Source organism: Dermacentor variabilis, chromosome 11, assembly GCF_050947875.1.
Source record: "Dermacentor variabilis isolate Ectoservices chromosome 11, ASM5094787v1, whole genome shotgun sequence".
NCBI lineage: Eukaryota > Metazoa > Arthropoda > Arachnida > Ixodida > Ixodidae > Dermacentor > Dermacentor variabilis.
The window spans coordinates 116,886,615-116,957,233 of record NC_134578.1 but is presented as its reverse complement, the minus strand read 5'-3'; the positions used below and the strand labels follow the sequence as shown (position 1 = coordinate 116,957,233).

Genomic DNA, 70,619 nt, shown 5'->3' with positions numbered 1-70,619 from the left:
GGTTTCAAGCCACCCTGGACAACTGCTGTATGAGGCGCCGTTTCTAGGGAGGACCAGTGGGAAGGCACCAAGTATACGCTTCGTCCTTTTTCCTCCCATGCCCTGATGAATCGATATCCTTGTTTTTTATTGTGAAAGGAACGTTACATCCAGAGCATAAATAAATGATTAAGAAATCTGGTAGTGTGTTTCGCCATTACAATAATTCCGATCTTAAAGACGTGGATTTCCCATTAGCCCACATTTCTTTTGATGCAGACAACCGCTGAAATTGTTAGCGGCAGGTTATTCGAGACGTTCTACGTATATAGCAATTGTCTTCAGGAGCTTTACTGAATTTTGAAAATTTGAAGTGTTGTGCTTTAGAGGTATCATATACAAGCTTTAGGTCTCCGGGTAATTTGCATGCCCTTCGAGAGCTGTCGCCTATAGCCCTATCGAAATTCGTAACTACAGTTTGGAGCACTGGGGAAGCTAGAAGGCTTGTCCTGGCTCTCGAGAAAGTGTTTAAGCTGGAGGTGTAGGTTGAGGAGTTTGGGGTTGGTAACACAAAGGATTTTTTATGCCTTAGCAGTAGGAGTGACACAGGATAAAAAAAAATGTATGTGTGTCAAGCACAGGAAGCTGCTCATGTGGCAGAAGCATGTGTGTGTGTGTGCGCCCATGCATGCGTGCGTGTGTGTGAATTCTCTCCTCAAAAGGGAGTATGTGTGTAAGTGAGCTATTTCATTGCTGGTCTGTTTGCCAAGAATTGGCAAGAAAACACAATAATCAATTTAACTTGAAATAATAAACTTCAAAGCATACTGGCGTACTGGCGACAGCAGCATACAAGCATGCAGCTGTGTGACAATCTTAATGCATGACTGCAACATCTGGAAGGAGGCTTGCTTCTTCCTCAGTAAGCAGCACAAAGTCCATATTCTTGGCTTTTCTCGTGTAAACCAAAACGAGGCTCATTGCCAATGATCTTGTCTTTTGCTCTAATAGCATTTGTTTATCTTGTACTTAGAGCGTCGTTTCTCGCAGGTCATGCAGATGGTAGCAGCAATTTCAGAATGCCCAGCCTTGGCGCCCCCCATCAAGAGCAAGCCACTTGCGTTCGCCTTCAGACAGATGGTTAATGTCTTCTTGAAAGCGGTTGAGAAGACCACATTGTAAGTAGATATAGTTGTGTAGGTAACATAATAAGTCAAGTTATAATTTAAAACTCAGGCTCCTTGGCCGCCTAAGCTTGATATGATGTGCAGTTGCCTGTGGTTGTAAATATTGCCGATGGTACAGTGCATACTGCAGGTATGACTGCTGATCCAAAGTATACATTTGCATTTTCTTGATGGTCTTTCATAATGAGGATTTTCTTTGTGCAAGAATATTCACAGAATGCCGGGGCATTGTAGCATCATATTCTTTATTGTGCATTCACTGCTAATTTCGTATGACCTTCCTGCTACCAATTTATTTGCAGGAAAGAAATATTTGTTTACTCTCTGCAATGAGCTTGTTATTTACTCATTGCATTACACTCTTCTACCTTTAATTTATTCCCATATAATTATCAAAACCTTAAAATTTCAGCTGTTTTTATTTTGAATACAATATCAAAATCAGAATGCACCGGATCGCAATCTAGACTGCAAGGGATTTGAAGAAATTGCAAGAAACCAGGACCTCTCGGGAGCGTTAAAAAAACGTTTCCGCAGGTAATGTGCCTAATTGTACTGAGCTAGCTGCTCACGAAAATTGCAAGCATATTTCATTTCACATAGTTTTGCAGGATATAGCAGGCCTATCATAGTCTCTGAGCACAACCTTACCTCATTTGCATCATGAAAATGTCTCATGCTTAATTTGGGACAAGTTTTGAAAAATGAATGTATCATAATCTTGAAACTACACAAAGTATTGGTTGAGGCTAGACAGTTTTCAAACAACTTGACCATGTTGAACTTAGCCATTACAGGACGGAAAAAAAACATGCACAGGAGCACTCATTCAATGAAATGTGATGCTTGTGGTTATTTTCCACATGCAAAATGTACTTTTAAGCGAGAGAGGGCAGGTAGCCAATTTACAACCATTGTGACTCATGCGGGTAGGAGCAACACAGGATGAGAAATGGTTGTGTCTCTGAGGTTCATTGAATATGTGAAAACTCATATACAGTACCCTCCTCCCCCCCCTATGAGGGGTAACCGTGCAATATGTTTTGGGCAAGAAAGACGATTGTTCTAGGAGACAAGAAATTTCAGGCTCTAGTTGAGAGGCTACAGAAAGAAGGACCATGTAAATAGTCACAGATTAACATAGACTGCGTCGGAGTGGCATCACAGTTTAGAGCATGAGGACGGATCATAAGTTTAAATAAGGGAATACTACTTGTCAGTGCATTGCCAAGCTAACCCATTGAAAGAAGGGGGCGTGCTCTAAGAAAAATAGTTGACAACACATGGTAAATTTTCGAGGAAAGTATGCCAAAATGCCCATTCTTACTAAATTAGTAAATAAGAAATACACGATAAATTTTAGGATGCAGAAAGTGTCTAATAAACTGCATTGGAGAGTTGGATATTGTTGGGCTGGATGCATGTATTGCAGGGCAAATGAGAATGCCAGTGGGGATTCCCTCATTTTCATTTTGTGTGCACTCTCTGTAAAACAGTTCTCTTTGTCTCCTAGTGTAATAATGTTGTGTAAAAACAGTCATTTTTTAATGCCTTGTGCATTTCACTCTTAATGTGCCATATCCCGTAAGCTTCTCACCTGCAGTACTTATAAAGTGTAATGCAGATATATTGCAGATTTCATAATGTCAATTTTGTATTAAGGTCACATACACACTCTTGTTGAGAGATGTCATTTGTAGTCTTTAAACTTTATTCACTCTTATTTTCTATGGTGAAAAGGCTACTGTAAATTTATGTTTTTGCTGCTGTATGTGCCTTGTGTTCACAATGACATAGTGGTTTAGCATTCACAGTAACATGCAATTCCTTAATTTGCAAAATAGAAACTTCTACCTTTCACTTGTCTTGCCCAGTTGCCTGAGTGGTGCATTCTGCCCGGTCACATTAAGTTTGTTACTTTGAGGAGCTTGTTGCTTTATCAAATTTTCCGCAAAGTACATGTGTAATTGCACGGACTGAATTCTCATGATTCTCTTCTTATGTTGCTAATGCAGGATGCAAGATTCCAGCAATGCCATGCGCTGCATTTATTGGTCAAGATGCTCAGAGAATGGAGTCCCTGCACCTCGTGGTTAACCGTGAACATTTTTTTTTCTTTTGGAAAGCTAAAGGCCATTTGCTGCATCACTTGCATTTTTGCAGCTCAGATGTGTACTATATTTTTCTAATTTTGAATCAATATTGGCTGTTCAGTATAAAAAATGACGTACAGCGTGAAGGACAAGGACTGCGAGAGACACACTCCACTGACTTTCAACAATATTTTATTGCGTTGCCACATCGTGTGTGTATACACAGAGGGGTCATGCGCAGAAAATGAAAGCCAGTCACAAGGGGTGTTCTAACAGCAAGTCATTGTAAAAAGAACATGGTCACTTGAAAAAAAAAACATCACAATTTCTATCTGTTTAGATACAAAATTTCACTAGGGGTCAGCGTGATAGAGGGGGCACTAACGCACACACTACCCAGTTTTCTGGTGAAATCAGCTTCAATAATTTACCGGGTGAGCTGTGTCTCGCTAAAACTTCCGTATCTTAAAGAGGGGCATGCAGCCGCAGTCCCGGCAATGAATGCCCAAGTGGCCTTGAACAGTGTTATTGACGTTGTTGTAGTGCTCTCTTAAACGATCGTTTAGGCGCCTGCCTATCTGTCCAATATATTTACTGCCTCAAAATGGGAATTTGGGAAACCACATTCGTTGCACACATCGCAAAACGTTTTCTGTGCCCGGCAGAGCAACAACCCTGACGTGATTTAGGCGCGTTTACACACTTACAGAGCCTTGCCAGCTTTTCCGGGGCTGAGAAAAGGACTGTGATTTCTGCAGGTTCCCTAATCTTTTTTAGCCTATGGGAGACATCATGAACATACGGTAGCACTGCAAACCTGTGTCTTTCAACCGGCTGGATCCTTGACCGAGCGCGCTCATCATGTTTTGTGCACTTCAGAAGCTGTTCCACTATGGCTGAAATTAAGGGCAAAGGGTAGCCAACCCAAGAAAGGCAATCATCCTGTGCAGCAACGCTATGTTGCATCTCGTGTGAGCAAGAATTATTGAGGCTGTTAAGGAGGCAAAGCTTTACAATATCTCATTTGACTTTGTTGGACAGACAGGCAGGCGCCTAAACAATCATTTAGGAGAGCACGATAACAACGTCCATAACGCTGTACAAGGCCACTTCGGCATCCATTGCTGGGACTGCGGCTGCGTGCCCCTCTTTGAAGGTACGGAAGCTTTAGCGAGACACAGGTCATCCGGGTAAATATAGAAGCAGATTCCACTAGAAAACTGGTTAGTGTGTGCGTTAGTGACCCCTCTATCGTGCTGACACCTAGTGAAGTCTTGTATCTCAACAGATAGAAATTCTCATGTTTATTTTTTTCAAAGGACGATGCTCTTAGTACAGTCACTTGCTGTTAGACACTCCTTGTGACTCATATTCTGCGCATGCCCACTTTTGTACAAATACACATGATGTGGCAACGTAATTAAATATTGTTGGAAGTCAGCGCAGTCTGTCATCTCTCGCAGTTCTTGTCATTCAAGCTGTATGTAATTTTATCTCATTAATTGCAAACTATCCCAAGAAACTACCCTTGTTCAGTATAATTATAATGTTTGATACGACCATTTGCTGGCAAATGTTAACAGTGTGATATTTAACTTGAACTTTTGCATGACTGCCTATGCCTGTGTTCTTTTAGTAACCAGAGTATGGCTAATTTATTAAACCATATTTGCTAATTTGCATGCTCACATGCTATAGCATGCCTTAATCTTGAATTACTGCATCTAAGTGCGAATAATTTAGAAATTTACTATGTATTTTAAAACACTGTCCACTTTTTGTGCTCAGCAAAATCGTTTAATCAACAGTGGTTTGTTTTTATCAGGCCTCCTACTGCACTTTGCACCCAGGCACTAGTAGATGTGGAATATGCACTCTTTTGATTTATAGTAAGAAAAGAACCTATTTTCAAACTACATATTGTATATGTACCAGTGCCTTAGAGTTACAAAACAAAAATTTATAGAAACTGGTATTGTAGTTAGAAAAACCGCTACACAGCACCTTTAGCCCAGAGAACTCTCGTTTCACAAAAGAGGACAAACTATGTAGGCACTAAAAAATTCTACGTATTTTTGTGCTCAAGTAATCATGTTGGAAATAGAAAATTAGCAATAAGGCTCCTGGCATAAACCTCACTTAAAGCATGTCTATGCTTGGAAAGTATTGTTTCAGTCTGAAAAATGTTGGCCAGTTATGCTTTACATCGACTTTCCAAACTTTTCATAATGCTTTGCAATTACATTAGTGTACAAAATAACAGGTGTCTTTCTTGTGCGTTTGCTCTGCATTTCAATTGCTTCCCTAATTCACCTTTGCAATATGCCTTTTTTTAAAGCATCAAAACTTGAATTTTCATTCACTGGAGCCTAATACTAAAAATTTATTCCTTTATGTGGCCCAAAACACTGCGAATCAACCCAGGCTCTTTCAGTGCCGCTATACATAGTTTCTTCTCTAATAACAGATTTGATCAATACATATATTTTAGGTACCTTTGTGGGGAATGTACATGTTCTTGTACTTACCGATGTGTTTGGTGATTGTGCATGTTTATATTTCATGTGATTTATGTATATGTTGTACTCTGTATTGCAGCATGCAATAAATATATTTGCGTTTTCTTGAAAATGCAGCATATATCTTACCAGTCTGTGTTGCATGTTATTTGGATATGGAAATCGTGATAACCTTGGTGTTGATATACATGCTCAAAAGTGTCAAGTTTGCTAGGTTGTATTTGTGCAGCGAAGACAGGTTTTCCACTATACACCATGAATTACTAATATGTAATGTGATCCACACGTATAGGTGTTGTGTATGCCCATCGAAGCTTCAAGGCCGGCTGTTCGACAGTGCGTTTGGTAGCCGAACTTGAACCTTCTGGCACACGCAATAGTTGCGCGTGGATCGCTGTACATAGTAGTAATTGAAGGCGTGTACTGCCGAATCTGCCTTCCATACACGCTAGAAATAAAAGGGTGTACACCCTTCCAACACCCACACAGATGGGTGTTAATTTGGACGAGCACCCTTGCACCCTAAATTTATTTTGCTGGACACCCTTCCTTTAGGGTGCTATAGTGGCACCCCAACTGTAGGGTGTAGACAACAGCACCCTTAGGGTGTTCGTCTGGCGACAAACTGATTTACACCCTTAAGGGTGTTAAAATGTTTAGTGTGTGCCGCAGCGTGACCTCCTTGATGTGTTGATGTTCTTGGCGGCCGGGTCGATGTTCGTTTTCACCAGTCGCAGGGCGTCTCTCGCCGGTGTCGTCGTCGGTGCCGTGGGCGTTAGGAAGGCCACGTGCTCAAACGTGGGCGCCGTCCGCGCGCTCGCGCCGCCCGCCGCCACGGCCGGCGCGACACCGCCCACCCCCGCCGCGGGCAACGCCCTCAGCGCCGCGTCGTAGCTGACGGCGCCCGCCGCCGCGGCCGGAACTCCAGGGCCCGAGCCGGCAGCCGCCGAGGACGCGCCGGGATCGCGTCCCGCACCCCCGGGACCGGGTGCCAGGACGATAGAGCCCTCGAGGCGCCCCTCGGCGACTATGGCCCGCCGGTGCAGTGCCGCGGCCTCCCGGCGCGCCTCGACTAGCTCGCCACGCAGGGCGACGGCCGCGCCCCGCTCCATCGACGCGTCCGACCGCAGGTCCGAGAACAGGTGGACTATTTCGAAGAGCCGGGTCGCGGTGAAGCTGCGTGCAGCGACGGGCACCTTGTTCGCCGCGTTCGAACAGTACAGGTGGATTTCCTGCTCGATCTCACGCAGGCGAGCCTGCCCCCGCCCGCCGGGGTCCCCCGCGAGCGCGGGAGACGCCACCGCGGTCGCCTGGGAGACCGAGGACATCTGTTCGTCCTCGTCACCCGCCGCAGCCGGCACGGTCCCGTCCACGGTCTCGTCCTGCAAGGCGATCGCCGCGAGGATGCCGTCGCCTGCATCGGAAAAATCCGATTTCGGCGGCGCACCCGCGCTGGCCGTTTCAGGCGGAGACGGCGAGACCTTATGGTCTCTGTCAGTATTGGGCATGGCCGGGCTCAGACTCAAAGGGTATGAGCCATGGCCATCTTGTGCCCGATGGCTGGCCGAACAAGAAAGCACCCAAAAATCGAAAATAAAACCCTTCCCCGCCCGGTTTTCACAACGAATGAGGTCCCTACACGTTCAAAAGTAACCTCAGCTAAAATTTGGAAGAGCCAAATGCGAAATACCCTATTTTTGAGGAAAAAAGCAAGAGCCCGATGCAGCCGGCCAGCCAAGCACTTGCACGAGCGCGCGTGCAAGTGCTCGGCTGGCCGGTTGCATCGGCCTCCCGCAATTCTCCTCAAAAACACGGTATTTCCGATTCGACTCTTCCAAATTTTAGCTGGGGTTGCTTTTGAACGTGTAGGGCCTCCATTCGTTGCGAAAACCGGGCGGGGAAAGGTTTATTTCTTGTATTTATTCGCGATTTCCTTGCAGCCAGGTATTGGGCCCAAGATGGCGTGGGCTCATACCCTCTGAGCCCCGGCCATGCCGAGTACGCGCAGGGGGAAGAACGCGTCGCCGTCCCGCTCCCCCCCGCGGCCCCCGGCCGCCGGGGAGTCGCCCCGCTCGCGGGGTTCCGATTTTTCGGAGGACGGCGACGCGGCTATTGCGCGCTTTTGTGATCTAGTCGATCAGCTCCCGGTTGCAGGGGACGAGAGCCGGCCACCGGCTGGCGGTAGCGAGGAGGAGGACGCCCTCTCCTGTGTCTCGGAGGGCACGGCCGTGGCGGCGGCGCTTCCCGGCGACCTCGGTACCAAGACGTAGGGTCGGCTGCAGGAGATCGTGAGTGAGGCCTTCGCCTACTTCAACCTGCCGGCCAACCGCGTCTCCGTGGAGGCGCGCGCCTTCTTCATGACGTGACTCTTCGTGATGGCCGGCCTATGCGGCGAATTGCGAACGGAAGCGGCCACGGAGCGCGGCGCGGCCCTCGCGTTGCGGAGCCAGCTCATCGAGGCGCGTCGCGAGGCCGCCGAGCTGCAGCGACGCCTGGCCGTCATCGAGGCTCGCCTGGGCGATCCTGCGGTCGTGCCGACTGGCCCGGGGCCCGCCGGTCTTGGTCCTGCCGCGCCTGCGCGCGCGGTCGCCGCGCCCTCGGGCGCCGGCGGCCCGGCGGGCACGCCCACGGGCCGCATGAATTACGCGGCCGCGTTGAGGGCGGGCCTTGCGCCCCCTGCCGGCGCGGCTGACGGCGGACCCGGTGTTGCTGCTACGGTGGGCACCGAGGCGGGGAGACTCGGTGCCCCACACAAGCATGTCGCCTTCCTCACGCCGGTGGGGGCGACCGCGACGCCGGCGCGAGACGTTCTCCGGATACTGAAAACCAACGTGGACCCGCTCGCCAAAGACATCACGGACGTGACGCTCCACCACACAAGGTACGGGCTGACCGTATCTACGAACAATCCCACATCGCTACACAACCTAGAGCAGGCGATAGCTGCGAACTCAGTCACGCGCGCGGCTATCATAATGCGCGTCGCCCAACAGCGCAACCCCTGTATCAAGTTCACAGGGGTAGATCCCGATATCGGCCCCGATGAATTCTTGCGCACGCTCAACGAACGTAATCGCGGTCTCGACCTCGACCTTGACAAGTGTAAGCTCCGCGTCACGTTCGGGGAGAGGGCGGGCTCGCGCTCGTACGTAGCGGAAGTGGACCCGGAAGGGTTTCAGAAGATCCTATCGCGTCCGAAGCTCACGGTGGGGTGGACTTTGGTTCGCGCACGAGAAGACTTGCACGTGCCCACGTGCACTTTTTGCGCGTCTTATGGACACGGGCGCATGACATGCCCCCACAAGGCGGATCCGTAACTCGCCCTAGCCGTGTCGCAGCTAGTAGGTGTGCCGCCGGACGTACAGCGACCGTGTGCACCGACGCCGGGGGCGTCCCTGACGCCCGCCACCTTCGCTTGCGGGTATGACGTGAGGGGACGTCCCTGGCTGCTGGGGCAACCACCCCGAGTCGAGTGAGCCGCCGGGAAACACCCCCGAAGTCCGCGGAGTCCCCGCCGACCACCGGACCAGGTCTACTTATAGGTGCGGCGTCCCGACGCATAGACGACAGCCAGCGATGCCGGGGGTGCTCCTGGCACTCGGCATCGGAAGGGCCGAGCCGCCGTGAGACGAGCGCCCTCTCGGGCGCCGCGACAACGTGTCCGGCGCCGTCGGAACTGTCGCTGATCACGTCGTTCTGAGACCCGGCCCCTCTTTCATGTCACCTGTCCTCTTTCCTTCCTGTCCTTTTATGTATAGTTTTCCTTTAATGTTCGCGCCGGGAGGCGCCCCCGAAGAGCGATGTGACGTGGCCGGACGGGCCGAAGCTAGTAGGTGCGACTCGGCAGTTCCAGACCCGTGCGCATCGACGCCGGCGGCGTCCCTGACGCCCGACGCCAGGTCTCGTACGTGCGAGACGCCTGGATGCGTCCCCTGGGATTTGTGGCGCCTCTGCCGAGCGGCGGACCCGATTCGTCGCGTCCGGGTGGCGAAGGCGTCGTCCGGAGGACCCCGATCTGCGCGGGGACGTACCTGGCGGTTGGAGTCGTCGCCCCGCGCCGCATGTGACGCCGGGACACGTCCCCGAAGTCCGCGGCGGCCCCCGCCGAACGGCGGACCGGACCCTCCTGTAGGTGCGGTGAAACGCCGCATGGACGAGGGACAACGATGCCGGGGGTGTTCCTGGCACCCGGCATCGAAAGTGCCGAGCAGCCGCGTGATGCGCGCCCTCTCGGGGGCGCGATGGCGTGCCCGACAGCGGCCGGAGGCGATCGCCGGCCTCGACGAACATTTGTACCTGCACTGTCGTTATATTCACCTTTTTAACTTTACTTTCTTTTACTTTCTTTTATCTTTACCTCAATTATGACATGCCCATGCCACCACGACTCCGCCTCATCATTCACGTTCATTAAATGCCCGGCGCGGGGGCTTCTGCCCTCGCTGAGAAACCTCGGGACTCATACGCGTTACCGTTAGCCCACAATTTTATTTCTCCAATTGGCTTTTGTCCACAAACACATGCGCTTTGGGTATTAATTCAAAACCCCTCTTCATTTATATTTAATTGGCTTTAAACCTGGTATGCATTTTTGCAGTGACAGGTCCTCCCCACCCTTCATTTTTGCCTTTGATTTCAGGAATGAGGGGGAAGTAGTCGGCCGGGGCGGTACACCCGGCACATAACTCGATAGCGCCAGGGCAAGCTCAGTGCAACGAACAATGCGGAAACTTTAGTCCTGGATATTTTTTTTTGCTTGAATGGGCTGAGGTAAACGCGAGGATGGGTTTCAAAAAGAACTTTCGTATGGCGTTTTATTAGAGTGCGTTGGCGGACGAAGGTGTGAAGAGCGTTGCCACGTCCAGTTCAGCGTATATGGCTCACTGGAGGGCAACAGAAACAAAGTTTACTGGGGCGGTACGACTTGCACGAGCGCTCGTGCAAGTGCCTGCTTGGCTGGCCGCTTCGGGCTCCGAGTTTTCGCCGATACCGTGAGTATTTTTCGCGCTACGACTTATTCGCCTATTGTGAGCATTATCGGAACACCCAGGGAACCTAGTGGACGCGCGGGAGCGGGATTAAACCGATTATTTACCTTTCTTTTTGGCCCGCCTTTCCCGGCCGTAGGCGGGGAAGCCAATATGGCTGCCCCCAGGCGGGTATGAGCCCATGTCGCGGCTGAAACAGATACACGGGGGATCGCCCCGAGATACCAGGCCACAGAGTGTCGGTAGCTCGCCGGGCTCGGGAACGAGTGTTTTCTCACAAGATGGTGATGAGCTAATAAATATGGTCGGCCAGGGGGTCGCAGTACTGCGAGGAGCGCCAGCGGTTGTCGACTTAGGTAACGACAATAGTACCGGGGCCCCGCTTCCAGCTAATTTAACAGTAAACCCGATCAACCCGACTACCGATTTCAGGTTAACAGAGAAGTGGGATGCGATTGCATCGCATCAGAAGCGTGTGGAAGAAATCCTTTTCGATGACAAGACCAAAATCACTAATTTGGTTCGAGCTCAAATTATTACGGAGTTGCATGCCATTATCAAGAACTGTGCAGATTTTCAGGCAGCGGCGGCACAGAGAGATGGCGAGATACAGGAACTTCGCCGGCAGCTCGCCCAAGCCAGGCAGGAGGCCATGGAATCCCGGATCCAGGCGGCCGTTGCGGGTATGCCGGGACCCGGCCGCTCGTACGCCGCGGCGGTGACCGGCCGAGCCGATTGCCCGGATTCGTCGGCGGGGGCGCCGGGACCTGGACATGCCTTGGGGACGTCTGACTGTCCCGGGACTACATCAAGTGTCACGACCTCTCGACAATGGGTGCAGGGCCACGTGGCATTTTTGACTCCGGTGAGTCCAACCACCTCTCCTGCTAAGGATGTCCTACGCCTGCTCAAAGCTAATATAGACCCTCGTAGTGCTGGCCTCGGGGAATTAACTCTGCGCGAGACTCGTCTTGGAGTCACGGTTATCGCTCAAGAGCCTACTACCTTTGCTCGTTTACAAACGGCAATCAATGGTAGTCCGATCACGCGAACAGCAATGACTATGCGTATCCCGGAGAAAAGGAAACCACACATAATGTTCACTGGAGTTGACCCTGAAATTTCCTCCACAAACCTCATTGAGGCAATTAACGCCCGCAATCCCGGATTTGATTTGGATACTGCCGCAAGTAAAGTTTTAGTCTCATTTCAGGAACGTAGCGGCAATATGACACACATCGTAGAGGTCAACCCGGCAGACTTCCGTAAAGTCTTGCAAAAAGATAGAATTTGTGTCGGGTGGACTGCCGCCCGTGCAGTTGAAGATCTTCATGTCTCGTTATGCACGTTCTGCGCGTCGTATGGGCACACGCGCCGCTTCTGCCCCGTCAAAGACGACGCGTCTAAGGCGACATGTACAAAGTGCGCCTGTAACCACCTGGCTACCACTTGTACTGTGCGCATGGGCGATGCGGCGGTGGCCTGTGCGGCGTGTGGGACGACGGGAAAGGACTCGGCAGGCCACCCGGCGGGTGATATTCGTTGCCCGACGCGGGCTGAGCGGGTCGCACGGTTAAAAGCGCGTACGGACTATGGCAATTAGGTGGAGTGGGGCCCGCAGCGTTCCCCTCTTGGGGTTGGGGCGCTGCGGGCCCTCGCAGCAGGAATCGGGTCCAGTGGTGGGGTGCGCGCAGATGGCGCGGTCGCATGCGGTGGGGCGTCGATTCGTGGATGCGGGGATGTGTGGGCGCGCGCCATTGGTAGGGGCGTTGGACTTTACAACCCATATTGTTAGCCGTCCCACTTCCGTACGACTTTTCCATGCCCACGAGCCATAATCTAAAATTTATTCAGGCTAATTTGGATCACGCAAAGGCGGCGACGTTGGTGCTGGTCCGCACCATGCAAACGCAGGGCATCACATTTGCTGTCGTCTGCGATCCCTACATCAGGGCGGGTGCGATTCCGGGTATCCCGGAGAATTACCATCGTTTTGCATCGTCCGACAGTCCCCGTGTAGTTATTTTCGGAGACGGATCGGGCTTCGATTGTTTTCCAGTATTGACCAGCACTAACGTCGTTGCGGTCAAATTGTCCACGCCCCATATCAAATTTCTCCTGCTCGGACTCTACGCGCCGCCGCATGTGGACATAGCCCCATTTCTGGATACCGTGTCGGATTGTCTCACTCGAGCCCAAGAGGATAATGTTGTAATAGCAGGTGATTTCAATGCCAAACATGCTAATTGGGGTCGGGGCGGCTGTGATGCTCGGGGTGCTGCAGTGATGCAGCTGATTTACGCTCATGACCTGCATATCCTCAACGATCCCGAGTCGGCAGCCACGTATGAAAATCACTATACCGAAAGCTGGATAGATATAACCTTGGCCAGTGCTGCTCTAGCCAACAGGGGGTACATGTGGATGGTATCGGAGGAAGAGACACTTTCCGAACACCGCCACATAATCTTCTCGTTTGAGCGAACGCCGCTCCTGCTCAGAAAAAAGCTCACGTTCGCGGGCCGCTTACGCCTGACCCGATGGCTAGTCAACGAGCCTTGGTTTACGACAGTACAACAACTACTGGTGCATACTGGCCAGGCCCTCGACTGCATTATCAAGAAATTCTACCTAATATACGACCGCCACTACGAGCGCAACTTACAGGTGCCGAAACAGGGGCCCCATAAAGCGAATGCTTGGTGGTCGCCGGAATTAACTGTTGAACGTAACCGTGTTCGCGCATTGCGCAGACGTTACCAGAGGACTCACGACCCGTCCCTCCGCATTGCCTTCCGTCTGGTGTTCGTGCGTGCGCGCGTATCATACAGGAAATTAATTGAAGTGGCTAAATCTCAGGCACTAAAAACTTTCTGTACAGAAAGTTCGCGGAAAAGCATGTTCGGCGTAGCGTTCAAATCGGCATTCGAAAAAACCCGCCACCCCATCGTGTTGCCGCCCTTACGCTCGCCGGCGGGTGACATGACCAAAGACGGCCTGGATTCCGCGGCCTTACTGCTTCGCACGCAGGTTACCCGTGACGATCCGGCGCTAGATACCGATCTGCACAGGAACTTACGCGCGCTTGCCGGTGCCCCGGCTGTCGCAAGAAGAGACGACAAATTGTTCACCCTGTCGGAAATAGAACATGCCCTACACATCGGTCGGACTGGATCGGCCCCGGGCCTTGACGGCATTACCCTTCCTATTCTCAAATTATTTTTTCACTACCACCCGGGTTTCTTTCTCTTTCTTTTCAATTCGGCATTACAATTGGGACACTTTCCAGAACAGTGGAAGAAGGGCAGGGTGGTATTCATCCCTAAACCCGGGCGTCCTCCGGATTCTCCGGGATCCTACAGGCTCCTTGTTATGAATTCCTTATTTGGTAAAATTCTCGAAAGATTATTAAATTCCCGCTTTTACTACTTTCTTCACTCCTCTCATCTTATTCACCCCAATCAATTCGGCTTTACTCATGGAAGGAGTGCCGTCATGGCCTTATACGAACTACGCCGCCGACTCCAGGTCTTAAAACAATCCAAAACGCCGGCTATCCTGATCGCCATCGCTTTTTAATGTGCCTTTGACTCCGTCTGGCACCCGCAGGTTCTAGCCTACATGCAGCGCAATGGTTGCCCACGCAACTTATTTAACCTCCTCCGATCCTTCTTAACCGATCGCACGATTGTGTACCGTTCCCATTCGGGAGAGGTGTCAGCTACTCCTACGTTGGGGAGTCCACAGGGGTCCCCCATCAGCCCGCTTTTGTGGAATGTCGTGGTCCGCGGGCTCCTGGAGTTAGACCTACCCGGGGATGCGTTCGCTCAGGCGTACGCTGACGACACCGTCATCGTAGTACCTGGAGTGAACCGAGCGGAGATTGAACGTAAGGCAGCCCGGATTTTAGACCGTGTACACGCTTGGTCACAAGAGGTCCGGGTCGCAATTAATGTAGACAAATCCTTTTTTGTGGCATTCCCTCACGGTACAGCTTCAGTTGCAGGGCAGGGGCTCAAGGTATGTATGAATGGGGGCCGCCTCCGAAAGCAGGAAAGTTTGAAAATTCTTGGGGTAGTATTCGATTCCCGATTAGGCTTTATTCCGCACGCAGACTTCGTCAGACAAAAATTAGAGCGCACCACACACAAAATTTTAGCTTATCTTCACCTTCATTACTCCCTTCGACCGGGGACTCTTCAGAAGCTGTACCGTCAGGTCATTTTACCCATCATAACATATGCTGCTCCGGTCTGGTGGTCAGACTGCCCCGATAGCCAGCTGCGGGACAAGGTGGAATCGTTACATCGGGTCCCGCTGCTGGCTCTCACGGGAGCGTATCGGACTACGCGCACGGCGGCACTACAGATCCTTGCACGGGCCCCACCTTTAACTCTGGAATTGGACAAAACCCTGGCCGAATTTCGATTATTTACTTTACGACAGCCGATGTGTTTCGGACCGTTGTATTTTCACCCGGATAACATAGCATATCCCTATGATCGATGGATCGATCATCCCGCCGATCACTTCAGATTTCCGTTTAGCAAGCTCACTCCACACCAAGCTTTCAACAAGTCCCTCAGCCATGCGTTGCACGTCTTCACGGATGGCTCCTTTACACAGATCTCTGCAGGCGCCGCATATGTAGTGATGCGCCCTCCCCACCGAGTTATTCACATAGGCAAATTTAGAGTACAGGGAGCGAACAGTGCTTACTGCGCAGAGGCAGTAGCATTGCAGGAGGCCCTGCATTACTTACAATTCGTGCCGACATCATTTACATCCGTCAACGTATATTCTGACTGTCTCTCCCTATTGTCAGCACTTTCTGCCTACACCACCACTGACATGCGCGTCGTGCAGATTAAGCGTGCCCTCCGGAGTCTCTCAGCCCGCTTCTCCGTAGCTCTACATCATGTGCCTGGACACCAAAACGTTTTGGGGAACGAGCTGGCGGACGACGCTGCCGCTAGTGCTGCGCGTTACGGCCTCCCACGCGTACTGCGCACCTCCATCCGAGCGATTAAAAACAAATTCTCCGATCAGCTGCAACGTGAGTGGGGCCTCAGGTGGCGGTCTGCCCATGGCGATACGGCTCTCATGCACTGGGTACCCAGCGTCGTACAGATCCCTGCGTTCTTCCCACCATCCCGCTCATTAGTTCACATTCTAACAGACCACGGTCGCTTCCCCTATTATTTGTACCGGTTTGGCCTTGCGCGCACCGCGCTCTGCCCGTGTGGCATGCTGGCCGAAACATTCCAACACTATCTCACCGAGTGTACGCTGACGAGGGAGCTGGCGAGCCACCTCGACATCGCCTCACGCGAGACCATTCGGGTGGCGGATTACCCGCTCCTGCTTCACAGCGCCAGCAATCGCGCCATTCTTACTCAAATAGAACGCCTGGTGAGCTCGGTGGTGCCGGACAGCCCGCGGGACGTGCCTCCTGTCGATGCCTGGTGAACGTGATGGGCACGATGGCGTAGCCATGCGCTCTCTGTCACGCCAAACCTTGTTGTCAAGCTGGGCGTTCCAGCGACTGGGACAGCCGCTTGCTGCGGAGTGGCCGGTATGGGCGCTGTGGCTGGCCCCTTTTATCCAGCGACTTGGACCCCGGCACTCACTCTTCCCCGGACCCTTTTCTGGAGGATTTCCTATGCAGCATCGGTTGGGGGTCCGTGGCTGACCCCGCGCCCATGCCCTCAGCTCCTATACGGAGCTTCACCAAAAGGGCACTTCACTAAAAGTATGAGAACGACCGGCATTCGAGCCGTGGCTGGCTCACCTTGTCCAGCTACTAGGACCCCGGCGTTCTCGGTTTGGTTTACGGCTACCTATGGATCCTGGATACTGGATACTGTGGCTACAGGCTATTGCCCACGAGATGCATGCTCGCCCTTCTCATCCACTACTTTCATTGACGTTCTTGCCTGCCCTGTTTTGCACGGCCGTTGGCGCCGCTTCCGCGGGCACAGGCTACATACGGTTGCTATTCACGCCTCCCGAAGAGTGACGTAAGGGGAGGCGTTCGGGGGCTCTGCCTCCGTGGGGTGGTCCGGGCACCAAGCACCTTACGGGCTCTCTTACTACTCTGTGTCCTGCTCTCCATGCTGTGGCCTGGACCCGGATGGTCTCCGTGAACTGACGGTGTCTTTTGTTTCTTACGCTGTGTTCAGAGCTCTATTTCCTCACGTCCCGCTGTCGCTATTTTGCGGTTTTGGCAGAGGCCATGCTGCCTGCGCGGGCGGTGCGGACAAGGGTGCGCGCAGGGATTCCCAATCTGTTACCCCTTCCGTGTATGTTCTTCTCACTCTCCGCTCCTTTCTTTCTTTTCATTTTCTGCTCTTTTAACCTGTCAATTCCCCCTGTTCCTCACCTTCACAACGGATGTACTTAGGCACTGGCGCAGGCCTCTGTACGACGCCTTCGTGGTAGTTCCCTGATACTTATCCTTCCTTTCTTTCCCACGTGCCTCCCATGTCCATCTTCTGGTGCCACTATGTTAGTGTCTCGGATGGAGGCCTCAGTGGCCCTCAGCGCTTGCTTCTTGGGTTTTGATGAAGATGACTGCCCGAGGGCTTGTGTTGCCCGCGCAGTCCCTGTCACCTCTTTTAATCACTCTTCCCTTCGCGACTGCTCATAGCGTTTTCGTGACAGTGGCTGCCCGGGGAATGCTGCCCGGGCAGTCCCTGTCACCATTTCTAATCAATATTTTTAAGCTTTTCAGGTTTCCACATCCCGGCTCTGGTGCTCCCCGGCTGATCTGGGAACTTGCCCGGGATCCTCATCCTCTTTGCGATCTTCATTTTTACCTGGGCACTCAGCACGCCGATCATCCTCATTACATCTCTTTGGCGACATCAATAAACACTCTACGCGAGGCCCTTGTGCCCTCGCTGACCTCGCCTTCGGATACTAGCAATTACCGTGCCCTCTCTTTATTTTTCCAATTGGCTTTTCTATCCAAATTTCCGCTTTGGGCTTTTGCCCCTCTTAATTTATTTTTGATTGGTTTAAGCCTGTTATTGCGTTAGTAGGAACGGGCTTTTCCCTCTTTTCTTTTATTTTCTTTTATTTCCTTTGAGGGAGCAGACTTCGAAAAGGGGCGGTACACCCGCCACATGATAACTCGATAGCGCCAGGGCAAGCTCAGCGCAACAAACAAGGCGGGAAATTCAGTCCTGGATATTTTTCTTGTTTGAAGGGGCAGAGGTAAACGCGAGGACCGGTTCCAAAAAGGATTTTTGTATGGCGTTTTCTTAGAGTGCGTGACCGGACTAAGGCGTCAAAAGCGCTGCCACGTCCAGTTCACCATATATGGCTCACTAGAGGCCAACAGAAATAAAGTTTACTGGGGCGGTACACCCGCCACATGATAACTCGATAGCGCCAGGGCAAGCTCAGCGCAACAAACAAGGCGGGAAATTCAGTCCTGGATATTTTTCTTGTTTGAAGGGACAGAGGTAAAAGGATTTTTGTACGGCGTTTTCTTAGAGTGCGTGACCGGACTAAGGCGTCAAAAGCGCTGCCACGTCCAGTTCACCGTATATGGCTCACTAGAGGCCAACAGAAATAAAGTTTATTGGGGCGGTACACCCGCCACATGATAACTCGATAGCGCCACGGCAAGCTCAGCGCAACAAACAAGGCGGGAAATTCAGTCCTGGATATTTTTCTTGTTTGAAGGGGCAGAGGTAAACGCGAGGACCGGTTCCAAAAAGGATTTTTGTATGGCGTTTTCTTAGAGTGCGTGACCGGACTAAGGCGTCAAAAGCGCTGCCACGTCCAGTTCACCATATATGGCTCACTAGAGGCCAACAGAAATAAAGTTTACTGGGGCGGTACACCCGCCACATGATAACTCGATAGCGCCAGGGCAAGCTCAGCGCAACAAACAAGGCGGGAAATTCAGTCCTGGATATTTTTCTTGTTTGAAGGGGCAGAGGTAAACGCGAGGACCGGTTCCAAAAAGGATTTTTGTATGGCGTTTTCTTAGAGTGCGTGACCGGACTAAGGCGTCAAAAGCGCTGCCACGTCCAGTTCACCATATATGGCTCACCAGAGGCCAACAGAAATAAAGTTTACTGGGGCGGTACACCCGCCACATGATAACTCGATAGCGCCAGGCAAGCTCAGCGCAACAAACACGGCGGGAAATTCAGTCCTGGATATTTTTCTTGTTTGAAGGGGCAGAGGTAAACGCGAGGACGGGTTCCAAAAAGGATTTTTGTATGGCGTTTTATTAGAGTGCGTGACCGGACTAAGGCGTCAAAAGCGCTGCCACGTCCAGTTCACCATATATGGCTCACCAGAGGCCAACAGAAATAAAGTTTACTGGGGCGGTACACCCGCCACATGATAACTCTATAGCGCCAGGGCAAGCTCAGCGCAACAAACAAGGCGGGAAATTCAGTCCTGGATATGTTTCTTGTTTGAGGGGCAGAGGTAAACGCGAGGACCGGTTCCAAAAAGGATTTTTGTATGGCGTTTTCTTAGAGTGCGTGACCGGACTAAGGCGTCAAAAGTGCTGCCACGTCCAGTTCACCATATATGGCTCACTAGAGGCCAACAGAAATAATGTTTACTGGGGCGGTACACCCGCCACATAACTCGATAGCGCCAGGGCAAGCTCAGCGCAACAAACAAGGCGGGAAATTCAGTCCTGGATATTTTTCTTGTTTGAAGGGGCAGAGGTAAAAGGATGTTTGTACGGCGTTTTCTTAGAGTGCGTGACCGGACTAAGGCGTCAACAGCGCTGCCACGTCCAGTTCACCATATATGGCTCACCAGAGGCCAACAGAAATAAAGTTTACTGGGGCGGTACACCCCAGTAAACTTTCTTTCACTTTCTTTCAGTTTATATTTAATTCGGCTTTGAAATTGGGTCATTTCCCTTACACTTGGAAAAAGGGCCGCATTATATTTCTTTCTAAACCCGGCCGGCCTCCTGATTTGACCTCATCTTACAGACCTATTGTCATGAATTCTATCTTCGGCAAAATTCTAGAAAGGCTCCTTAATTCTCGCATTTATTTTTTCCTCTATTCCCACAATCTTATCCATCCTAACCAATTCGGCTTTACACATGGAAGGAGTGCCGTCATGGCTTTATATGCTCTGCGTGAGCGGCTCCTGCAATTTAAACATAACAAGATGCCGGCATTGATTGTAGCACTTGACTTCAGGGGCGCCTCGGACTCCGTCTGGCACCCGCTGGTGTTATATTTTCTGCAAAAACATGGTTGCCCTAGTAATCTGTATAATCTGTTAAGAAGTTTTCTCCGTGACAGACTAATAATATATCAATCACGTTCAGGCCAGGTGTCTGCGTCGCATACGCTCGGTAGCCCTCAGGGTTCCCCGTTGAGCCCCCTTTTATGGAACATCGTGGTGCGCGGCTTGTTGGAACTTCCAGTTCCACAGGGTGTTGTCATACAGGCATATGCGGACGATATTGTAATTACTATTCCGGGTAAGAACCGGGCGGACATTGAGAGACTGGCTGCGGTGGTTTTGACCTCTGTAAGTGATTGGGCGCAGGAGACCCGCGTTCATATTAACACGGCAAAATCATTCTTCCTCGCGTTTCCACACGGGTGCACCTCCATGAAAACCAATGCTCTCCGCGTGGCTGTGGGTGATGACCGGCTACAACGGAAAGAAACTCTCAAAATTCTTGGCGTCGTATTCGGTTCCCGATTAGGCTTCAAAGAACATGCGGATTATATTCGTGAGAAATTGGAACTAATGGCTCCCAAAATTACGACATACATAAACATGCACCATTCCATACCTCCCCTCGCGATTCGAGCCTTATATAAACAAGTCGTGCTCCCGGTCATCACCTACGCGGCCCCGGTCTGGTGGCCGGAATTCCCTGATAGCCTATTAAAGGCCAAACTGATATCGTTACACCGCGTTCCCCTACTTAGTCTCACAGGGGCATACCGTACGACGCGCACATCGGCTTTACAAATCTTATTGCGTGCGGCATCTCTCCCTCTAGAGCTGGAGCGCCTTCGTGCCGAATTCCACTTATTCCTGCTTCGACGTCCTACCTGCTATGGTCCTGCATATTACATTCCCCAAACAGTTGACTTTCCGTACGATCCTTGGCTCGATCACCCAGCAGACCGATACCGCTGTTCCTTTGAACGACTCAGCCGTGCGGAGGTGGCCAGGCATTCAACCGAACAGGCTTTACATATATATACTGACGGCTCGTATTCTGAATCTTCTGCGGGGGCGGCGTACGTGGCACTCGACTCCCGAGACAGAATTTTGAAAATCGGTAATTTTAAAGTGGAACACGCTGGCGGTGCGTACTGTGCAGAGGCCATAGCATTTCTAGAAGCCCTCAATTATGTGACCGTGTTACGACCTCACAGGCCTGTTAAGATCTATTCTGATTGCCTATCCCTACTGTCAGCGATCGCGGCACTGCGGTCGGTTGATTCCCGTGTCGTTAATATTAAGCGAGTGCTCCGCGACTTGTCAACATATACAGCGATCAAATTATATTATGTACGGGGTCACTCAGGGGTACTCGGCAATGAACTGGCGGATGAGGCGGCAGCGAGTGCTGCGCGTTACGGCGTATCGCGCAGTGCTCTTCTATCTATCCGCTCTCTTAGGACAAAATTTTATCAGCAGATGGAACACGACTGGCAACGTGAATGGGCCACGGAGAACGCCAGTACGGCTACATACTTGTGGACACCTGAAATTAAATCTATACCTGTCTTTTTTCCCCCTCATAAATCCTTAGTTCACATTATTACTGGACACGGCCGCTTCCCATATTACCTTCACCGTTTCAATCTCGCTCCCCATACCTTGTGCGCCTGTGGGCTGGTCTGCCAATCTTTTGAACATTATCTGACTGAATGCCACATTACGGCGGCACTCGCGAGGCAGCTTGCGGGCGTGCCGGTGGGCCGTCTTGACGAGACCTCATACAAGCATATTTTGGGGCCTAAGCGAAACCGGGCACTTCTTATTCGAATGGCTCACCTTATTGGTGGCTCGTTGCCGGATTATCCGCGGGGCGGCCCGCGGGTGGATGCGTCGTAGGTCGCGCTGTCTGCCGCACGTTTCCATGTATGCGTAGTATACCACTTTCATTTCCTCCCACACACCATAGAATGCGTCTCAGTTCCAAGTGCAGCTGGGTTGGAGCATATTGTTCTACAGGCAGTAGGCTCCTGTTTTGGATGCCCAACTTTACATTTCGAGGGTGTATGCCGGTCAACATCTCGGGTGCCAACGCACGGCCTGACGTGCATGCCCAGTGTCGTGGCTGACACCAAATCCAGCGACTGGGACGGCCGTCAACTTTGCTCCGGCAAAGGGATGGGTCAGCTTATACTGCTGCCAACCTCTTCCAGTCCTTGGTGCACGTACCCGGACGGCTGGGGGTCGTGGCGGACCCTTACTCCAGCGACTCGGAGGGGCATGCGGACGCCTAATCGGCTCCGACGTCAAAGGCCAATTACGAGTTCGCCCTACCCGTCTTGCACTCGGCATCAGTAGTCTCATCCAGGTTCACACACGTGTGACAGATGGCGACCCGAATGCCCTTCCATACCTTATTGGTGGCTATGTCGCAAGTCTTACCAGACAGGGCTTCCGCTCCTGCCTGATCTCCCTCGTGAAGCTTTCCGGCAATGCCCACCCAGAATGAGGCGGAACACGCGTTTTACAATTAATTTATAGGCCCATGCTGACCTTTGCTGTTCCCATCTCGACAGGGTGTCGAGCGCCATTCATTCGTGTGGGCGGGCGGCGGGCCTGCCTTCGCGTCCGCGCTGCGCGCCTACCCGACGGGCATTAGAAGGAAACCGATGACAAGAGCAAACAGGCGCACGAATGTCTACAAAACGGGCTCATTATCCCACACCTGCGTGGGCTGGCTTAAGTCATTACCTTCAGCAGCCGACCATTGCCTGCTTGATTAATCCGTGCGCATCCGGGGGACAGGGGTTTCGCACGTGTCGCGGTGCCGCGGGGCTCTGGGGTGGCTTCGCGGTGCTGTGTCAGTCGGGTACCTGTTCAAATGTATTGCATAAGGCCTGATCGTACTAGACCATAACTCAGCCCACACTTAGCACAAAGCTCCTGAAATGCTTCGGACCCTTATAGGTGTGTCACCTAGATTATCCCTTAATTCTTTCCATTACTCTTTAGTTTTCTTTCTTCATTCTATTGTAAAACAACTTTCGGCCGCCACGGAGTCCTAACTTCCCGCTTTTCAGGATGTGGATGGGAGGGGCAGCTGCTGTTTCCAGACAGACAGACTCAATAGGTGCAGTTTACAGTAAGTGGCTAGTTCGACGTATATCTCGACTCGGCTAATCAGTATTACCAGTCTCTTCAAAAAAAAAAAAAAACATCCACGGCGACCACTCTGTACATCCACGTGCGCCCTGCTTCCCAGCTGGTCCGTGCGTGGATGGGGGGGGGGGGCAGTTGCCCACAATAAAGGACAGTCATATCTCAGTGGCCCATTCAGCACGCAACCTTGTTATTCTCCTACTGGGAACAAACATTTATATCCAACTAAAATTTCATACTATTCTGAGTTGTCTCATTAATTATCCTTTGATCGCCAACGTACATTCTACTGGTCTATTCATATTGGACCAGTAGAGTTACCACTGATTCAATTTTCAAGTTTTACAGTGTTCTTCAGCACAGGCATCCAGTCTTTCCTGCTTTCGGAAGTCCCAGGCCGACCCAGGCCATACCCACATCGGGCACCTGGTCTCTGTCATCTCGTCATCGAGTCACCTTCTACATTACTTGAATAAACGCTTTATGCGGGGTTTTCTGTCCTCGCCGAAGGAACATTGGGACACCTGCAGTTACCGTGCCGACTATTTCTTTTTCCAATTGGCTTTTACCTTCAATTCGTCCTTTGGGTTACCAACCCTCATTTTTATATTTAATTGGCTTTAAACCCGTTATTGCTTTCAGTAGGTACGGGTCTCCCCACTTTTCTTTAGTTTGTTTTTCTTTTCGGGGAAAAGACGAAATCCGGGGCGGTACACCCGCCACGTAACTTCATACACACTTCATACAAACTGCCCTGGCGGGCTCCGCTTTGTTAGGGCACGTCGTGCGACCGTGGCCGTACGTCGCACAGTATGTGCACGTTGGTACGTGTAAGTCTTCCGTTGCGACAATCGTCGTCCACCCGACCGATAATCGAGGCCGCTGCATGATTCGTTTGAAACCGTCGGGATCGACCTCTGTCACGAACGCGCTCGTACCCGCCCGTTCGCGAAACGTGACACGCACCTTGCATTTATCCGTATCTAAATTCAGCCCCTCGTTTCGCTCGTTCAACACTTTAATAAATTCATCAGGTGCGATGTCCGGGTCTACTCCGTTAAATTTGACATGAGGGTTGCGTTTCTCACCTAGGCGAACTAAGAGGGACGCACGGGTAACGGAATTATCTTTGATGGCTTGGTGTAAGTTGTCTAACGACTGCTTGGTATTGGAAAAAATCGTCAAACCGTGCCGCGTATGGTGCACGCTGATGTCCTTGATCTGTTTGGCACCGGGGTCGATATTCGTTTTCAAAAGTCGAAGGACGTCCCTCGCCGGCGTCGCCGTCTGCGCGAGCGGCGTCAGGAACGCCACGTGAGCGTGCAGCGGGCGCACCGCCGCCGGCGGCGCCGCCGCAACGGGCCGTCCCGCACGAGCACGCGCAAGGGCCGCCCCGAGGGCCGCCGCGTAGGAGCGCCCGCCCGGCGACCCCGCCGCCGACATCAAACCAGGCCCCGCACACTCTCAAGTTCAACAAATGGCCACAGAGGGCGAAAAATCGATCGAGGCGCGTTTCAGCGTTAGCGCGCAAGTGGAGCTACTGTAATTTGGTCGAATACTTTAATTTGTGCTTTCTCTGCTAGGGGCGCTGAACATGCTGAACTTTTTAATTTACACAAACCATTGACATGAACAATCGAGGTGTGTAAGGATGTTTTTTTTACCTCAGGCAAATAGGCAGTTGATTTTTTTTTTAAATTGATTGTTGAAGCTGCTTTTTAGTCATAGCGTCAAGGTTTTCGTACTTGATTAACCACCGACAGCCGACAGCCTATTGGTATCGATGTGTTTCCTGGCCGTTGGCGTTCGAATACTACGGCGGTAATGATGATGATATGTGGTTTTTAATGACGCAAGGGCCAGTTATGGCCAAAGAGCGCCATGTCCATGTTAATGACTTTGCAATGAAATCATGAGTTCGATGAAGTTGGTGTGACGCGGCTGCAGAGGGGCCTTAAAAATGTTCGCGCTAAAGTGCGCAAAATCTGCACAACAAGATTATGCCGATATCTTATGACGTGTACTATGACCATTTAAGGTGCATTTAAAAAGAATGATACGATGTGTAAAAATATATATGTTTATAAGATATGCGATAGCACTGTTGCCTGCTTAGAGCCCTTGAAGAACAAGGGCCTGGAGGCATGTGCTATGCAAAACTGTTATCGCAGTGGCATCCTCTGGAGCGAGGATGCTCTACGAATTTAATGGGCATATAACGTGTAGTACGACATCATTTAAATAGTTGAGGATTGCCTTGGTGTCAAAAAGCGGTTCCTTGCCGAGAAACATAGCCGGGTGTAGAGGGATGTTATAATGGTAAGCAAGCGGAAAATGTTTCTTTCTCTCCGTTTCGGCTTCCCGACACTCCAGGAGCACGTGGAGGACGGTAAGCCTCACACCGCATCTACCACAGATTGGAGGTTCACTTCCAGTAAGCAGATAATTATGGGTGCCAAATGTGTGTCCTATTCTGAGGCGACAGAATAGGACATCTGTTCTAGATTTTGTTGGGGAGGGCCAAAAACCTAACTGGGGCTTTATAACGTGCAGTTTGTTATTTGTTTGCGCGTCCCACGTGCACTGCCAGTGATGTCGCAGTTTATTTCGTAAGAAAGGCCTCAGATCTGTGACAGGCACATCAGCGGTAGGGTTAACAGCTTGCGATGTGATTGACGTGGCCATCTCGTCCGCGAGAACGTTACCTTCGATTCCCCTATGGCCAGGGACCCAGCATATTATGATGTTCTGGTTAGATGAGTACGCTTTACACAATACCGAATACAGTTCATTGAATACGGCATTTTTATGTTTGTAGAGTGACATTAGGGCCTTCACGACGCTTAGAGTCTGTATAGATCGCTGCTTTTGGAAGTTTTGATCTTCTTATATGCTTCACAGCAGAGAGTAATGCGTAGGTCTCGGCCGTAAAGATGCTTGTTTCCGAATGCAGTACATCCGATTCCGAGAAGGATGGGCCGACGGCTGCATAGGATACCCCGGCATTTGACTTCGAAGCGTCTGTGTAGTACGCTGCGCAGGAGTGTTTGTACTGCAGTTCGAGGAAATGCATTCTAATTTCGGCCTCAGGAGCGTGCTTTGTAATATTTATAAAGGATATGTCACATTGTATCACCTGCAACTCCCAAGGAGGTAAGAGCTTGGTTAGGTGCATTAAGCGATGCTCGAGGAGTGGGACATGCATTTCATCGCTAATCTCCTTCACACGCAGCGAGAAAGGCTGTCTTATGGAGGGGCGATTGCTGAAAAGTGTAGCGCACGTCATATCGGTAACGGTATGAAAACATGGATGTTCAGGATTGGAGCGTACTTTAAGGAAATATGTAAAGCTAATGTATGATCTCTGTAGGTGGAGAGACCATTCATTCGATTCGGCATATAAGCTTTGAATCGGGCTTGTTCTGGAAGCGCCCGTTGCTAAGCGGATACCTAGATGGTGAACAGGGTCTAGCATCTTTAGCGCGCTCGGGGCGGCAGAGTTATATACTACAGCACCATAATCCAATCGAGACCGAATTAGGCTCTTATATAGGTTCATTAAACACTTCCTGTCACTACCCCATGTAGTCTGGGATAGAAGTTTCATTAAGTTCATTGTTTTTAGACATTTTTCTTTCAGATATTTAATGTGTGGAATGAAAGTGAGTCTGTAATCAAGTATAATACCCAGAAATTTGTGCTCTTTGTTGACAGGTATTTGGTGTCCACACAGTTCTAAGGAAGGATCCGGAAACAGGCCTCTCTTTCTTGTAGAAAGAACGCATGAGCTTTTGTGGGGGTTGATTTTAAATCTGTTTTTGTCTGCCCACTTGGAAATCTTGTTTAAGCCCTGTTGCACCTGTCTCTCGCATACTGAGAGGTTACAGGATTTGAAGCCGATTTGAATGTCGTCATCGTAGACAGAATAAAGAATGGCAGGTGGTAGCGAAGCACGAAGCGAGTTCATCTTCACGATGAAGAGCGTACAACTCAGCACGCCTCCCTGTGGTACACCTGTTTCTTGTGTGAAAGGTCGCGACAATACGTTGCCGATTTTCACTCGGAAGATTCGATTCAACAAATAGCTGTCAATTATTTTCAGCATATTGCCACAGATGCCCATTTCCGACAAGTCTCGCAAGATGCCGTAGCGCCATGTTGTGTCATATGCCTTCTCCATGTCAAGGAATATTGACATGAAAAACTGCTTATGTACAAATGCGTCCCGAATATATCCTTCAATGCGTACAAGGTGATCTGTTGTCGACCGGCCTTCTCTGAAGCCACACTGATAGGGATCAAGTATATTATTGAGTTCAAGGAAGTGTATGAGTCTGCGATTAATCATTTTTTCAAAAACCTTACACAGGCAGCTTGTAAGAGCTACTGGGCGATAGCTTGCCGCCATGGATGGGTCTTTCCCCTGCTTCAAAACAGGGACCACAATTGCTTCTTTCCATGCAGTTGGAAAGTATCCCGCAGCCCAAATAGTGTTGAAAATTGTGAGTAGTGTAACTTCGGTGTCATTGTGTAGGTTTTTGATCATTTCATACATAATTCTGTCAGAACCCGGTGCGGAGCTCTTGCATGATATCAAGGCAGCTCTGAACTCGGCAATACTAAATGGACAGTTGTATGGTTCATTCTTTCGACATTTTCCTATGAGTGGCTTACATTCTTCTATTTGTTTGTATTTTAGAAAGGATTGCGAATAATTTGTTAGACTTGACACGCTCTCAAAATACTCCCCAAGTGAGTCTGCCTGGTCTTTCAGTGTATCGCCGTGTGTGTTTACCAGAGGGAGTGAATATGTTTGGCGCCCTCTAACCCTATTCACCCTGTTCCAGGCTTTGGCCTCATCTCTAAACGAGTTAATACTCGATAAATACTTCTGCCAGCTTTCTCTTCTGGCCTGCCTGCGGGTTCTCCTGCCTTGAGATTTTACTTTCTTAAAGTTAATAAGCTTCTCTGCAGTGGGGGAATAGCGTAGCAACCCCCACGCTTTGTTCTGTTTCTTACGAGCAATCCTACATTCGTCGTTCCACCAAGGGACACGCCGTCTGCATGCCAAACCACTTCCTTCAGATATACATTTATATGCGGCATCTATTATGAACGCTGTAAAATACTCCACAGCGGCATCAATTTCTAGAGAAGACATATCAGCCCATGAGATGCTAGATAGATTTCGAAATTTCTCCCAGTCGGCTGTATCTATCTTCCACCTAGGAGCTTGTGGAGGAAATTCATTTTCTTTGGATGTTCTTAGCAGTACGGGGAAGTGATCGCTCCCGTAAGGATTGCTCATAACTTCCCATTCGAGTTCGGGCAGTATAGACGCGGAAACTATACTAAGATCTATTGACGAAAAGGTTCTGTTTGCAAGAGAGTAATATGTGGGTTCTTTCTTATTTAGAAGGCACGCTCCAGAAGAAAAAAGGAACTGTTCAACGAGGCGACCTCGCGCGTCTGTACGAGAGTCGCCCTACAGGGAGCTGTGCGCATTGAAATCGCCAAGAACAACATAAGGTTCTGGCAATTCACCTATGAAGGACTGAAATTCAGGTTTGTTTAGTTTGTAATGTGGGGGTATGTAAAGTGAGCAAATAGTGATGAGTTTGTTTAGCAGGACAACTCGAACCGCCACTGCTTCGAGGGCCGTTCGTAGCTGCAAACATTGACACGCTATGCTTTTTTGAATTACAATGGCAACGCGACCCGATGATGCGAGAGCATCATCGCGGTCTTTGCGAAAAGTAACGTGTTGTCGAAGAAAATTTGTGTGTTTTGGTTTTAAGTGTGTTTCTTGTAAACACAGCACTTTTGGATTGTGTTGGTAGATGAGTTCTTGTAGATCATCGAGATTCCTAAGAAGACCTCTGACATTCCATTGAATGATTTGTGTATCCATATTAAAGAAAAAATTGGTGCTGTGTTTACGGAAACGGTGGTGATGTCTTAGGTTACAGAGCTCTTTCGAGGCCCTGTAACGGGAGTTCTGCCCTTTTTCAAGCGTTCGAGGGAGCCTCGCCGCTCCTTAGGCGCTTGGTGCGCCTTCAGGATAGGTGTTGTGTCCATTGCCTCTTGTGAGGCGCCGGACACGTGCTCTTGCGAGCGAGAAGTTACAAGAGAGAGTCCTGCCTTGGAGGGCAAGACCCCTGCGCCCACCAGCCCAGAGGTCGATGGGGCACCCTGCGGGATTTGGCTGCGCCGGCTGTTGCCAGCGCTGGTAGGGGCCGGGGAGGTTGGGACAGCCTCGGAGGCGGCCACCTTCGGGGTCGATGGTCCCTCATTCTGGGTCGACGGTGCAGCGCTAGCTGCAACCGCCGCGGGGGCAGATGGCGTAACTGCCGACTCACTGCCTGTGGGTCGGACAGCCGCCGGAGGCCGTTGTGACGCTGCCCCCTGACGCGCCACATCGGCAAAGGTTTTCTTGGGCAGGTACGAAACCCGCCTGCGTGCCTCCTTGAAACTTATATTTTCCTTTACTTTAACTGTTACAATTTCCTTTTCTTTTTTCCAGGACGGGCACGCCCGCGAGTACGCGGCGTGCTCCCCATCACAGTTTACACAGTGGAGAGCATTCTCACAAGCTTCAGATGTGTGTTCGTGGGCACTGCATTTTGCACATGTCTGGCGGCCTCGACAGCTCTGCGAGCTGTGGCCGAAGCGCTGGCATTTGAAACATCGGAGTAGGTTTGGCACGTACGGCCTGACACGGAGCTTGATGTACCCGGCCTCGATTGATTCGGGCAAGATACTTGATCCAAAAGTAATTATTAGGTGCTTCGTCTGAATCTCTTTTCCATCCCGCCTCATCTTAATTCTTCTGACATTGATCACATTTTGTTCGCTTAAGCCCTCCAGTAGTTCCGCTTCAGTCAGCTCAAGCAAATCATCATCTGACACAACACCACGGGTGGTGTTCATTGTACGGTGCGGGGTTACTGTTATGGGGGTCTCTCAAAATGACACTAGTTGCGGCAGTTTCTCATACTGTTTTACATCACGGAGCTCCAAGAGGACGTCGCCGCTTGCCATCCTCGACACTTTGTAACCTGGACTAAAAATATCAGTTAGGGACTTTGAAACAAGGAATGGTGAGATGTTTCGCACTGCTTTGTTTGGCTTTTCGGAATGAATAACATGGAAGTGGGGAAAGTTCTGGGTTTCGCGTCCAAAAAACTTGAAGACATCTTTGGTGCGCCCTCGTTTCTGAGGGCGATCAGTAAGGGAGGGGAAAGAAGTTTCCATAAAAAAATGTATGCATTCGGCAACAGCGCCGACTGCCCACCACGGAGCCCAACGAGGGGACGCGGCAGAGCTTGTGTACAAGTCTGCACGACGCCAGTCGTACGCCGTCACTATAACCGAATATGGTGTACCCAAGGTTGGATAGCCACACAGGGTTAACCCTTGCCGCCAGGAGAAATGAAGTAAAAAGAAGAGAGAAGGAGACAGGAAAGGTCAAAAAGTGAGAGATAAAGACGAAGATTCGAGGAGGGAGAGACAGGAAAAGGCGACTGCCGATGTCCTCCAGGTGGGTCAGCCTGGAGGTGCCGTCTATGTGAAGCCGAGGCCGAAGAGGTGTGTTGCCTCCGCCGGGGGGCCTTAAAGGTCCAGACACCCAGCATCGGCTCAACCCCCAGGATCCCCTTTTCCCCAGACACGGCTAAGCCGCGCACGGCTACACGCGGGAGGGTCCAACCCTCGTGTGCTCGGGTACGTGGTGTCGCAACACACCAAACGCCTGCTTACGCAGACGCCCCTGCGGGGTACTACGGCGGTAAAACATTTTCGAAAGCATGCTGGTTTCTTCTGCGAGTCATTACACAGACTTGCTGTAAAGAGGTCTACTCTTGGCAAAAAATAGCGCCTCATTTTGTTTAGGCGTTGATTGTCATAATGAATGCGGCGGAGGTTGACGGAATACGCTTGAAGGTACGTTTTTATGCCGTTGATCTCCATAACACCGCAACTACGCAAACCGATGTCACAGAACACCCGATGCATCATTGTGTGTTCTCCGTCATCGCTTGTTTGCTGTACGCCTACTAATTCTTCACTTCTTCTTCAAGTGTTGCATCCTCCTTTTGTCCTTGTTCTCTTGTGCTTCACTTACAGTATGTCGTTCCGTCAGCTGTAATGCGCATTTGCAAAACAAATACGTTTGATAAGACGCAGTGGTTATCATAATTTCACTACACATGTATTAAGCTGGCACATATGGTTCAGATACAGATACCTGTATGCGGACGTGCACGACGTTGATGCGGAGATTAGGATAATTATGACACCCGTAAGGAAGAGGCAGCTGACGGCCGTAAGCTGTTGCGTTCTTTCCGCCAAACTACCCGGCCTGGTAGTGCTGTAAAGATGCTGTACAAAAGTGACACGCGGTGACAGGGCAATTATTATGTTTAGCAGCCGACCGTACGTTTTGTAACTTAGGTCTTCTTTCTTGTGCGCTTGTGCTACCCTTATTAATGAGCCATTTCTTGACTATGTTCTTGACTATGTAACCGCGTTTGTGTGGATGCGTAGACGTGTGCTATTTGTTGTACTTGAAAATGCAAATAAAATATTTTCAGGCTTACTCAATCTTTGGTGTCGTGTGCGTTTATTCCAGTCGAGGCCATCGTGCCACCTGGAAACCGCACTCTGTCAGTAGCCCTACACGAAATGCAACAGCTGGAGCGCGGCGGCACAACTCGGGGTAACGGCGGCGTAATAAACGAAAAACCGCTCGGGATGCCCTTAAAAGTCACTTCAGAGTGTGCCTTAACTCGATATGACTCAGCGCTACATATATTCTGCTGCGCCTTGATCGTGCTCCCGCCAGTTTGGTTACTGTGTGGCAAACGTAGCGCCTACATACATATGTAGGCGCTACGTTTGCCACACAGCAACCTAACTGGCGGGAGCACGATCGATGCTTAGCAGCCAGAACCCAGTAGGTAAAGCGACCATATTGTGCAAAACCCCGTTTCCGTTTCCTGTTGTACAGCGCCACCTGTGGTCACATGCTTTAGTTCACGACGCCACCGCTACGCTTATTTCCGTAGCACTGTGGAAGGTAGTTTCCCTTCTCTAAGTTTGTATAGGTGTGCTGTGATCAAACGGCCGCCAACAGCACCGACGCCAGCTGCGGGCACGGAGGAGTCAGGTCCGACATGGGAGGCTTCGCCCAGGACCGGGAAGTCGTCGTCCTGGAGAGCGGCCGTCGGCCGCGTATGCAGCTTCGCTCGCAGGGCCGCATTCTCGCGACGCACCTCCACGAGTTGCCCCTGCAACCCAAGCGCCGCGCCGCGCTCCGTGGCCGCGTCCGTCCGCAAGTCAGAACAGCACTCAACCATCTCAAAAAATTTAGACAGGATAAACTTACGAGCCTCTACAGGCACCTTGTTTACTGTAGCCGTGCAATAAGTTAAAATTTCATCCTGGATATCGCGGATGCGTCGCTGGATACGGTTGCCAAGGCCCGCGGGAAGCGTCACGGCTACAGCAGTGGTTTCAGATACAGAGGATAGGGCCTCTTCCTCTTCCCCGCCAGCCGGAGACTGGGTTTCCAAGTTCTCCGGCATTTTATCAATCATTTGACAGAATCTCTCGATCACCACATCCCCGTCCTCAGAAAAATCGGACGCTTGCGACCGGGGCGAATGCCCGTCACCAGATTGCCGCTTCGGGGACGGGGAGATGGAATGGGTTTGCCTTGTGTTAGGCATGGCTACAGCATCCGAGCTGCGCCATGGCTCATACCCGGCCAACGGGCAGCAGCTGACAAGCGATGAACCAAATTAATAAAATAGCCCTCGTTAAACCCAACCACCGCGTCGAATGGAGGCCCTACATGTTTAAAATTAACCCCGAGCTAAAATTTCAAAGCAGAGAGCCAAAATAACCGACCTTTTGCCGAAAATCCTGGAGAGCGAAACGCCGGCCAGACGGAGCACTTGCACGAGCGCTGCGTCAACCTGATGGTGATTTGACAGAGGGCGTGCTGCAGTCGGCGCAACTGCTGCTTGACACGCTCATCAAGAAAGATTGCGACCACACTGATTCACCTTATCACAGCGAGCTTCGCAAACGTGTGCAGCAGCCCTACCGTGCCATCAACGTAGATTGCGGCTTCACCAACAATGAAATTGAAGCAGTTTTGCGCAAGCTGCCGGCAAATACTGCGCCGGGACCGGATGGCCTTACGACCGACCTTGTCACTACTATTTGTCGTGCCCACCCTAGGTTCATTGTCGGACTTTTCAACGCTGCACTCGCGCTCGCCTATTTCCCGCAAATCTGGCGTCGGAGTACAGTTATTTTTTATTCACAAACCAGGTCGGCCACTTGACCTCCCCATGGCATATCGTCCGATATGCATGTCCTCTATTCTGGGGAACGTTTTAGAGCGATTACTCCACGGCCGACTATACCACTTTCTGGTTACGCGGGGATACATTCATCCATTTCAATATGGTTTTACGCACGGAAAGAGCGCTGTGATGGCATTACAAGATCTATGCCAATTTATTCGCACGCACCGCCTCCAGAACACGCCGGTCACGCTCATCTCCCTCGATTTTCAGGGAGCTTTCGACAGCGTGTGGCATCCCCTGGTTCTGAATTATTTCATGGAGCGCGGCTGCCCGACAAACCTGGTGCGTTTGTTACAGGCGTTTTTAAGCCACCGCACGGTCACGTTTCGATCGCACTCGGGGACGGTGACGACGGAGGCGTCGCTTGGCAGCCCCCAGGGCTCTCCGCTGTCACCCATGCTTTGGAATGCGGTTGTGGACGGGCTGTTACGTTTGCCGATGCCGGAGAGGATCCGAGTGCAAGCGTACGCGGATGATACCGTCCTCCTCGTGCCGGCCAAAAACCGCCAGGATATGATGGCAAAAGCAACAGATGCCATCGAGCGTGTTAAGCAATGGTCGCACATGGCCAAGTTAAACCTAAATCATGATAAATCAACTTGCGTCCTCTTTTCATTCGGCAAAGGCGGAATGGAAAAGAGCCTGCCTACTATAAAGATCGACCCACAGAAAAAAGGCCTCAAGTTTACTAATTCTGTAAAGCTCCTAGGCGTGATGATTGATCGCCGCCTATCATTCTTTGACCATGCCGAGCACCTTCAACGAAAGGCGGAGACGTTAGCGCTCAAAGCCACGTCTTACTTGCGCATGCGCGCGGCGCTCACTTCTAAGAACAAGCGCCAACTCTATCGGCAGATTCTCCTGCCTGCTGTGACATATGCGTCGCCAGTGTGGCGGAGGGACCGGCCTGATTGTCGCCTTAGGGCCCGCATATATACTGTGCAGCGCACGTTGCTTCTGGTGTTGACCGGCGCGTATCGCACGACGCGTACAGAGGCGCTCCAAATCTTGCTCGACCAACCACCTTTGGATTTGGAGCTGAACAGATTAAATGCCGAATTTGACCTTTTCCAGATGCGCCGTGCAGTTACCTTTGGAACGCATTCATTCTCGCCTGACGAAGTGTTATATGCGTATGACAACTGGCGCGAGCACCCGTCGGCAGTGAAAAAATTCGACTCTTTCAGACTGACCTCGGCCGCTGCATATAAAGCGTCTCAACGCCCGGGTACACACATTTATACCGATGGTTCCTTTACCTCCTTGTCGGCAGGAGCGGCGGTAGTTGTGTTGCGCCCTACGGATAGCATCACTGCGGTCTTAAGATACCGCCTGCAAAATGCTTCTAGCGCTTACTGCACTGAACTGTTCGCGTTTGCTGCAGCGCTGCGCTTTCTTGAAACACACAGCTGCGCTCCCCCTATACACATCTACTCGGACAGTCTGTCGCTCTTGACGACGCTTGCAGAGCCAGTAACGACAGACCAGCGAATATATGACATCAAGATGCTGTTGTGGCGCTTAAATCAGCAGTCCCTCGTTCGCCTTCATCATGTGCCCGCACATAGCGGTGTATATGGCAATGAGTTGGCCGATCTGGCGGCGGGGGCGGCGGGGGCGGCGGGGGCGGCGGCGACGCGGGGGTTGTATCGGGTGCTTAGGACACCTCTCAAAGCGGTTCGCAGAGCATTTCATGCGTCTGTCACCGCCCAATGGAATACCCGATGGACGCGTGAACACAACGATACCGAGCTCTTTAAATGGGTTCCGGCGGCCTCACGCATTCCGCGATTTTTTCCACCGCCCAGGCCGCTCGTCACGCTCCTCACGGCGCATGGACGATTTCCTTATTATTTTGCCCGTTGTCATCTGCAGCGTGGGTCACAGTGTCCGTGTGGGATGCAATGCGCAGACAGCAGTCATTTCCTTACCGCGTGTCCGCTAACGGCGGCGGTGGCGGCACAACTGCGCACGCCAGAGGAACCCGTTCTAACAGTTCAACAATATCCTCGCCTGTTGCGCTGCGCGCGCTCCCGCGCGCTTCTAATGCGCATAGTGGCCATCGTAAGCGATTCCATTCCTGACATTGTCGGCTCACACGCAAGACCTGCTACAAATGCAGCTAACGTTTGCGCGCCGGCCGGCGGCGGATCAGGGGTGCGCCCTCTCGTTGGGGAGGTGATGAGACGTCGTAGCGGAATCCCTGCTGTCCGCCGGGTCGTTTTCTGTCCTCCTGAATGGTTTCGTTGTCGGCTCACCACACGGTGTGTGGGAAAGGAGACTTTCTGCAGTATGCCGAGGGCAGCCAAAAGTCAGGGGTTCGATCCCCGTGGACGGTGACAAATGTTTTTTTTTTATTACGTCACATATACCGTTGACACGTCACACCCTTGCTCTTATGACATGCTGGCCTTTTGCCCAAATATGGAGAGGCACTGCCTCGCCAGTATGCTCTGGGCAAGTGGTGTAAGTCTCTTTCATAGGTACATTAGAATGTCAAACCGTACCCGCGTATGGGTGTATGCGAGATAGAAGGTGACTTTGACGGCTACACAAAACATGCCATCTGAAGACTGCAGGAACGCCACCATGGACCTTGCAACAACGTCCCCGACGTCTGCGCTGGTGTGTGGGCCGGCCGCCGTGGCACCTTTTGGCGGTATCTCCTAACGGCCGCACCCCGAACGTGACATGTGTGGCTGCCTCGATGGACCTTCACACAACTAACATTCTGGACGACTTCGACATGATGATTTAAATGCTGGCCGCCGTTATTCTTGTTCGCACTTTACTTTATTTCCCTACAGCCGTTCTGTGCGATCTTGAAGGACAGTGGATGTTGCTGAACCTGGGCGCGGACCCGAGGCACCGGCAACGCACGCTCGGGATATTCGTCATCGACGAGTGCGATGATGTGTGGGCCGGTCGTCGTCGAACCTTTTTTGCGGAATGTCAACCGACCGCACCGTCACTGCGTCACGTGTGGACGCCTCATGTGGATCCGAGCGGTCACGAAGGACCGTGGGGTTCCTGGACCAGGGTGCGGACCTGAAGCACCGACCAAGACTGTTGGTGCTGTGCGGCTCGTACGCCTCCCGGCGCTTTCGTGGGACGTTTTTAATTTTTGTTTTTCTTTTTTCTTTTCATGACTTTGCGTTAATGCATTGACTTTCTCATCCTGTGTTTTTCTTTTTCATTTTCGTGACTTTGCGTTAGTGCATTGACTGGTATGTTTACCTCTTCCTGTCTCATTTTCATTTCTACTTTTATTTTGCTGGGGAAAGGGGCGTTTTCGCATTTTGTTTTACGGCATGTCAATGCCACCCAGTCTCTGACTCTTTCTTCATCATCATTAAAACGCCCGGCGCGAGGGCTTCTGAGCTCGCTGAGACATCTCAGGACATACACGCGTTACCTTTGCCCACACTTTTATTTTTGCAATTGGCTTTATTTACACAAAAACATGCGCTTTGGGTGTTAATTCAAACCCCTATTCATTTTATTTTCAATTGCCTTTAAACCTGGTATGCATTTTGCAGGTACAGGTTCTCCCCACCATTTATTTTTGCTTTTGCTTTTGGGAATACGCGGGGAAGCAGTCGGCCGGGGCGGTACACCCGCCACGGAACTCGATAGCGCCAGGGCAAGCTCAGCGCAACGAACAATGCGGAAACTTTAGTCCTGGATATTTTATGCGTTGCATATTGCAATCACTCAGTTCAGCCCTTGGGTGCGGCCGGGCATCCACCATTGACCGTTAGCGCAACCACGTGACGTGACGTCACGACAGCCGGAGGAAAAGCTGGGCCCCAACTCAGGTGGTGGCTGCGGCTGCGCGCGACCGCAGCCACCACCTGACTCCCGCTCCTCCCGCTAGGAGCGCTGCGCCGGCGCGTGACGTCACGGAGGAAAAGCTGGGCCCCAACTGGCGCGGTCGCGCGCGGCCGCATTCTTGGCTTAACCAAGCTAAGCCTGGTCATTTTTTTTTTTGCTTGAATGGGCTGAGGTAAATGCGAGGACGGGTTCCAAAAAGAACTTTTGTATGGCGTTTTATTAGAGTGCGTGAACGTACGAAAGAGTCAAAAGCGCTGTCACGTCGAGTTCACTGTATATGGCTCACTTGAGGCCAACAGAAATAAAGTTCACGGGCTGGGCCTGCTTTTCGTGCTCCTGGAATTCCCTTGAAAAACCAGGTATTTCTGATTCGGCTTTTCTCAATTTTAGCTGGGGTTGTTTTTAAACGTATAGGGACCACATTCGACGCGAAAACCGGGCGGGAAAGGGCTTTATTTTCATTTTTCGGGCGCTTCCTTGTTTGACCAGCCAGCGGGCCCAAGATGGCCATGGCTCATACCCCCTGAGCCGCCCATGCCCAACACCCGCAGAGACCACAGGGTCTCGTCGTCCCCGACTAAGACTGCCAGTGCGGGTGCGTCGCAGAAGTCGGAGTTTTCCGAGGCCGGCGACGACATCCTCGCGGTAATTGCGTTTCAGGAGGAAGCCACGGACCGGACCGAGCCGGCTGCGGCGGGCGACGACGAAGACATGATGTCCTCCGTCTCCCAGGCGACCGCGGTGGCGTCTCCCGCGCTCGCCGGGGACCTCGGCGGGCGGGCGCAGGCTCGCCTCTGTGAGATCGAGAACGAGATCTCTCTGTTCTGTTCGAACGCGGCGAATAAGGTGCCCGTCGCCGCGAGGAACTACATCACGACCAGGATATACGAAATCGTCGCCCTGTGCTCGGACCTGCGGGCGGACGCGGCGAAGGAGCGGGGCGCGGCCATCGCCCGGCGAGGCGAGCTGGTCGAGGCGCGCCGGGAGGCCGCGGCGTTCCAGAGGCGGGCCATAGTCGCCGAGGGGCTCCTTGAGGGATCGATCGTCTTGGCACCCGGTCCCGGGAGTGCGGGACGCGATCCCGGCGCGACCGCGGCGGCTCCCGGTTCGGGCCCCGGAGTTCCGGCCGCGGCGGTGGGCGCCGGGAGCTACGCCGCGGCGCTGAGGGCGTCGCCTGCGGCGGGGGCGCGCGGACGGCGCCCATGTTAAGCACGTGGCTTTCTTGACGCCCATGGTACCGAGGACGACACCGGCGAGGGACGTCCTGAGACTTCTCAAAACCAACATCGACCCGGCCGCCAAGAACATCAAGGAGTTCACGTTGCGACACACCAGGTACGGCCTGACGGTTTTCTCCCACGCGCGCGATTACATAAATAACTTGAAGGCGGCGATAGCAGAAAATTCCGTTACGCGGGCCTCGCTGCTAGTGCGGCTCGGCGAGCAACGCAATCCGCACGTGAAATTCAGTGGGGTCGACCCGGACGTCGCGCCCGACGAATTCATCCGCGTCTTAAACGAGAGGAATCCGGGCCTCGACCTGGACGTTGACACGTGCAAGGTGCGCGTGACGTACAGGGAGAGGTCCGGTACGTGTGCGTACGTCGCAGAGGTCGACCCGACCGCGTTGGCGCGTATTATGAAGCGGTCCCGACTGTCAGTGGGGTGGACGGCGGTGCGAGCGTCAGGGGACCCGCACGTGCCCACGTGCACGTGTTGCGCCTCCTACGGACACGGCAGGACGACGTGCCCGCACAAGGCGGACGCGTCGAAAGCCGTGTGTATGAAGTGTTGCGGCAACCACCTGGCCGCCACGTGTCACGTGAAGATGGGGCAGCCGGAAGTCTGCTGCAACGAGTGCAGGAAGACCGGCCGCGAGGCGTCCCATCCCGCTGGTTTGCCTGAGTGCCCCATCCGCATGGAGAGGGTGGCTCGCCTCAGGGCCCGCACCAATTACGGCCCCCCGCGATAGAGAGGCGCGGGCAGCCGCGGGAGGGGGGGTGCCGGGGCCCTGTGGGAGCGGGTGGGGCCGGCGGCGCGATCAAGTTCGCTCAGTTGACGTTAGACCACGTCCGCCGAGCGACGGCGCTACTGACGGATTACATGGCACGGGAGGGATGCGAGGTGGCGACGGTTATGGACCCATACACACAGCAGGGTCAGCTCCCAAAGTTTCCGCCGCACTACCGGGCGTACGCGGCAGCCAACGGCCCGCTGTGCGCGATCGTCACGCGCAGGCCCGGCTTCGACGTGTTTCCCGTCCACGTGTCGAGGCTGGTGGTCGCGGTGGAGTGCTCAACGCGCGAGTTCGCGATCACGGTCGTGGCCGCATACGCGCCGCCCCACAGGACGATGGACGACGTCTTCGAACATCTAGTTCACGCCATCGACAGAAGTCGCACGCCAGACGTTCTCGTCATGGGCGACTTAAATGCGCACAGCGTCCTGTGGGGCCCTCGCGAGGGAGACGCCAGGGGCACCCGGCTGATCGAGTTCGCCGTGGCTGCGGGCCTGGTGGTCCTCAACGACGCCCTCGCCCCCGACGTATGTCACAAAATACGTCGATAGTTGGATCGACGTTACCCTCGCGTCACCGGCGCTCGTGCGGCGCGGCTGCGCGTGGCGGGTTTCTGAACAAGAGACGCTGTCGGAACATCGACGCTTAGAAATTACCATCCACACCGGCGAGAGCACGCCGGGCAAGCGTCTTACCAATTACGGTAGGCGAAAATGGTTGGAGGCCGTTCGTGACGCACGCTGGTGCGCGAGCGGTGCGGACATCGCCTCGCCGGCCGCCCTGGACGCGGTCTTCGCGAAATTCTATATGATTATTGATCGCGTGCGCGACAAACAGCTTCGTCCGGCACGCGAGAGGAGGGGCGCGGGCGGCAATTCTTGGTGGACTCCCGAGTTAGACGGCCGACGCAGGGCGGTAAACGCGATGCGGCGCCACTTTCAGAGGTGTCGCTGCGATGATCTGCGGGCCATATTTCGCAGCGAATATAGCCGGGCGCTAGCGGCATACCGACGAGACGTGGCGCGCGTCGAAGAGGAGGCGGATAGGGAAGTCTGCGACCAGTGCAGCCGGCGATTCCTGTTTCAAGCCCCCTTCCGCCTGGCGTTCCGGGCCGCCCGCTCGCATGTCATGCTCCATCCGCTGACGAGGCCGGACGGCGGCCAGACGGAGAGCGTCCTCAGGTCGGCTTCGCTGCTGCTGCAACATCTCTTCGCCCGCGACAGGCCCGAAGCGGACGAGCCCGAGCATGCCGAGATCCGTGCGGCGGTCGGTCGGCCGTGCGCCACGGCGGAGATGGAGAGGCAGTTCTCGCAGGGCGAAATACAGGTAGTGTTGAACAGAATGCTGCTCGGCTCGGCTCCTGGACCGGACGGTCTTACGACCGAGGTCGTTAAAGAACTATTCGCCGCACACCCGAGATTCGCGTGCATGTTGATGAATGCGGCATTGCGGATGGGATACTTCCCCAGGACTTGGAGGAACGGCAGGTTGGTCTTCATACAAAAGCCCGGCAAGCCGGTGGATTCACCGAGCGCATACCGACCGATCTGCATGACCTCTATCCTGGGGAAGGTACTCGAGCGACTGTTACACGGCCGGCTTTATTATTTCGCATCCTGGCGCGGTTACACGCATCCCCACCAGTACGGCTTCACCCACGGCAGGTGCGCGGTAATGGCGCTGCACGCGCTGTGCGAATTCATCAAGCGCCACAAAGAGGAACGCACGCCCGTGGTGTTAATATCACTCGAATTCTGGGGCGCGTTTGACAGTGTCTGGCACCCTCTGGTCATAAAGTATTTTAGGGACCACGGCTGCCCGGCCAACTTGGTCGGGCTGCTCGGTTCCTTTCTCGAGGGCCGCACGGTCGAATACGCGTCACACGCCGGTTCGGTCTCGGCGGAGACGTCGCTCGGCAGTCCGCAGGGGTCGCCCCTCTCCCCGTTCCTGTGGCACGTGGTGTTCGACGGGCTGTTGCGGCTGCCGATGCCGCCTGGGGTGCGGGTACAGGCATACGCCGACGATACGATAGTTCTCGTGCCGGGAAAGAATAGGGCGCAAGTGATGGAGGCCGCGGCGGAGGCGATGCGTCGCATAGAGGCCTGGACGGCTGACTGTAAACTCGCCCTAAACAACGACAAGACCTTCTGCGTACTCTTTTCCTTCGGAAGGGGGGGAATGGAGAAGAGTCACCCAACCATCCGGCTGAAGGGCAGCACGAGGGGGCTCCCGTTTCGTTCCTCGGTGAAGCTCCTGCAGGGAGTGGTGGTCGACAGGCGCCTGTCCTTTTTCGAGCACGCGGAGCATTTGCAGCGGAAGGCAGAGACGCTGGCCAATAAGTCACTGACGTTCATGAGAACGCACACGACCGTAGACTCCACGATGCGGCGCCGCCTGTACCGACAGGTACTCCTACCGGCGGTGGCGTACGCGTCCGCCACATGGTGGTCGCAGTAACCCGGCTGTAGGCTAAAGGCCCGCATGATTACGGTACAGCGCACCATGCTGCTGGCGGTCACGGGCGCATATCGTACGACGCGGGCTGCCGCGCTGCAGGTGCTCGCAAACCAGCCGCCCATCGGGCTGGAGCTCGATAGACTTAATGCGGAATTCGCACTGTTCCGCATGCGACGAACGGTCACGTTCGGCGCACACACCTTCGCGCCGGACGAGACGTTATACCCACATGATTCCTGGAGCGCACACCCGTCGGAGGCGAGAGCGTTTCCCTTCGAGCGGCTCGACGTCTCTGCGGCCAGGGAGCGGTCATCTGAATCAGGTACGCACGTGCACACAGACGGTTCCTGCACGTCGAGGTCCGCGGGCGCGTCGGTAGTGGTCTTGAAGCCGCGGGGTTCGATCGGCGCGGTGCGGAAGTATCGCCTCACGGTCGCCTCGAGCGCATACTGCGCCGAGGTGGTTGCGCTGACCGAGCCACTGAATTACCTCGAGATGCACGAGTGGACCCCGCCGGCGTCTGTATATGCGGACAGCCTTTCCCTGCTAGTCGCACTATCACAGGTAGTCACGCGGGACACGCGAATCGCGCACGTCAAGGAAGTGCTGTGCAGACTGTAGAGCCGGGGCACCGTGGCTTTATTTCACGTGCCTGCTTATCGGGGCATTTTCGGCAACGAACTGGCTGACATGGCGGCGGGCGTTGCGGCGACGTCGGGCGCGGACCGGAGGTCGACCGGTCGTTCGCGGTGGTGCGGGCCGCGTTCTCGGCTGCGGTGCGGGCGCGCTGGGCCGTCGAATGGCGCGAAGAAAATTCAGATACGGAGCTATACAAGTGGGTGCCGGACATCGCGACCATACCCCGTAGCTTTCCGCCGCCTCGACGGTTGGCGTGCCTGCTTACCGCCCACGGCCGGTTCCCGTATTATTTTCATCGATTTCGCATATCGCAGGACATGCGCTGCCCCTGCGGGGCGACCTGCCGAGACGCGCAGCATTTTTTCACCAGCTGCGCGCTAACGGCGCCTATCGTAGAGAGGATTAAGGCGTCCGGGAGCGCTATCGCGCCGCGTGGTTACCCGCGCCTCCTCAGGGACCGGACGGCGTGCTCGCTGCTCGAAGAGATGGTTGGAGTAATAAGCGACCGAATGCCCCACCAAGGCGAGTCGGGACGGCGCCGGACGCATGGTAGGCCGCACCGGGCGCCAGGGCCGGACAGCGTGTGTCGTACGAGGTGGCTTGCGGCCGCCTGTGAAACCTCCGCGACATGCCACCCTTTCCCATCTGTTTTAGTCGCCTTCGGGTTGTTCGCGCGCGTGTGAGTGGCCGTCTGCCGGGGGACCGCTCACGATACTGTCCTCTGGACGAGCCGGCCCGTGGCCGAGTAGGGCGCGGCTCTGGCCCGTGCCGGCGCGGGCGGGACAACGAGCGGCGGTTCTTCTGCCGGGGAGGGCGAAACGTGCACGGCGGCCTTTTGCGAGCCGTGGGGTCGTGTCTGGTGTGCCGTAGCGAACGCAGGGCAACCGAAGAGGCCGTGTAGCGTAGCGTCTGCTGTGGCCGGACCTGATTCGAAACAGGCTGCGCACCCCTCGGCGTGCCGGGCGTGTCTTGGGGCGACGTTGCGTGCGGCGCGGCCCGTCGCCCAGGCGAGTGGGAGCGCGGGGAGGCGTTCCAGACGACCGGACTGGCCTCTGCGAGAGACGCGTGCCCTTTGGCGTGCAGTTCGCCTCTGACAGCCGACCGAGAAGGTCACGTTTGGAGCTCCGTCCGCTTTTTTAGTATATTTCTTATAATTAGTTATTTCTTCTTATTAGCTTTCATTGATTTATATAGGTAGTCAGTTTCACTTGCCGCGTGATGTAGCGCCGTATTCGCGCACCCTTAATGGGTGACCCTGCAGCGGAAGAGGATTTGTTCTTCGCGCCCGGTAGCACTCCTGGCCGCTCGAGGAACATGGAGTTCCTTTTCACTGCCATCCCGGGGCTCGTACTAGAGCCCCGGCCCCTCAAGGAAAATGGTCCCTCAACACAGCCTGCGACCATCAAACGTAAGCGAGCTGCCCCCACCAAAAAGCGTGGCTCAAACCGTCCAGGGCGACATCCACGCACCGGAACAGCCACCTCTCCAGCCGCGCGCAAAACCAAGCGCCGCAAGACGGCCGTTCCACCAGAAGCGACATCCCCCCCTTCGGCCTCGCCACGTGGAAATTCCAACCCAAGTACGTCACCCACGGGCGAGCTTACAAAGCTAGGGGGCCTCCTGAAGACCCCCCTCCGCTGCCCCCCACCTCTCAAGCAACAGAGCGGTTCGGAGAAAGTCACGGCCAGCGGAGGAAGCCTGCCAGAAAGCGAGGCGACGTCATCATCGTCCTCCTCCCCGACGCCCCTCCCATCCTCACCGGGCAGGACAGGAATCTCTTCCCTCCTCCCCGGAGCAGTCGTCTGCTACACTGTCCCCCTCCTCGGCGACGAGCGTGGCCCTAGTCGACATGGAGCGGGAGAGATCGGCAGTAAGGGACCCCTCTCCCCCAGGGAACAGCGGGCCAAGCTGTGTACTAGGCCCCCTCCCTCCCCTGGCAGAGGACGCCTTCCCTTGCCTTTCTCCTCCCGGCCCACCGCCAGCCCCTCATCTGCCGCCTCGCACAACGTCACCACCGGCGAAGACGGGCGAGAGAGAAAAACCGGCCCCGGCGGAACCCTCTCCCAAGGCGCAGGCGAGCACGCCGGCTACATCGAGGGCCTCAACGGGTGCCACACCCCCCTCCCGAAAACGAAACCGCCGACGCGGCCGCCGCCGTACCACGCGAGCGGAGGCCGCTCTCGCACCCATCCGCGAGCCCTGCGGCACTGTTTTGTTTCGCCCCGTGGGCCAGCTGAACTTCCGTGCATCCACGAAGGAGGCCATCGCGGCCCAGCTCTCGAGAGTGGCTGGCGCGCACCGCGTCCGCGTGAACTTTCGGCTGAATGTCGTAGCGGTTGACGCGCTGCCGGACTCGCCACTTGCACCCCTTCTCGCGGTTGCGGACATCTGCGACGTCCCTGTCCGTGCCGCAGCGGCCCCAAAAGACTCGTGCACCGGTGTCCTTTTCGGCGTCGATACGTCCCTCGACCCTGACACAGTGCGCACGAACATTGATTCTGCGGTGCCCGTTCTCGGCTGCTATCGCGCGGGGCCCAACTATGTCGTGCGCTTCTCGGGCAGCACACCACCAAAGGAGATCGCGCTCTTCAAGATGCGTCGGCCCGTCAACCCCAGGCGCCCCCGCCCCATACAGTGTCGCTCCTGTGGAGCCTTCGGCCACGTCAGTGAGGCCTGCATATCGGCGCGCCGCTGCCTGAGGTGTGGTGGCAACCACTCGATGGCTGACTGCACTGCGAGGAGCGCGAAGTGCCTCCACTGTGGCGGCCGACACAGCGCGACCGAGCCTCGCTGCCCTGAATGGCAGCGGGAACGCCGCATCGCTGAGACGGTCGCATCGTCGATCGAACCCATCACGCGCCACCAGGCAGCCGCCATCGTCCGTGCCGCCGAGAAGCCAACGCCGAGTGGCCCTCAACCCCTCGCCGCCCATCGAGCTTCATCGCGCGTCGACGCCAGCCGCACGTTCGCCGATGTCGCGAACAACCGTCCGGCGAGGCCGCCTGTCGCAGGCAACACGTCGACCCCCTCGCCGGCGGTCACCGTGGCTCCCGCTGACCCGCGCGACGCCGTGATCGCACTGCTCGCTGCCGCACTCAAGTGCGCCACGGAACTCTTGCGGCACGACTCACCTGCCCGTTCTTTGTGTGCCGCTGCTCTCGCCGCCCACGGGGCACTGACCAACCATGGCAGTTAGAGCTCGGGGTGTTTCTCGGCCGCGCATTCTGCAGTGGAACTGCAATTCCCTGCGCTGCCGGCACTCGGAGCTCGTCGAGCATCTGCCTCTGTGCGACTACGATGTCCTCGCCTTTCAGGAGACGTATGTGCGTGCAGAGGAGGTCTCGCTGCCTGGCTACATCGGCTACAGCAGTGCCAGTGAGTGCGCCTTGGCACACTGTACTTCTGCGCCTTGCCACGACAGCGCCCATCCGCAGAAGCGCCCCCGCGTTGCGCTGTACATCCGCGCCACCCTCCCGCATGTCCTCATCGACACAAGCCAGCTGTGCAGTGCTGTGGTGGAGTGCGTGGCCGCTACCGTGCGCGTCCGGGGCGCCGACACCTCTGTGGCGTCTGTTTACATGCGCCCCAATCGCGGCCGCAACAGCCACCAGCAGAACGACTTCACTTACCTCACGCGCCTGATTGCCTCGTTTTCGGCGGACTGTGTCGTCTGTGGAGACTTTAACGCTCACCACCGTAGCTGGGGAGGTGATCACAGTGATCTGCGAGGTAAAGCGCTCCTTGCCACCGCGTCAACGCTGGGCCTATCCATCCTAAAAAGCGGGAGGCCCACGTTTGTGCGCCGCGGCGTACAAACCTCGCCGATCGATCTGGCACTTGTCTCGGAGCGCTGCTCATATTTCTGGCAACGCGCACCGGACACTGCCGGATCGGATCACTTCCCTATCACCCTATCACCCACCTGCCCCAGCCGCGGAGTTGTTCGCGTGTGCGTTGTAGTTCGGTGGACGCTTTTCCGCGATTTGTGTCATGGGTGGTCGCGCGAAGCCGATTTTTTCGCGCACATAGCGGAGTGTGCTAGGCACGCGTCGACGAGTATGGTTGTGCCGGCCGGCACTCCCTGCCCGGACATTAAGCTCCTGAACATTCGCGCCGCCCGCCGCCGTGCCCAGCGCCGCGCCGTCCGCACGGGTGCCGCGTCTGACTGGACTACTTACAACAGACTGGACGCTGTGTGCCGACGGCATGCCAGGCAGCTGCGCCGCCGCAGCTGGGCTAGACTCTGCGCGTCACTCGCCGACCCGCAAAACCAGCACCGTGGCTGGCGCATCATGCGCTCGCTCGTGAACCCGAGGACCCCACGCTGGCCAGTCCTCGGCATCGCTGTTGCCCGCGGCATCACAGAGTTGGCGCTCGCTGAGCTTCTGGCGGACTCTTTCGCTGCTGCCAACGCTTCAACAGCACCCGGCGTCCCTGCGGTTGCATTGCGAGCGCTCTACACGGCTGTGTTCGTGAGAGGGGAAGATCGCGCGCATACCGCGAGGGCGATTGACAGCCTGTGCAGCGACGACTTCACCTTTCACGAGCAGCAGCGCGTCCTGCGCCGCAGGCGGCGCCGCACCGCCCCCGGAGCAGACGGCATCACACATCAGATGCTACGCAACCTCGACGACGCCCAGCGCCAGCACCTCCTAGACGCCTACAACGCCGTCTTCCGCGAGGGCTCCCTGCCGGAGTCGTGGCGCTCTGCTGTCGTGGTGCCGGTTCTCAAGCGCGGCAAACCCTCGCGCGAGCTCGCCTCATACAGGCCGGTCTCGCTAACATCTGTGCCGGGCAAGACCATGGAGGCGATGGCACTGTCCAGACTCCAGTGGATTGCGCGCGCTCGCGGTGCCCTTCCGCCCGAACAGTGCGGATTCCGAGCACAGCGCTCCACTGCAGACTGCCTCGCCGTCGTTGTCGGCACGCTGGAGCAGGCCAGGCGCGCCGGAGAGGCCGCATTCCTTCTCCTCCTCGACGTGCGCAGCGCTTTTGACACCCTCCCAAACGAATCAGTCATCTCTGCTGTGCGAGCCCTCGGCGTTGCGGACAACCTGCTTGCCTACGTGCAGGCGTTCCTCGCAGACAGGAAGTTCGTCGTCCGCGTCGGCAGGGCCACAAGCTCGCCTCGGCCAGTGACCACCGGTGTGCCTCAGGGTAGTGTGTTGAGCCCTTTCCTGTTTAACCTTACCCTCGCTCCCATCATCGAGTGCATACCGAAAGCTGGCCGTTTCCCTGTGCGCGCTGTTGTGTACGCGGACGACGTCGCACTCTACGTGCGGGGACCGACGTCTGCCATTCCCGAGATGCGACGCGGACTACAGGCGGCCTTGGATTCCGTCGCCGGCTTCCTCCGTGCCATCGGCCTGGAGCTGTCATCGGCAAAGAGTGAGGCGATAATGGTGCACCCTCGCGCTGCCGCACGCCGCCACACCGGCCGCGTGCTCATCGATGGTGTGCCACTGAGCTGGGAACCGACGGTGTCCTACCTTGGTCTGACTATCGACCATCGCCTCACCTGGGTCGCGGCAGTGAAACGCCTACGCGCCGCCTCTCTCCGTGTTGAACGTGCGGTTCGCCGCCTCCTCGCGCGCGGGCAAGGCTGCCCCCCTTCTTTCGCCGTCAGTGTTTATGGAGCGATGGCGCTCTCTCGGGTGTTCTACGCGCTGCCGCTCTGTGATGTGCGCGATTCCCTGTGGCGCGCCGTTGACCGCGACCATCGCAGGGTGCTTCGCGTGTGCCACGGCCTCCCCCGCATGTCGCGGGTGGCGGAGACGCTCGCCGAAACTGGCGCCTGGCCCCCTTCATTAACAGCTGATCTCCGCGCGCTCGGCCATATTGAGCGCCTCTCTCGAGCCCCCGGCACGGGCCCCTTCCTGTCGCTCATCCGGGATCTCCCTGCATCACGCGTGGGCAAGATGATGCAGCTGTTTGATAACATCGTGGCTGATCCGCCGGCTCCACCACCAGCCTGGCCGCCACCGAGCCTCGCAGTGCCGCTAGATGTGTGTCTCGAACTGCCAGGCGTCCGCTCCAAGCAACGCACGCCTCTCTGTGCCATCGTACAGGAGGCTGCAGCGAGGATACAGGACGACCTGGCAGGGAGAGCGCACCTATACACAGACGGCTCGGTCCTCGAGGACGGCTCCGCGGCTGCTGCCTGCATCGCCCCGAGTCTCGGCATCGAAAACCAGTGCCGCCTGCCCTACCGAGCATCCTCCACCACCGCTGAGCTCGTAGGCATTCATCTGGCCGCGGACGTCCTCGAGCAATCGCCGCACATCTCTCGTGCGGCGATACTCACCGATTCGAGGCCCGCCCTGCAACAGCTGCTCCTTGAGGAACGCGCCCCACTGCTCGCCCAGCGAGTCGCGTGCAGGCTCCACGCATTGCAGCAACGGGGACTCGATCTTCGCCTACAGTGGGTGCCCTCACATGTCGGTGTTGCCGGAAATGAGGCTGTCGATAAGCTCGCGCGACGCGCACACGACCCGAGCACCCAAATCACGCAACGGGTAAGCTCGTTCGACGCCGCGCTGGAGAGAATCCGCCGTGAGCTCGCGCTGCGCCACCCAGACGGCCGAATTGCGCGCGGACGCCCGCCACGCCATCTCCCGGAGGCCGGCTTCACTAGGCGCGAGCGCGCCTTCCTTCTCGCCTTGCGGACCGGTTCCGTCTGGCCCGCCGAGAGGAGGCATCGCCTCCAAGGAGCCCTCTCCCCTTTCTGCCGGGACTGCGGCGCGACGGAAACGTTGGAACATTTGCTGTGTGAGTGCCCGACTTTCTCGAACGCGCGCGCGGCCCTCGCAAAAGTCTACCGTACCCACAAACATCCCTGTGCAACGGTGGACAATCTGCTGCACCCCTCGGGCTGCATCTCAAGCCAGAAGCGCCTCTTCCGAGCGATTCTGGAGTTCGCCGAGGACATCGCCCTAGCTGATCGCCTCTAAGCCCCCTCCCCACGCTCACAGCGTTTCGACCGCTGCTGCTCCTTCCCTCTTCCTTTCACCACTCTTTCTATCCCTTCCCCCCTGTGCAGCGCGGTAGAGGTGTCCTCATCTGAGAGACAGTTACTGCGCTGCACTTTACCCCATGTTCCTATTTCCCAAACAAGAATCTCTCTCTCTTTGGCGTGCCGTGGAGGCGTTCCCGACACTTGGACCGCCCCGGCGGGAAATGCGCGCTCATCGGCGCGCCGCGCGTGTCGCGCGGCTGCCTATCTTTGTTTGTATTTATTTTGTTTTCTCTTTATCTTACTTTTACTTTTCTTTTACTGTTCGCGCCGGGAGGCGCGCCTGAAGACTGCTGAGACGCGGCCGGACGAGTCGCATCTAGTAGGTGTGACGCCAGAAGTGCAGGGACCGCGAGCACCGACGCCGGGGGCGTCCCTGACGCCCGACACCAATCCTCGCGTGTGCGGGACGCCGGGACGCGTCCGCTGGGAACTGCGGCGGACCCGAACCGTCGCTTCACCGTGGCGACGGAGACGTCCGGAAGGCGCCAGAATGCGTGGGGGGGGGGGGGCGAACCTGGCCGCCGGAGCGATGTTCCCCGAGTCGCGTGTGACGCCGGGAAACACCCCCGAAGTCCGCGGCGGCCACCGCCGACCAACGCACCAGCTCTACCCGCAGGTGCGGCGACGCGTCGCATAGACGAGCGACAACGACGCCGGAGGTATTCCTGGCACTCGGCATCGGCAGTGCCGGGCCGCCGTGAGACGCGCGCCCTTTCGGGGGCCGCGACGGCGTGTCCAGCAGCGACCGGAACTATCGCCGACCAAGAAGTCGTGTGCAGTCCCTGACAATCTTTTTTCTCATTTCAAACTTTCCCTCTCCTTTTTTGTTTTATTTTTACTTTTTCTGCTGTTTTTGCCCTTCACCCTACTTCATTTATGGCACGACCATGCCACCCCGTCTCTGCCTCATTATTTCATTATCATTCAAAAGCTCGACGCAAGGGCTTCTGAGCTCGATGAGACGCCTTAGGACACACACGCGTTACCTTTGCCCACACTTATTTTTCCAATTGGCTTTTCATTACCAAAAACCATGCGCTTTGGGTATTAATTAAAAACCCCTATTCATTTATTTTCGATCGGCTTTAAGCTGGTATGCTTTTGCAGGGACAGGTTCTACCCACCCTTTATTTTTTCCTTTGCTTTCAGGAATAAACGGGGAAGTAGTCGGCCGGGGCGGTACACCAGCCACATGATAATTCAATAGCGCCAGGGCAAGCTCAGCCCAACAAACAAGGCGGAAACTTCAGTCCTGGATACTTTTCTTTCAAGGGGCTGAGGTAAACTCGAGGACGGGTTCAAAAAGGATTATTGTATGGCGTTTTATTAGAGTGCGTGACCGGACTAAGGCTTCAAAAGCGCTGCCACGTCGAGTTCACCGTATATGGCTCACTAGAGGCCAACAGAAAAAGTTTACTGCGGCGGTGCTACCGCCACATAATAATTGAATAGCGCGAGTGCAAGCTCAGAGAAACAAACACGGCCGAAAGTTCAGTGCTGGATGTATTTCTTGTTTGAAGTGGCAGAGGTAAACGCGTGGACGGGTTCCAAAAAGGATTTTTGTATGGCGTTTTATTAGAGTGCGTGACCGTACGAAAGTGTCAAGAGCGCTGTCACGTCGTGTTCAATGTATATGGCTCACTTGAGGCCAACAGAAATAAAGTTTACTGGGGCGTTCGGATCACCTGCGGCGACAAAACTCTCACTTTCTCCCACCGCAGGAAGGTTATCCGGACGCTGCGCGCCATTCAATCTGCGGCCAGGGACAACTCCCTTCACGACAAACCAAATCAAGGCAAAGTCATGCAGTGCGTGGCCGCTGACCCCGCCGGTTCGCATTTCATGCATACCGGGTCTTTCACCCGCTTTGCTGACTGGCGATTTATTCACAAGGCCCGACTTAACCTGCTACCTCTTAATGGAGCCCGCCCATGGCTTACCGGACGAGACCAACGCTGCAGAGTCTGTGGCTATGCCAAGGAGTCTCTGCCCCACGTCCTTTGTCATTGCATGGCAAGTAGCGCCTTGTACACGGCTCGCCACAACGACATCGTCACCCGGCTTCGCACCGCCAGCCGTAACCGGTTCGCAATAATGTCTGAGAATCGACCAGTTGGCAGCACCAACTTGCGTCCGGATATCGTCTTGGTGCACGGTGAAGAAGCCATCATCCTCGATGTGTGTTGTCCTTTTGACAACCGCCTCGAGGCGTTCGCCGCCGCTCGTGCCGCCAAGGTTGCCAAGTACGAGCCTGTGCGGTCGCATCTTGCGCAACGCTATCAGCGCGTGACTGTGGACGCTATTGTCATCGGCGCTCTTGGCTCTTGGGACCCCGGCAATGACTCTGTCTTGCGACGCCTCTGCTCGCGTTCCTACCTCCGGCTATTTAAGAAGCTGGCTGTCAGTGATGTGATCAGTGCGTCGCGAACAATCTATCACAAGCACGTCGCTCCCCGATAGGGAGCTCACCGGACTCTACTGCGCTCCTGCATTGGACCTGCCTTGTCTCTCTGTTGTCTTTATTCTGTAGTCCTGGTCTTTTTCTTGTTATTTTTCTACTTACTCCTTTTTAGTTCCTTACCCGTATTATCACGATGGAACATATGAATAAAAACCATCTGTTCTTGCACTTGCACGAGCGCTCGTGCAAGTGCTTGGCTGGTCGGTGGAATCGGGCTCCTGCTTTTTTCTTCAAAAATAAGGTATTTTGCATTTGCCACTTCCAAATTTTAGCTGGGGTTGTTTTTAAACTTGTAGGGATCCGATTCGACGCAAAATACCGGGGCTAAAAGGGGTCTCTCTTGTATTTTAACGCGATTTTCTTGCCGCCGGGTATCGGGCCCAAGATGGCGAAGGCTCATACCCTTTGAGCCCCGGCCATGCCGAGTTCGCGCAAGGCGAAGAACGCGTCGCCGTCCCGCTCCCCCCCCCCCCGCGGCCCCCGGTCGCCGGGGAGTCGCCCCGCTCGCGGGGCTCCGATTTTTCGGAGGACGGAGACGCGGCTCATACGCGATTTTGCGAGCTGGTCGACCAGCTCCCAATTGCAGGGGACGAGAGCCGGCCGGCGACTGGCGGTGACGAGGAGGAGGAAGCCCTCTCCTCCGTTTCGGAGGGCACGGCCGTGGCGGCGGCGCTTCCCGGCGACCTCGGGACCAAGACGCAGGGGCGGCTGCAGGAGATTGTCAGCGAGGCCCTAGCGTACAGCAACCTGCCGGCCAACCGCGTCTCCGTCGAGGCGCGCACTTTCTTCATGACGCGGCTCTTTGAAATGGCAGGCCTATGCGTCGAGGAGCGCACGGAGGCGGCCACGGAGCGCGGCGCGGCCCTCGCGTTGCGGGGCCAGCTCATCGAGGCGCGTCAGGAGGCCGCCGAGCTACGGCGGCGCCTGGCCGTCTTCGAGGCTGGCCTGGGCGATCCTGTGTTGGTGCCGGCTGGCCCGGGGCCCGCCGGTCGTGGTGCCGCCGCGCCTGCGCGCGCGGTCGCCGCGCCCTCGGGCGCCGGCGGCCCGGTGGGCGCGCCCGCGGGCCGCATGAACTACGCGGCCGCGTTGAGGGCGGGCCTAGCGCCCTCTGTCGGCGCGGTCCGCGCCGGACCCGGTGGTGTTGCGGCGGCGGGCGCCGAGGTGACGGCGACCGACACGCGGCACAAGCACGTCGCCTTTCTGACGCCGGTGGCGCCGACGCAGACGCCGGCTCGGGACGTGCTCCGCCTTCTCAAGGCGAACGTGGACCCGACGGACAAGGACATCCGGGACGTCACCTTGCGCCACACACGGTACGGGCTGACCGTCTTCACTGATAACGAGCAGTCAATTAAGAACTTAGAAAAGGCCATAGGCGGTAATGAGATAACGCGCGCAGCAATCATCATGCGTATTGCAGAGAGGCGCAAACCGCACGTGAAGTTTTCGGGAGTCGATCCCGACGTCGGCCCCGACGAGTTTATCAAGTTACTCAACGACCGAAATAAGGGGTTTCAGCTCAATCTTGAGCAGTGTAAGGTCCGCGTGGCGTTTCGCGAACGGGCGGGCACGTGCGCGTACGTGGCGGAAGTGGACCCGGAGGGCTTCCGAAGGATCACGTCGAGACCGCGCCTGTCGGTCGGCTGGACGTCGGTTCGCGTGAGCGAGGACCTGCACGTCCCGACGTGCACCTATTGCGCGACATACGGCCACGGGCGCATGACGTGCCCGCACCAGAAGGACCCAGCCAAAGCGACATGCATGAAGTGCGGTGGCACCCATCTGGCGGTCACCTGCAAGGTGAAGATGGGCGACGTCGCCGTGTGCTGTTCGGAGTGCGGCAGGGCGGGCCGCAGTGACGGAAACCACCCCACCGGTTTTCCTGGCTGCCCGGTCCTCGCCGAAAGGGTGGCCCGTCTCCGAGCGCGCACAAATTACGGCGCACCCCAGTAACGAGAGCGCTGCGGGTTGGGGGGGCGTGCGCGGGGCGACGCGGCGGCGGACTGACGAGCATCGCGGACGCACTCGCTCGAGTGTCGACTCGTCATCGCGGGAAACGACGGTTTTCATGCAACTGAACTTAGACCATGCGAAGCGAGCGCTGGCGGCTGCGACGCGTCGAATGCAAGAACACGGCATATCAATCGCCGCTATTAACGACCCGCCTTGTACCAGGAAAATGAGGCCGCAACTGCCGCCGGACTTCACCTACTTCGGGGTTGAAGAGGAGCCGCTGAGTGCAGTCTTCGTCCGTCGTCCGCGCTTCGACGTCTTCCCGGTGTACGTCTCCCGACGGGTGGTCGCGGTGCGCTGTACCACAGCACAGCGCGAGTGGTTGCTCGTCGCGGCGTACGCGCCGCCGCATTGCTCCATCGAGCCAACCCTCGACGAACCTTCGGCGTGTCTGGACGACCACAACACGCCAGAGATCCTGATCATGGGCGACCTCAACGCAAAGCACGCCATGTGGGGCCCGCGCGCCAATGACAACCGCGGTTCTCGCGCGATTGAGTTCGCAGCGGCGCGAGAGTTGATCATATTGAATGACGCGGCGTCCCCCCCCCCCACCTACTGCAACATCTACACGGCGAGCTGGATCGACTTGACGCTGGCGACCCCCGTGCTCGTCCGTCGTGGGTACCAGTGGAGCGTGTCGTCGGACGTCACCTTTTCCGAGCACCGCGCCATCGATCTCGTGCTGCACAGCGCCAGCGAGCGAGGGAGACGCTTGACAAAGTGCGGCCGGATCAACTTTGTTGCCGAACTGCGCGACCTCCGCTGGTTCGCGCGGGCTAGCGGGGCAAACATCGGCTCGCCGCAGGCGCTCGACGCGACGATTAATCAGATGTATGCAGTCATCGATAACACGCGTCGCAAGCATCTCAGACCGGTCCTCCCGCACAGGCCGGGCAAGAGTTGGTGGACGCCGGACCTGCAGATTGAAAAGAAACGAACGCGGGCCTTGCGGCGCCGTTTCCAAAGGTGCCAGGACGTCGCGTTGCGTCCGTTCCATCGCCAACGTTACTGCGAGGCGCTTGCCAAGTTCCGTCGGAGGATTGAAAACGCGAAGACGTCGGAGGCGCGCGAGCGGTGTGACGAGTGCAGCCGCAAATCGCTGTTTTCGGCGCCATTTCGGGCGGCCTTCGGCAGGGAAAAAGGACGACCGCCTTTGCCGCCGTTGACAACACCGCACGGCGGCCGGACGGAAAGCGTCCTACAGTCGGCCGCACTGCTCCTCAATGTCCTAATAGCCAAAGATGACGCCCGCACGGACCTGCCAGAACACAAAGAGTTACGAGAGCAGAGCGCGCGGCCCTGCGAATCACGTGTGCGAGACCGTTCATTCACCGCCGGCGAGCTGGCGGCGACGCTCGCCAAGCTTGTAAACAGCTCGGCCCCCGGTCCAGACGGACTGACGACTGACGTTGTGATCGCTCTCTGCACATACCACCAGCGCTTTGTATTAAACATTTTTAATACAGCACTCACCCATGGGCTACTTCCCCAAGGCGTGGCGGAAAGGCAGGGGCATTTTCATTGCAAAACCCGGCAAACCCCTAGACTCGCCGCAGGCTTACCGGCCCATCTGCATGACCTCAATCCTTGGAAAGGTGCTGGAGCGCTTGTTGTATGGCCGACTGTATTATTTCCTACTCACGGGGAATTACGTCCACCAAAACCACCTACAAAGACCGGAAACAACACGCAATTCTCATCTGCTTAGACTTTAAAGGCGCTTTCGATAGCGTTTGGCACCCTGTCGTCCTTCATTTTTTACGCTCGCACAACTGCCCTTCCAATCTGTACCACCTTCTCCAATCTTTCTTAGAAAACCGACAGATCATTTTCCGTTCGCAGACTGGTCAGGTGTCTGCTACGCCTACTTTGGGCAGCCCTCAAGGGTCACCACTCAGTCCACTGCTGTGGAACATTGTCATCTACGGGTTGCTTGACCTCCCCTTTCCACCGGACGTGGTTGCGCAGGCCTATGCAGATGACACTGTGATAGTGCTCTCTGCAGACAATCGTCGCGCTTTAGAATCCAAGGTAGCTCTTACTCTTCATCTTATCTCGACCTGGGCACAGCGTACGAAACTCACCATTAGTACCGACAAATCTTCCTGTTTATACTTCCCCAATAGCCACTCTGCTTCCTCTTCCCGCACGCGTCTTCCCATAGTTCGTTTTAATGGCTTTCCCCTCAAATTTCAGTCGAACATTAAAATTCTTGGGGTCATCTTTGACACCCACCTAAACTTTAACGCTCATTTAACGAATCTCCGTACAAAAGCAGACCTTCTCTCTTCCCGTCTTCTCCAGTTCGTTCGCATGCATTATTCGATGGCCCCTTCCGCTCTCCGTCTCCTCTATAATCAGGTTTTACTTCCGTCCATCACTTATGCTTCTCCCGTCTGGTGGCCAACGTTTCCTCCTTCACAGTCTAAAATCAAAATATCCTCTATCCAACGTACCCTTCTGCTCCCAATCACCGGTGCCTTCCGCACGACGCGTACCTCGTCGCTTCAGGTTCTGGCTAACACACCACCGCTCCATATTGAATTAGACCGTCTAAACGCCTACTTCTCTTTATTTGCACTCAAAGCGCTCACATTTTATGGCCCTGACTCCTACCATCCGGCGCTTGTTAACTACCTTATGAACCCTTGGGACTTTCATCCAAGCATGAAATCTCGTTTTACCCATTACCGCCTTCGACTTCAAGATGTACCCTCTGTAACCACTATGCCGGCCTATCATCTGTATACCGACGGCTCCTACACTTCCCAGTCTGCAGGAGCCGCTTTCGTACTTTATAGTCCAACAGGCCACATCACCAAAGTTGGAAAATTTAAACTTTTTGGTGCCACTTCATCTTATGCTACCGAAACAGCTGCTTTACTGGAGGCATTAGCCTATATACAGACTTTGCCCCATTTCATCCCTCTACACATCTACACCGATTGCTTGTCCATGCTCACTACATTGAATACTTTCACGACAACAAATCCCTCTGTCCGGCAAATCAAGCAGCTCCTTCAGTTCATCTCTAACCGGCGATGGGTATCTCTTTTCCATGTACCGGCACACCAGGGCATCGAGGGAAACGAGATGGCGGACATCCTCGCCAACTCCGCCGCCTCCCATGGTGTTTCTCGAACCCTCCTTGTCGCTCCCTCCTCTATCAAATCAAGGATGCGTGCCTATTCCTTCGCCCAGTGGAATGCTCACTGGGCGCGAGAGAATAGCGACACTGCACTCTTTCAATGGATAAAAAACGTCAATCGCATTCCCTCTTTCTTTCCACCGAAAAGACCCATTGTCCACCTCACCTCCGCTCATGGCCGCTTCCCTTTCTATTATTTCCGCTTTCACCTTTTATCCCACAGTAACTGTGCCTGTGGTAATCATTGCACAGACTTGCTTCACTACTTCAATGACTGTCCCCTTACATCTCACATTGCTAATCCCCTTAAAGAGAATCTCCCCTCTACCATTACACCTGATCGCTACCTCTCCTTTCTTACTGATCAAAGAAAGCGCGCACTTCTTATTCGTCTATATCGAATCATTTCATCGTTCACTTTCCCGGACTCTTCCTAATTCTTTCTACAATCCTACCTTTTCCTTCATCGGTTTCCTTTCCCTCTCCTCTTTCCCTGTCTCCACTTTATATCCCTCCCACCTTGCCCTTCGCCTTTCGTCTTATAGTGTCCTTGGTTATGCCAACAACGGTGGAGCTTGTCTCCGGGGACACTATAGACGGAATGGCTGCTTTCTTCTTTTGGCAGTTTAGCTTCTCTTCCCATCCTTCTCTGTGCCCTAGATACACCTCCTCAACCTGCCTGACATCATTTTCAGCTTTCTTGCAGATCTTCCGTTGACCTGCAGTCCAGTGGATTCTGCAACCCCACTGCTGCCTGATGTCTAGTCACCCCTACCGGAACCATCCGGTTTTGCCAATACTCCTCCAGGCCGGTGCAGTCTGGTCTACCGGAAACTCTGCACCGCTTTTCGGAACCCTGATGGACCTGCTGGCCTCCTTGGACCATGCTCTCTTAAGACGTCCTAGTTCCTTTTCCCCCTTTTCCTCCTACTAAATAAAAAATTGGACGCAACGAGACCTCACCCGTCCCACGCCGATGCAGACAAGTCCTCCGCCGTCCTATCCCCTCCTGGTATGCATAAACATTCTCTGTTGGTTTACCTCGGTTTTTTTTTTCTTAATAATTGGCTTTACTTCAAATTACATTTTGGGTTTCTACCCCTCTTCATTTATTTTTGATTGGCTTAAAGCTGCTATACCTTTGTGGTGCGGCTTTCCCTCATTTTTATTTACGTTATTTTTGTTTTACGAGGGGCTCAAAAATACGCCGTGACGTATGCGTCACCAGAGTGGTGGACGGAGCGGCCCGATTGTCGCCTTAAAGCCCGCATAAATACTGTGCAGCGCACGTTGCTCCTTGTGTTGACCGGCGCGTATCGCACGACGCGTACAGAGGCGCTTCAGATCTTGCTCGACCAGCCATCCCTGGATTTAGAGCTGAACAGATTAAATGCTGAATTTGCTCTTTTCCAAATGCGAGGTGCAGTTACTTTTGGAAGGCACTCTTTCTCGCCTGACGAAGTGTTATATGCCCATGACAACTGGAGTGAACACCCGTCGAAGGCGAAAACGTTCGACTTTTTCAGACTGACCACGGCCGCCGCATATGAAGCGTCTCGACGCCCGGGCACGCACATTTATACCGATGGTTCTTTTACCTCTTTGTCGGAAGGAGCGGCAGTAGTTGTGTTGCGCCCTAAGGACGGCATAATTGCGGTCCTAAGATACCGCCTGCAAAATGCCTCTAGTGCTTACTGCACTGAACTGTTTGCATTCGCTGAAGCGTTGCGCTTTCTTGAAACGCACAGCTGCGTTCTCCCTATACACCTTTATTCAGACAGTCTGTCGCTCTTGACGACGCTTGCGGAAGCAAGCGTCGTCAAGAGCGACAGACTTCCACCAGCAGCGCGAGTCGCAGTGCCCGTGTGGCATGCAATGCGAAGAGAGCAGCCACTTCATTAACGCGTGTCCGCTAACGGCGGCGGTGGCGGCACAACTGCGAACACCAGAGGAACCCGTATTAACAATTAAGCATTATCCTCGTTTGTTGCGCTGCGCGCGCTCCCAGCCGCTTTTAATGCGCATAGTGGCTATCGTGAGCGATCGCATTCCCGACATTGTTGGATCGCACGCAGGACCTGGTACAAACGCGGCCACCGTTTGCGCGCCGTCCGGCGGCGGACGATCAGTGGGCGGCGGCGGGTCCGGGGTGCGTCCTCTCGCAGGGGAGGTGACGGGACGTCGTGGAGGAATCCTAGCTGTCCGCCGGGTCGATGTCGGTCCTCCTGGCTAGTTGCATCGATGTCTCACCGCAAGGCGAGTGGGAAAGGAGACTATCAGCAGTATGCCGAGGGCAACCTACAGTCAGGGGTTCAATCCGCAGGGACTGTGACAACAGTTTTTTTTTCTCTTACTACGCGACACATATCATTGACATGTCACACCCTTGCTCCTACGGCATGCTGGCCTTTCGCACAAATATGGAGGGGCTTTGCCTCGCTAGTATGCTGCGGGCAAGTGGCGTAAGTCTCTATAATGGACACATTGGAACGTCAAACCGACCCGTATGGGCGTATGCGAGGAAGATGGTAACTTTGACGGATACACAAGAACATGCCGTCTGATGACTGCAAGAACAGCAACATGGGCCTTAAAGAATACGTCAGCGACGAGTGCGCTGGTGTGTGGGCCGGCCGCCGTTGCAGCTTTTCGCGGTGACTCAAACGGCCGCACCCCGAACGCGTCACGTGTGGACGCCTCACGAAGGAACTTCACGGAACAAACAATACTGACGACATCGAACGTGATGATTTCAATGCTGGCCAACGTTATTCTTGTTTTCAATTTATTTTATTTCCCTACAGCAGTTCAGTGCGATCAAGAAGCACAGTGGGTGCTGCTGGACCAGTGCGCGGATCCGAGGCAGCGGCAACGAACGCTGGGGATAAAAGTCAGCGACGAGAGCGATGGAGTGTGGGCCGGCCGACGCTGCACCTTTTTGCGGCATATCAAACGGCCGCACCCTGCACGTGTCACGTGTGGACGCCTCACGATGGAACTTCACGGAACCATCCATACTGACGACATTGAACGTGACGCTTTGAGTGCTGGCCGACGTTGTTTCTTGTTTTCAATTTATTTTAGTTCCCTACAGCGGATCCGCGTGATCGTGAAGGATTGCGGGGGCCACCGGACCAGTGTGAGGACCTGAGGCACCGACCACAAACGTTGGTGATGTGAGGCTCTTATGCCTTCTGGCGTTTTGTGGGACGTTTTTAATCTCTTGTTTTCCTTCCTTTTATTTTTCATGACTCTGCTCGAGTGCATTGAAAGGGGGGACTTTCATTTTTCGTTTACGGCATGTCAATGCCACCCCGTCTCTGACTCATTATTCATAATCATTAAAAAGCCCGACGTGAGGGCTTCTGAGCTCGCTGAGACGCCTTGGGCCACAAACACGTTACCTATGCCTACACTTTTATTTTTGAAATTCGCTTTTGCACACAAAAACATGCGCTTTGGGTATTACTTAAAAACCCCTGTTCATTTATATTCAATTGGCTTTAAGCCGGGTATGCATTTCTGCACGTACAGGTTTTCCCCACCATTTATATTTGACTTTGCTTTCGGGAATAAACGGGGAAGTAGTCGGCCGGGGCGGTACACCCGCGACATGATGATTCGATAGTGCCAGGGCAAGCTCAGCCCAAAAAACAAGACGGAAATTTCGGTCCTGGACATTTTTTTTGTTTGAAGGGGCAGAGGTAAACGCGAGGACGGGTTGCAAAAAGGATTTTTGTATGGCGTTTTATTAAAGTGCGTGACCGGACTAAGGTGTCAAAAGCGCTGCCGCGTCCAGTTCACGGTATATGGCTCACTAGAGGCCAACAGAAATAATGTTTACCGGGGCGGTACACCCGCCCCATGATAATTCGATAGCGCCAGGGCAAGCTCGGCCCAACAAACAAGGCGGGAACTTCAGTCCTGGATATATTTCTTGCTTGAAGGGGCAGTGGTAAACGCGAGGACGGGTTGTAAAAAGGATTTTTGTATGGCGTTTTATTAGAGTGCGTGACCGTACGAAAGTGTCAAGAGCGCTGTCACGTCGAGTTCAATGTATATGGCTCACTTGAGGCCAACAGAAAAAAGTTTACTGGGGCGGACACCCGCCACATGATAATTCGATAGCGCCAGGGCAAGCTCAGCCCAACAAACAAGGCGGGCTCTTCAGTCCTGGATATTTTTCCTGTTTGAAGCGGCAGAAATAAACGCCAGCACGGGTTCCAAACAAGATTTTCGTATGGCGTTTTATTAGACTGCGTGACCGGACTAAGGCATCAAAAGCGCTGCCATGTCCAGTTCACTGTGTATGGCTCACCAGAGGGCAACAGAAATAAAGTTTTTTGGGGCGGTACACCTGCCAAATGATAACTCGATAGCGCCACGGCAAGCTCAGCCCAACAGACAAGGCCGAAACTTCAGTGCTGGATATTTTTCTTGTTTGAAGGGCCTGAGGTAAACGCGAGCACGGGTTCCAAAAAGGATTTTCGTATGGCGTTCTATTAGAGTGCTTGACAAGACTAAGGCGTCAAAAGCGCTGCCTCGTCCAGTTTACCGTATATGGCTCACTAGAAGCCAACAGAAAAAGTTTACTGGGGCGGTATACCCACCACATGATAATTCGATAGCGCCAGGGGAAGCTCAGCGCAACAAACAAGGCGGAAACTTGAGTCCTGGATATTTTTCTTTTTGAATGGGCTGAGGTAAACGCGAGGACGGGTTCCAAAAAGAACTTTTGTATGGTGTTTTATTAGAGAGCGTGGCCATACGAAAGTGTCAAGAGCGCTGTCACGTTGAGTTCACTGTATATGGCTCAGATAATGCGATAGCGCCAGGGCAAGCTCAGCGCAACAAGCACGGCGGAAACTTCAGTCGTACATATTTTTCTTCTTCGAAGGGGCAGAAATAAACGCGAGGACGGGTTCCAAAAAGGATTTTTGTATGGCCTTTTATTAGAGTGCGTGACCGGACTACGGCATCAAAAGCGCTGCCACGTCCAGTTCAGCGTATATGGCTCACTAGAGGGCAACAGAAATAAAGGTTACTGGGGCGGTACACCTGCCACAACTCGATAGCGCCAAGCACTTGCACGAGCGCTCGTGCAAGTGCTTGGCTGGCCGGTGGAATCGGGCTCCTGCTTTTCTTCTTAAAAATAAGGTATTTCGCATTTGGCTCTTCTAAATTTTCGCTGGGCTTGTTTTTAAACACGTAGGGACAACATTCGTTTCGAAAACTGCACGGGAAAAGGTTTAATTTTGCATTTATTCGTGCTTTCCCTGCAGCCGGGTATCGGGCCCAAGATGGCGTGGGCTCATACCCTTTGAGGCCCGGCCATGCCGAGTACACGCAAAGGGAAAAACGCGTCGCCGTCCTGCTCCCCCCCCACGGCCCCCGGGGGGTCGCCCCGCTCGCGGGGTTCAGATTTTTCAGAGGACGGCGACGCGGTTACTGAGCGCTTTTGTGAGCTGGTTGATCAGCTCCCGCTTGCAGGGGAGGAGAGCCGGCTACCGGCTGGCGGTGGCGAGGAGGAGGAGGCCCTCTCCTCTGTATCGGAGGGCACGGCGGTGGCGGCGGCGCTCCCTGGCGACCTCGGTTCCAAGACGCAGGGTCGCATGCAGGAGATAGTCTGTGAGGCCTTCGCCTACTGCAATCTGCCGGCCAACCGCGTCTCCGTGGAGGCGCGCACCTTCTTCATGAAGTGCCTCGTCGAAATGGCCGGCTTATGTACCGAGTTGCGCTCGGAGACGGCCACGGAGCGCGGCGCGGCCCTTGCGTTGCGGGGCCAGCTCGTCGAGGCGCGTCGCGAGACCGCTGAGCTGCAGAGGCGCCTCGCCGTCATCGAGGCTGGCCTGGGCGTTCGGCGGTCGTGGCGGCTGGCCCGGGACCCGCTGCTCGTGGCCCTGCCGCCCCTGCGTGCGAGGCCGCTGCGCCCTCGGGCGCAAGCGGCCCGGTGGGCGCACCCGCGGGCCGCATGAATTACGCGGCCGCGTTGAAGGCGGGCCTCGCGTCTGCTACCGGCGCGGCTGACGGTGGGCGCCGGGGCGGGGAGACCGGCTGCCTCACACAAACACGTCGCCTTCCTCACGCCGGTGGGGACGACCGCGACGCCGGCGCGAGACGTCCTCCGGCTGCTGAAATCCAACGTTGACCCGCTCGCCAAAGACATCACGGACGTGACGATACACCACACGAGGTATGGGCTGACCGTGTTTACAAATAATCCCACATCGCTACACAACTTAGAGCAGGCGATAGCTGCGAACTCCGTCACGCGCGCGGCCTTCATAATGCGCGTCGCCCAACAGCGCAACCCCTGTATTAAATTCACGGGGGTGGATCCCGATATCGGCCCTGATGAGTTCTTGCGCACGCTCAACGAGCGTAACCGCGGTCTTGACCTCGACCTTGACAAGTTTAAGGTCCGTGTTACGTTCGGAGAGCGGGCGGGATCGCGTTCATATGTCGCGGAAGTAGACCCGGAAGGGTTCCGGAAGATTCTATCGCGTCCAAAACTCACGGTGGGATGGACATCGGTTCGCGCACGAGAGGACCTGCACGTGCCCGCGTGTACTTTTTGCGCGTCTTATGGACACGGACGAATGACTTGCCCCCACAAAACGGACCCGTCTAAGGCGCGCTGTATGAAGTGCGGCGGTCGTCATTTAGCCGTCACTTGAAGATGGGTGACGCTGAGGTGTGTTGCTCCGAATGTGATAAGGCGGGCTACAGCGAAAAGAATCACCCCACCGGTTTCCCCGAGTGTCCGATACTTCTAGGAAAGGTGGCGCGGCTCAGGGCGCGCACCCGCTACGGCGACCCGAGGTAAAGGGAGTGCCGTGGGGCCGGGGGGCGCGGGGATGGGGACGCATCAGACATCTGGCGAGCGTCGCGGAAGCACCCGCTCGATCGTTGGTGCGCGGCCGCCGGCGGAAACCTGCATCATGCACCTAAATCTCGACCACGCCAGGCGCGCGCTGGCGGCCGTGACGCAGCGGATGGACGAGGCCGACATATCTATTGCGGCGATTAACGATCCGCCATGCGCAAAGAGGGCGAGGCCGCAGCTACCGCCAGACTTCTCATATTTCGGGGAAGTGGAGGAACCCCTGAGTGCCATCTTCGTCCGTCGGCCAAATTTCGACGTGTTCCCCGTGTATGTGTCTCGGCGAGTGGTCGCGGTGAGGTGCTCCACAAAGGACCGCGAATGGTTGCTGGTCGCCGCGTATGCGCCGCCGCACGTCTCCATAGAGCCCACGTTAGACGAGCTATCGGACTGTCTTGAAGAAGGGAAGACACCTGAGGTCTTGGTAATGGGTGATCTCAATGCGAAACACGCCATGTGGGGGCCGAGGGCCAACGATAACCGCGGCTCTCGCCTGATTGAATTTGCGGCGGCGCACGGTTTGGTAGGTATGAACGACGCGGCGTCCCCACCTACCTACTCTACCCTCTACACCGACAGCTGGATCGATGTAACCCTCGCGACTCCTGCGCTCGTCCGACGAGGCTACAGGTGGCGTGTGTCGTCGGACGAAACGTTTTCGGAACATAAGGCCATCGACCTGATACTGCATAGTGACACCGTGCGCGGCAAACGCCTCACGAAGTGCGGCCGCCTGAACTTCGTGGCGGAGTTACGAGAAGTTCCTTGGTTCCGGCGGGCGGCCGGCGCGGACATCCGTTCGCCGCGGGCGCTCGACGCGCTGTTGGAAAAAATGTATACCATCATTGATCAAACTCGTACCAAACATCTTCGGCCGGTCGTCCCGCATAAACCGGGCAGAAGCTGGTGGACCCCAGAGCTGCAGCTAGAGAAGCGTCGAATGCGGGCCCTCCGGCGCCGATTTCAGCGCTGCCGGGATGACGCCCTTCGACCACTCCATCGTCAGATGTACAGCGAGGCGCTGGCGAAATTCCGCCGCCGCATAGAACGCGCTAAAGAACAAGACGCGAGCGAGCGATGCGCCGACTGTAGCCGCAAGTCGCTGTTTTCTGCACCTTTCCGGGCGGCGTTTGGCAGCGCTCACGGGCGGGCGCTTTTGCCGCCGCTTAAACGACCAGAGGGCGGCTGCACGGACAGTGTCCTGCATTCCGCGGAACTTCTGTTGAGCACGTTGATAGCGAGGGACGATGACGCCGCGGACCTGCCCGTGCACAAGGAGATTCGTGCCCAGAACGCGCGGCCCTACGTGTCGCACGTGCAGGACTGCAGCTTCACTGCGGGAGAGGTCGAAGCAACATTAGAAAAATTGGTCCTCGGATCGGCGCCGGGCCCGGGCGACCTGACGGCGGACACAGTGATCGCGCTCTGTACATCCCATCGCCGTTTTGTGCTCAACATCTTTAATGCGGCGCTCGCTCTCGGCTACTTCCCCAGGACGTGGAGGAGGGGCAGAGGGATATTCATAGCTAAACCTGGCACGCCACCCGATACGCCGCAAGCTTACCGGCCAATCTGCATGACATCAATCCTTGGGAAGGTGTTGGAACGGCTGATGTATGGACGCCTCTATCACTTTTTGCTCACGGGGCATCACATCCACCCGCATCAGTATGGATTTACGCATGGAAGAAGTGCGGTTATGGCGCTCCAGTCCCTGTGTGAATTCATCAGCGAACACAGGGCGCGGGGAACGCCGGTTACGCTGGTCTCCCTCGACTTTCAGGGGGCCTTTGATAGCGTTGGCACCCCTTCGTATTGAGCTATTTCAGGGAGCGCCGCTGCCCCAGCAACCTCCTCGGGCTCCTGAAAACATTTCTCTGCGACCGCTCGGTGTACTTCGAATGTTTTTCGGGTGTCGTGAGTACGGCGGCTACCTTGGGAAGCCACAGGGATCGCCCCTCTCCCCCTTGTTGTGGAATGTTGTTATTGACGGCTTGCTGCGGCTGGACATGCCGGAAGGCGTCCGAGTCCAGGCGTATGCAGATGACACAATTGTTTTAATCCCCGGGCGCAACCGCCTCGACACCATGGCGAGAGCCGCAGCCGCTCTGACCTCTATAAAGAAGTGGACGTGTCTAACTAGATTCCGCCTTAACCACGACAAGACTGACTGTGTTTTATTTTCATTCGGTAAAGGCGGGATGAAAAAAAGTAAGCCCACAATAAAAATCGATAGCAACAAGAAAGGCCTTTCGTTCAAGAATTCCATCAAGATACTCGGCGTCGTGACAGGCAGAAGATTATCGTTCTTCGACCACGCCGAGTATTTGCAACGAAAGGCCGAAACACTTGCGATGAAGTCAGTCACGTTCATCCGACTGCACGCGACCCTCTATTCCAGGGTCCGACGGCAGTTGTACCGTCAGGTTTTACTGCCGGCCGTGGCATATGCTTCACCTGTGTGGTGGAGCGCGTCACCAGACTGCAGGCTCCGAGCGCGGATAAATACGGTGCAGCGGACGTTACTACTGACGCTTACGGGCGCCTACCGCACCACGCGCACGGAGGCGCTGCAGGTGCTTCTTGATCAGCCGCCTCTTGATTTAGAACTTGACCGCCTCAACGCGGAATTTGTCCTCTTTCAAAGACGTCGCACGGTCACTTACGGCGGCCATACTTACACACCAGCAGACGTGCTATATCCGCGCGAGTGCTGGCGAGAACACCCGTCAGAGGCGCGGGGCTTCGGCTACGTGCGTCTACACGAGAGCGAGGCGCCCAGGGCTTCCACTCGCCCGGGCACGCACGTTTTCACGGACGGATCCTTCACCTCTAGATCCGCCGGGGCCGCGGTCGTGGTATTGACGCCACGTGATGACATCCTTGCCGTGCTGCGGTACCGACTGAGCGTGGCATCAAGTGCATATTGCGCCGAGGTGCTTGCTTTTAAGGAGGCGCTGTCTTACGTCTACTCGCACGCTCACACGCCGCCCTATTACATTTATTCTGACAGTCTATCGTTGCTCACGACCATCTAACGACCTACAACCAAGGACGTCAGAATCGATGCCATTAAGAAGATTCTTTGCCACCTGGAGAAGCGCGCCCCGTTCTTCCTGCATTACGTCCCTGCCCACAAGGGCGTATTTGGAAACGAGCTGGCAGATATGGCGGCGAGCGCGGTGGCGACTCGCGGTATCACGAGGCACACGCAGATTTCTTTCCGCGCCGTCCGTGCCTCCTTCAACGCAGACATGATGGCGCAATGGAACACCCGATGGTCAACGTCCCACACTGACACTGAACTGTACCGCTGGGTTCCGACGACGCCAGCCGCATTTCATGCAGCGCGCTTTACTCGGGTCCGATTTATGAGGGCACGTCGTGCGCCCGTGCCCATATGTCGCAGAAAACGTACACGTGGGCACGTGCAGATCTTCGCGGGCGCGCACCGACGTCCATCCCAGCGCCAGACGTGGTCGCGCCATGACTCTCCTGAACCTAGCCGGGTCAAGTTCGGCCACGTACGACCGCGTGCCCGCTCTCTCCCCAAACGTTACGCGCACCTTGCACCTGTCGAGGTCAAGATCGAGACCCTCGTTGCGCTCGTTCAGCGCGCGCAAGAAATCGTCCGGGCCGATATCGGGATCGACTCCCGTAAATTTGACGCAAGGATTACGTTGTTCCGCTACGCGCATGATGAGGGACGTGCGCGTGACCGGATTGGCGGCTATCGCTTGCTCTAGGTTGGCTACAGACTGGTCGCTGTTAGTAAACACGGTCAGCCCGTACCTCGTCTGATGAATGGTCACGTCCCTGATGTTCTTGGCGTGCGGGTCTATGTTGGTCTTCACCAGGCGGAGCACATCCCGCGCCGGTGTCGCGGTCGGCGAAACAGGCGTCAAGAATGCGACGTGTTTGTGCAGCGCGCCGGGAAACCCCGCCTCGGCGTCCGCCGCCGCAGCACCACCAGATCCGCCGCGGGCCGCGCCGGCAGAGGGCGCTAGGCCCGCCCGCAAAGCGGACGCGTAATCCATTCGTCCGGCGGGCGCCCCCACCGAGCCGTCGGCGCCCGAGGGCGCGGGAACGCCACCCGCGGGCGCGGCAGGGCCGCGACCGGCAAGCCCCGGGCCAGCCATCGAGACCACGTGTCCCTCCAGCCGAGCCTCAGCAGCCGCCAGGCGCCCCTGCAGCTCGGCCGCCCCCCGCCGCACCTCGGCGAGTTGGTCCTGCAATGTGAGGACCCGACCTTCCTCCCTGGCCGCCTGCGTCCGCAGTGCCGCGCAAGCGGCGGTCGCCTGCAAGATCTTGGTCGTAAGGAAACACCGTGACTCCACAGAGATGCGGTTGGCCGGCAGGTTGATCCACTCGAGGACCGCGCGCTCGATCTCGTACATCCGGTTCAGCGCCCGGGTCGCGGCGTCCGCGGGAGGCGCCGCCGTCACAGACGCAACGGCAGACTTCTCGGAGACCGAGGACAGCACCTCATCCTTGTCTGTAGCGGCGGCCGGGGGACTATCTTCTTCCACAGCCGGCAACTGATCAACGAGATTACAAAAGCGCGCGGTAACCGCGTCGCCGTCCTCCGAAAAATCGGAACCCCGCGAGCGGGGCGACTCCCTGGCGGCCGAAGGCCGCGGGGGGGGAGCGGGACGTCGACACGTTCTTTCCTTTACCGCCGGGTATTGGGCCCAACATGGCCTGGGCTCATACCCGCTGAGCCCCGGCCATGCCGAGTGAGCGCAAAGAGATCGCGAATAAAAGCAAAATTAAATCTTTTCCCGCCCGGTTTTTGCAACGAATGTGGTCCCTACACGTTCAAAAATAACCCCAACTAGAATTTAGACATGGCCAATCGAAAATACCTTGTTTTTGATGAAAAACGCAGGAGCCCGATACCGGCCTCGTGTCGGTATCAGCGGTGCCTACAGGGTGGATTGCATACACGACCCACCGTACAGCAGATCCTAGCGACTGAGCAGCACGGTAGATGCCGATGGCCAAGGGAGAGGACCCGAATGAATGAATGAATGTTTGATGTTGTGTGGCGCAAGGGCCAAGTATGGCCAAAGAGCGCCATGTCCGTGTTAATGGGCTTGCAGTGAAATCATGAGTTCGATGAAGTTGGTGTGACGTGGCTGTAGAGGGGCCTTAAAAACGGTCGCGCTAAAGTGCGCAAAATCTGTATAATAAGATTATGGCGATGACTTATGACGTGTACTATGAACATTAAGATGCATTTAAATAGAATGATACGATGCGTAAAAATATCTAAGGTTATAAGATATGCTCGAGCACTACTGCCTCCTTAGAGCCCTTGAAAAAACAAGGGCCTGGAGGCATGTGCTAGGCAAAACTGTTACCGCAGCGGCATCCTCTGGAGCGAGGATGCTCTACGAATTTCTTGGGCATATAACGTGTAGCACGACATCATTTAAGAAGCTCAGGACTGTCTTGGTGTCAAAAAGCGGTTCCTTACCAAGAAACATGACCGGGTGTAGAGGGATGTGATATTTGTAAGCAAGCGGAAAATGTTTCTTTCTCTCCGTTTCGGCTTCCCGACACTCCAGGAGCACGTGGAGGACAGTAAGCATCTCACCGCATCTACCACAGATTGGAGGTTCACTTCCAGTAAGCAGATAATTATGGGTGCCAAATGTGTGTCCTATTCTGAGGCGACAGAATAGGACATCTGTTCGCCGAGATTTTGTTGGGGAGGTCCAAAAACCTAACTGCGGCTTTATAACGTGCAGTTTATTATTTATCTCTGCGTCCCACATGCGTTGCCAGTGGTTTCGCAGTTTCTTTGGTTTGTAAGGTTTCAGATCTGTGAGAGGCACCAAATCAGTATTATTAACAGCAGGGAGTGCAATTGACGTAGCCATCTGGTCTGCCAAGACGTTACCTTCGATTCCCCTGTGGCCGGGTACCCAGCATATGATGATTTGCTGGTTAGATAGATAAGCTTTGCACATGTCGGAATAGACCTCAGTAAGTACAGGATTTTTATGTTTGTAGGGTGACATTAAGGCCTTCACCACACTTAGGGAGTCTGTATATATTACGGCTTTTTGGAGTTTTGCTTTCTTTATATGCTTTACAGCCGACCATATAGCGTAGGCCTCTGCCGTAAAGATACTTGTTTCTGGATGTAGTACATCGCATTCCGAAAAAGAAGGACCGACGGCTGCATAGGATACTCCGGCATGTGACTTGGAAGCGTCTGTGTAGAACTCTGTGCACGAGTGTTTGTACTGAAGTTCTAGGAAATGCATTCGAATTTCTACATCTGGAGCATGCTTTGAAACTTTTAGAAAGGATACGTCACATTCTGTGACCTGCCAGTCCCAAGGAGGTAATAGCTTGGTTGGGCGCATTAAGAGGTGCTCCAGGAGTGGGACACACATTTCATCGCTAAGCTCCTTCACACGCAGCGAGAAAGGCTGTCTTATAGACGGACGGTTGCGGAAAAGTGTAGCATACGTCATATCGGTAATGGTATTAAGACATGGGTGTTCAGGAATGGAATGCACTTTAAGGAAATAAGTAAACCTGACGTATGACCTCTGTAAGTGGAGCGGCCACTCATTCGATTCGGCATATAGGCTTTCGATCGGGCTTGTTCTGAAAGCACCAGTGGCTAAGCGGATACCTAGATGATGGACAGG

The 70,619-nt window shown here is 54.9% G+C and overlaps 4 protein-coding genes across 4 annotated transcripts; all 4 read left to right on the top strand.

Annotated features, from left to right (window-relative positions):
• Nucleotides 1–39,418: 39,418 nt before the first annotated feature.
• On the top strand, nt 39,419–39,883 carry LOC142563457 (uncharacterized). The gene has a single exon (XM_075674010.1). The coding sequence runs from the start codon at nt 39,419–39,421 to the stop codon at nt 39,881–39,883; it is 465 nt and encodes a 154-aa protein (XP_075530125.1).
• Nucleotides 39,884–49,972: 10,089 nt separating this feature from the next.
• LOC142563455 (uncharacterized) lies at nt 49,973–52,077 on the top strand. Its single transcript, XM_075674009.1, has 2 exons — nt 49,973–50,059; nt 51,043–52,077. The coding sequence occupies exons 1-2, from the start codon at nt 49,973–49,975 to the stop codon at nt 51,901–51,903; spliced, it is 948 nt and encodes a 315-aa protein (XP_075530124.1). The 3' UTR covers nt 51,904–52,077.
• Nucleotides 52,078–54,083: 2,006 nt separating this feature from the next.
• On the top strand, nt 54,084–57,833 carry LOC142563454 (uncharacterized). Its single transcript, XM_075674008.1, has 3 exons — nt 54,084–55,364; nt 55,763–55,951; nt 57,729–57,833. The coding sequence occupies exons 1-3, from the start codon at nt 54,084–54,086 to the stop codon at nt 57,831–57,833; spliced, it is 1,575 nt and encodes a 524-aa protein (XP_075530123.1).
• An 8,472-nt stretch (nt 57,834–66,305) lies between these two features.
• LOC142563453 (uncharacterized) lies at nt 66,306–66,989 on the top strand. Its single transcript, XM_075674007.1, has one exon. The coding sequence runs from the start codon at nt 66,306–66,308 to the stop codon at nt 66,987–66,989; it is 684 nt and encodes a 227-aa protein (XP_075530122.1).
• Nucleotides 66,990–70,619: the final 3,630 nt, after the last annotated feature.

What these genes read in the sequence shown, in the direction of transcription:
- LOC142563454 (XM_075674008.1), top strand. Translation starts at nt 54,084, where the DNA reads ATGAGGCCGCAACTGCCGCCGGACTTCACCTACTTCGGGGTTGAAGAG. An exon ending in GCACATACCACCAGCGCTTT is followed by an intron (nt 55,365 to 55,762) that starts GTATTAAACATT and finishes TTCCGTTCGCAG; the next exon opens with ACTGGTCAGGTGTCTGCTAC. An exon ending in GTCGCGCTTTAGAATCCAAG is followed by an intron (nt 55,952 to 57,728) that starts GTAGCTCTTACT and finishes TCTGTGCCCTAG; the next exon opens with ATACACCTCCTCAACCTGCC.
- LOC142563457 (XM_075674010.1), top strand. Translation starts at nt 39,419, where the DNA reads ATGGCACGGGAGGGATGCGAGGTGGCGACGGTTATGGACCCATACACA.
- LOC142563453 (XM_075674007.1), top strand. Translation starts at nt 66,306, where the DNA reads ATGAAGTCAGTCACGTTCATCCGACTGCACGCGACCCTCTATTCCAGG.
- LOC142563455 (XM_075674009.1), top strand. Translation starts at nt 49,973, where the DNA reads ATGTTCCCCGAGTCGCGTGTGACGCCGGGAAACACCCCCGAAGTCCGC. An exon ending in CGCACCAGCTCTACCCGCAG is followed by an intron (nt 50,060 to 51,042) that starts GTGCGGCGACGC and finishes ACCGTACGAAAG; the next exon opens with TGTCAAGAGCGCTGTCACGT.